At 39.2% G+C, this 70848-nt stretch overlaps 4 protein-coding genes and 4 long non-coding RNA genes across 9 annotated transcripts; 2 read left to right on the top strand and 6 right to left on the bottom strand.

Moving 5' to 3' along the window:
* Positions 1–8919: 8919 nt before the first annotated feature.
* LOC103524472 (facilitated trehalose transporter Tret1-like) lies at positions 8920–9849 on the top strand. Its single transcript, XM_026819870.1, has 4 exons — positions 8920–9033; positions 9494–9559; positions 9660–9722; positions 9832–9849. Exons 1-4 carry the CDS (start codon positions 8920–8922, stop codon positions 9847–9849), a joined length of 261 nt encoding a protein of 86 aa, XP_026675671.1.
* A 6921-nt stretch (positions 9850–16770) lies between these two features.
* Positions 16771–26625, bottom strand: LOC103524460. Of its 2 annotated transcripts, XM_008489476.3 has the most exons (6): positions 26409–26625; positions 25896–25987; positions 23593–23865; positions 21014–23036; positions 20057–20251; positions 16771–19721 (listed from the first exon to the last, which is right to left on the bottom strand). In XM_008489476.3, exons 1-6 carry the CDS (start codon positions 26464–26466, stop codon positions 17485–17487), a joined length of 4878 nt encoding a protein of 1625 aa, XP_008487698.1. In that variant the 5' UTR covers positions 26467–26625; the 3' UTR covers positions 16771–17484. The 2 variants fall into 2 exon arrangements, with proteins under 2 accessions (XP_008487698.1, XP_026675676.1); XM_026819875.1 differs by lacking the exons at positions 25896–25987; positions 26409–26625 and adding an exon at positions 24412–24556.
* Positions 26626–27061: 436 nt separating this feature from the next.
* On the top strand, positions 27062–37577 carry LOC103524459 (protein zyg-11 homolog). Its single transcript, XM_008489475.3, has 8 exons — positions 27062–27345; positions 28052–28321; positions 28628–28816; positions 32893–33084; positions 33550–33752; positions 34710–34855; positions 35683–35828; positions 36341–37577. The coding sequence occupies exons 2-8, from the start codon at positions 28068–28070 to the stop codon at positions 37491–37493; spliced, it is 2283 nt and encodes a 760-aa protein (XP_008487697.1). The 5' UTR covers positions 27062–27345; positions 28052–28067; the 3' UTR covers positions 37494–37577.
* Positions 37578–39764: 2187 nt separating this feature from the next.
* On the bottom strand, positions 39765–43246 carry LOC113465386. The gene is made up of 2 exons (XR_003390121.1): positions 43083–43246; positions 39765–42284 (listed from the first exon to the last, which is right to left on the bottom strand). It is a non-coding gene; the product is annotated as an uncharacterized LOC113465386 (long non-coding RNA).
* Positions 43247–43574: 328 nt separating this feature from the next.
* On the bottom strand, positions 43575–69729 carry LOC103524470 (longitudinals lacking protein, isoforms H/M/V-like). Its single transcript, XM_026819869.1, has 8 exons — positions 69542–69729; positions 66533–66673; positions 65618–65729; positions 64616–64827; positions 61429–61501; positions 45140–45420; positions 43831–44019; positions 43575–43580 (listed from the first exon to the last, which is right to left on the bottom strand). Exons 1-8 carry the CDS (start codon positions 69716–69718, stop codon positions 43575–43577), a joined length of 1191 nt encoding a protein of 396 aa, XP_026675670.1. The 5' UTR covers positions 69719–69729.
* On the bottom strand, positions 46299–47821 carry LOC108254564. The gene is made up of 2 exons (XR_001809910.2): positions 47379–47821; positions 46299–47285 (listed from the first exon to the last, which is right to left on the bottom strand). It is a non-coding gene; the product is annotated as an uncharacterized LOC108254564 (long non-coding RNA).
* Positions 48653–49485, bottom strand: LOC113465384. Its single transcript, XR_003390119.1, has 2 exons — positions 49301–49485; positions 48653–48722 (listed from the first exon to the last, which is right to left on the bottom strand). It is a non-coding gene; the product is annotated as an uncharacterized LOC113465384 (long non-coding RNA).
* Positions 66959–67928, bottom strand: LOC113465385. Its single transcript, XR_003390120.1, has 2 exons — positions 67736–67928; positions 66959–67022 (listed from the first exon to the last, which is right to left on the bottom strand). It is a non-coding gene; the product is annotated as an uncharacterized LOC113465385 (long non-coding RNA).
* Positions 69730–70848: the final 1119 nt, after the last annotated feature.

Here is a 70848-nt window from a genome sequence, read left to right as displayed (position 1 = left end):
ACAGAACAAGAATTTAAAATTTCATTTGACTTTCTTGTATGATTTATCATTATCACTCTGTCATGTTGTACTGGATTTGGTAGATTCGTATAAGCTTAACCCAATCTTTAGGGCTGTTTGCCCCTACACCTACACCCAAGTCGCAGAGTGGGCTTTGCGGTGTAGGTACTGGAAGGAATCGTATCTCGAATTAAACTATCAAAATGTTGTGTTTCTGCGTACCTAGGTGTTTCCTACATTTGCTATTACGCTCGAGAGTATTGGATAGCAAATGTTTTCTTTATTGGGCTAATAAGCTAAGAATAGGGAACACTGCACTCTCTTGGTTATGATGCAATCAGCAGCCTCCAAATTATTATTTTTATCTCTACCTGGGTAAATAGTGCGTGTATCGTACTTCCTCAGTCATTGTTCAGGAACAGTGCGTATTGGATAGCACAATGTTCTCCCACAGGTTCACAGCAGGAGGCTGTGGAGAAATGTCAACTTGATATGCCTTGGGAAAAAGCTGTCATTCCGAAGAAGACGGTCTGTTGGAGCTGTAGCTGACAAGAATACCTGTCTAATATTTTACAGTGATAAACTTCACTGTAAAATATTAGACAGGTATTCTTAAAAAAGAAAAATGAAATGCCTTATTAAATAATTTTACGTAATGTTCTACTCGTATTCCCAGGTTTATTTACCATAGTAAGCAGGTGAGCCTTTAAGCTTTCACTAAGCATTATGTAAGAGGGTAGGTACCTACCTACATCCTTGGTCATTTTTTGGAGGTGTGTCATCCTAACCCATGACATCCAACACTACAAACCAAGAAAACTCACGGATGTACATCCCCTTGTATGCCTAACTTGCCCACGTTTGTCTTTCAAAACGAACAATAAACTCAACAATACTGTGAGGAAAAATGAAATAATAAAAAGCGATGAGAATATTAAACTCATAATTAGCTTCACTTCTGTATGACGATCTCACTTCCCAGCCAGTGCATTTTATTTTGGCATTCATCTTGAAACGAAAACGTAACGCCCCAGTGTGCGTGACTGAATAGCACGGCTCAAGTGTTACGCCTAACGCGTGAGCCTGGCACTGGCGTGAATTGATGAATTCTGAAGAAAAAAGTGAACCCTTCAAGATCGAACTTACTAATAATAATATAATGAGTATTGTAAATGAAAATGTAATAATTAAATATCTTAGCTTGAGAAAAGAAAGAAGAAAATCTACTCTATCAAAATCAAAAGCTTGTATTCGCGGCGTATTTCAGTGTGAACAAAGTACCCATTCAGTTGCGGGCGAATAGCTTATCGGGGTAGTTTTCTACTTGAGTGTGGTGACTGTGGTGGAAGAGAAGGCCTTTTAGAAAACCCATATCGAGTTTCCAATTATTGGTTGTCTTTCGTGATAATCAATGAATCTTTCGACATCAAGTTCGAATGAATGGGAAGCTTTGACACGCGATAGAATTCCAAGTGGACCTTTCTGACTCACCAAAAAGTTGGTTTTCAAGCGGGTTTTCACGAAAAAGTGTGCGGGTTTCTCGTGGCTTTCACCAGAAAGTTCACGAATATTAAATCATTGAAAACAAATTTTACTTTTTTTTTAGTTGAAGTTTGAAGTTTTTAGCCAAAAGTACACGAGCTTGCCCGTCGAATAACGAATTTTTTACAAGGTCAAATGGCGCTTTTACTCAGAGATGTTCGTCTTTGACAGACGAATAAAGATTTTTCCTGATTTATATGAATAAAACGAACCTTCTTTGAATTTGTTGAAGTACCGAAACCACAGATCAACATGTTTTGTTACGATGTAAGTTTCTGTGTGGTATAGGTAATGAGTTTGACAGTAAGAAATATATCCCGTGATAAATCGATTTAAAAAAAATTGGACCGATTGCAATACTTTCATTACTAGTATAGCTCCGCTATACTGTAGTAATAGAAAGTAAAAATACCGGTAACTCTTATATTTTGCTGAGCTGACGACATAGGCTCCCGTACGCGATGACGTCACATCAACTGTCCTGAGCAAAGTTCTTTTGTCGGCAACAATAGTGCAATGTGGTTATGCGCATTTGTTTCTGCGCATTTATTACAATGTGACGTCACAACTGAACTTTTTTCATTAGAACGGCAAATAAAAATTGAATTTGGAGCGTTGTGGATAGTACCTAATACCTAACTTTGAATCGCGATACCGGCGCGGCCATTGACCTTTTTTTTATGTTTGGACCCTCCCCCCCTCCCCCTCGGCAAAATCCTGGATACGCCCTGGCTATCTTATGGTCGTCTATCAGCTTCTTAGTTTATTGGTCGTAAAGAGGTTCCGCTAGTATATAATAGAGTATAAAATAATATTGGTGCTTATTTATATGCTTTGAAGAGGACTAAAAAAAGTCCTTTCACCCCAGCAGGAGGAGTATCAACAGCCTATTGAACTTGGGAAGTCACTTTACATCCAACTGTAAGGCCAGCCACTCATTATCAGGTAGACCTGACGGGTACACCTGATCAGGTGTACCTAACATCTGATGAGCACATACACTATCAGGAAGACCTGATCAGGTACCGCCGAAAAGATCCGTCTGTCAGGTATACCTGATGAGCACACACTTTATCAGGTAAACCTGACACCTGATCAGGTTTATGAGTGGCTGGCCCATCGCAAATTGGAAGCGTAGACGCGCGACTTTAAGTTTGGTTCCGGTCCTCTTTGAGGCCAACTTTGGCAACCCCTGACAAGTTTTACATCGGAAGGTTTGCCATTTCTATTAGGAACTCCAAGTTTTCATAATGAGATAGTTTGCAAGTAAACAAGGTACCTTGCGAATTGGCAGGCGCCATTGTTACACTGGACTTCGAAATTTTCAGGACATTCGTGGATTTGTATATAAGCTGAACCCATCTTTTGGAGCAGTTACCCCCACACAGAAGCCTCGGAGTGAGCTTTTTGTGTATGATAGGGGACATTGGCCTTTTTTTTAAGAGGTTTGACAGAGGGAACTGTAACTGCTAAGGTCTTATGGGATCTAATTTTGGCCCCAAAGGGCGGAATTTTTTTTTTTTTTTTTTTTTTTTTTTTTTTTTTTTTTTCAAAAGGCACATTTACCGATTGAGAATCGCTGATCTATTGAGATTGAGAACTTAATAGAACCAAGAGAGTTCTAAATTTTACCTCGATTTCTTCCTCTGCTTGTTTTTGTTTCGCCATAACTCTCAAGCGGTTTGTCGGATTTGGACGAAATTTGGCAGAAATGCTCAATGCGTAAACGGGATTTTTTCATCTGACTTCGGGCTCCATCGGACCTTTGAGAGTCCTTTGGGAGCTGCTCTTCTGAGGGAGTGCCAAAGTTCACTGAACCACTAGAATAGAATATAGGTAGGTACTGTTGGGTAGGTACCTTATTTATTTATTCAATTCAATACAACCCAACAGTTAGAATGGACCTCCACAAAGTTACCCAGTCTTTAAAATAATAATAATAATAAAAGATGAGTGTTCCACCGCCGTTTTTATTTTGTAGCAATAGAACAACTGCTACATTAGACGCATGTGGTCTGTGTTGTAGCATGCCCAATATGCCCATCCCGTAGTATGCCTCTCATCAGATGGGCGAGAAGAGACACAATACCTGCTTTCCATTTAGGTGCTGGGTCAACACGAGAACACCAGAAAGTAACCCGTTGAAATATTTGCAATCGAAAAACGAGTACAAATTTTTGTCGATGGTGGGATTCGACGCTTCAATCAAGTACCTCATTTATAGTACTGTTAGGAGGGAATAGAGTCCTCCTTCCTGTGAATACTGCTATTCCAGGTTCCTCTATTTAGGTATCCCTGCCTAAGGCGAAGGCCTATCTGTAGGTACAAATATAGGAATAGTATACAAAGTAGCCAAAAATAGGTGAAGGGATACCTCAAAGAGAAATTCTTGAGTGCCTATTTAAGTATTTACAGTTCGTCCTGACACCTAAGAGCAAAATTCTTTTGACCCTGCAGGTATTCACAGTTCATCCTAACATTTCAGCCTGGGGCCTCAAGTGCGTGGTTAACCTAGTTCTGTAAACACTTCCTATCTAGAAAAAATCTATTTTTTTCTAGAAAAAGACACAGACATATTAGACTGATTAGACATCCTTAAATGTCCCATCTTCTTATCTAGAAATCTATTTAACAGACAAGTAGACATCCTTAAATGCGAAATTCTTGTGCCAATTTACTTTTACGGCACATCAAACATACTCTCTACCGAGAGCTAAAAATAGTTAACAAAATACAGGATGTCTTTGGAAAGAGAAAATGTCTTCGAGAGTGAAAGCGGACATTAATATTTATTGCCCTAGGGACAATTTTTTTTAAACGTCGCCAGTTCCGTTCTTCTCATGTAAAAGCTTTTAACCTCACTGTAAGGGTGTATAACTGCCAAGATTTTTTTCACTATTGGTAAGTATAGGGCCTTGACCCCCTCTGTAGGGGCCCTGGGTCCCCTCTAAACTTTTGCAGCCAGGCCTACAGTAAAGGAGAAAAATTGATTGCTAAATACACGGCCCTGGTAGGGACCGTTCGTTGGACTTACTGTGTCTGAAGCATTACCTTAATAGTCTGAACGAATAGTGAGAATCGGGCTAAAGGATATGTCCCTTATAGACTCGCGTGGTCTGTGTCGTAGCGTGCCCATCCTGAAGTATGTCCCTCATCAACTAAGATGTTTGGCTAGGAGACGTTAAACAGAGATAGTCTACTCTAGCGTCTAGCTGTGGGACTATAAACAGGAATGAGAACAGCTAACCCCACTTAGTTCAACACCAGAAAGTAACTCTCGTCGATCGACGACGTGAAGAGGTGAATCTATGTTGTCGAGGCAGTGTACGGTTTCGGTCGACGTCAATCGACCATCGATCGACGCGACGGTCGATTGACGGGGTCGACTATGTGTGAACACAGCTTTATAAAGCACAAATTCATGGAAGGTCTATTTTTTCGTTTCAGCTGCCCTAGGCGCGGTCACCATAGGAACTGGCTTGGCATGGACCTCCCCAGTATTGCCAATATTGACGTCTACTACTGAGACGTCCGTTTTGAACGAGCCAGTTGACCGTGGGCAGGCTTCCCTTATCGGATCCCTGATTGCCATTGGGGCCATATTTGGCGCCCTTCCTGCAGGTGAGTTTTTTAAATAGTTAGAGGAAGTGTCCCAATTATTGGCCCGCTCTAGGGGGTTTCCAGACAAAAATGGTTATGTAGATCTCTTGGGTCACTAGCGAGGCTGAGTACACCCCGAAATCCAAGCACAGATGCAAAAAAAAATCAATCCCGCCGGGAATCGAACCCTTTACCTCCGGCGTGAATGCCCACTGTTATTGTTCCAGCGGTGTAGCTGTACCGAGGGGGGTTGACTGTCTCTAGACTCTCTAGCCCAGATGACTTGGCCCGTCCCGAACCGCAGTCAGCCATCATGAGGACCTGTGCTTTTCCTTTGAAGCACCATAAACCTTTGTAACCTCCAGATAGCCAGACTGGTTAAGATTTGGCTGATCAATACTTAATTACTTATAGTCCAGCAACAAGACACTGGTCTGCCCCCTGTTTAATGTTCTCCAGCCAGACCTGAATGCCACTTGACCACGGAGATTGCTATGATGGCAACCCAAACTTTGGGCAGCTCATCAATAAATTATTGATTGTTTCTTTCGGAGCTAATAAAAATATAATCTTTCTCCCCAGGTTCAATCGCTGACAAGTTCGGGCGTAAGCCAGTCATTCTCGCTTTCTAAAAAAAAAAAAAAAAAAAAAACCCTTTACCTCCGGCGTGAATGCCCACTGTTATTGTTTCAGCGGTGTAGCTGTACCGAGGGGGGTTGACTGTCTTTAGCCAAGGTGACTTGGCCCGTCCCGAACCGCAGTCAACCATCATGAGGACCTGTGCTTTTCCTTTGAAGCAGGATAAACCTTTGTAACCTCCAGATAGCCAGACTGGTTAAGATTTGGCTGATCAGTACTTAATTACTTATAGTCCAGCAACAAGACACTGGTCTGCCCCCTGTTTAATATTCTCCAGCCAGACCTGAATGCCACTTGACCACGGAGATTGCTATGATGGCAACCCAAACATTGGCAGCTCATCAATAAATTATTGATTGTTTCTTTCAGAGCTAATAAAAATATAATCTTTCTCCCCAGGTTCAATTGCGGACAAGTTCGGGCGTAAGCCAGTCATCCTCGCTTTCTGTATTCCATTCATTATCAGTTGGGTTCTCATTCTGTTTGCTAAGAATGTGCTGATGCTGTTTGCTGCCCGATTTATAGCGGGTGTGGCCACTGGAGGCTTGTCCGCGATCATACCCATGTTCATCGGAGAGATTGCTGAGAGCTCTATCCGAGGTAAGGGTGGGGGTTGAGGTTGCTAAGAATGTGCTGATGCTGTTTGCTGCCCGATTTATAGCGGGTGTGGCCACTGGAGGCTTGTCCGCGATCATACCCATGTTCATTGGAGAGATTGCCGAGAGCTCTATCCGAGGTAAGGGTGGGGGTTGAGCCCCCAGATAAGGCCAGCCACTCCTTATCAGGTACACCTGATAGTGTGTGGCAGCAATAAAATGTCTATCAGGGGAAGTGCTGGAGAACTTTGTCCTCCTGAAAATTCTACCTGATAGTGTGTCTGCTCATCAGGTGTCAGGTAGGTATACCTGATCCGGTGAACCTGTAAGATCTAAGAGTGACAAGAGGGGTTGATGATGACTTTAAACCAGAGACCTTCAAATAGTCTACCATGGAAATTCTACCTGATAGTGTGTCTGCTCATCAGGTGTCAGGTAGGTATACCTGATCCGGTGAACCTGTAAGATCTAAGAGTGACAAGAGAGGTTGATGATGACTTTAAACCAGAGACCTTCAAATAGTCTACTATGGTACGCGCTACGCGTTTCGTTCTTATTAAAGTTCATCAGCTAGACATGGCTCTCAGAAGTCTCAGGATTCTCAGGCTAATGAGATTGTTCTATGGGAAATTAGGGAAAGTGAGAACTTATATGAGAAGTTGTCAACGCTACGGACGGCTCTTTTTATTAACTTTTCCGCACCCAATGTCTTCTGATGTGCAATCGACTAGAGCCAACATGCACTTCTGATGACCTGGCACTTGCAAACGAGAAACAATTCATTTGGCAAATCACTGGAGATTCCAAATCATTTGCGGACACGGAAAGTAAAGTAAGTATCCAGCCTAGTTAGCTTAGTTGGTAGTGCGTCTGCCTTGTATGCGCTAGGCCGCGGGTTCGATTCCCGCCCGGGGCGGATTTTATTCTGATGGGATAATATTCGTTCTCGGAACGGCTGGCTTTCTCCTATCCTGTCTTCCTTCTCTCTTCGATTTCGGGACGATAAGACCATAGCAGTTACAGTTCCCTCTGTCAAACCTCTTAAAAAAAAAAAAACCTACGTCAATAGTTTGAAGAGACGCCCGGCATAAATCAACACGGAACAGAGTTTTGATGTTTTACTGATTTTTTTTTTTTTTTTTTTTTTTTTTTTTTTTTTTTTTGTACGTCCAATTTCATTTTGTGTTTTACATATATCACCCATATTTTCCATTTCAGGTATCAGCGCGATCATCGTCGGTATCGTCCAATTCATCATGACCGCACTGTCTGTCGTCTTAGTCGACAAGGCCGGACGGCGAATCCTCCTCCTGCTGTCAGACTTCGTGATGGCGTTGTGCCTTGGTGTCCTCGGGTTTTATTTCTACATGATGGAGGACGGGAAAGATGTTTCCAGCATATCCTTCCTGCCGCTGCTGTCCGTCATATTTTTCATCGTCATGTTCAGTTTAGGCTACGGACCTATTCCTTGGATGATGGTTGGTGAGCTGTTCGCGCCTGAGGTGAAAGGAAGCGCGACAGGTATTGCTGTCGCGCTCAACTGGATTTCCGCTTTCATTGTGACCCTTTGCTTCGTATTCCTTGTCAAGAACCTCGGGTCGGCGGCGACCTTTTGGATCTTCTCGGTCATTTGTTTCGTGGGGACGTTGTTCACTTTCGTCCTCGTCCCGGAAACGAAGGGAAAGACGTTGAATCAGATCCAGAGGGAGCTGGGAGGCGGGAAATAGAGTGGGGGATCCTGAGAGGAAATAGAGTGGGGGGGGGAATCCCGAGAAGAACACATTTGAAGGAAGCGGGAGATGAAATTAAAAGACGTATTTCGGGAAGGAATTGCGGGAAAGGAATGTGATTGTCTCCGCTGACGCCATCACCACCATGACCAAAATAGACGATCAATCTTGGGCCAGCCATTCAGTATCAGGTAGACCTACCAGGTACGCCTGACCAGGTGCGCCTGAAAGGTCTACCTGATAGTGAATGGTTGGCCCACAACCATATTTAGGAACAAAAAATATCACTCTCAAGTCAGATGTCTGGAATTGATGTTGGGCCAGCCATTCAGTATCAGGTAGACCTACCAGGTACGCCTGACCAGGTGCGCCTGAAAGGTCTACCTGATAGTGAATGGTTGGCCTACAACCATATTTAGGAACAAAAAGTATCACTCTCAAGTCAGATGTCTGTAATTGATGCTTCTGAGCAACTTGAGAGCCAGTATTTTGTTCTTATGTTTGGGTGTGAGAGTTTTTCATTCCTGAGATTGATTTTTTACCTGTATATGTGTGACAAAAGTGTTTAGTGTATCAATGAAAATGGCTCTTTACTCAAATCCTTGATTACCAAATGCCGATCGATCAAATTTTTCGTCCCACTTTTGGGCTTCTCTCTCCCCACCCTTTTCCGGATGTACTTTAACCCCTTTTATGTCCCTGGACGAGTTGGACTATTTTTAACATATCTGGTGTAGACAGTATTTTTCTGTATTTATCCATCGTTGGCATAGTTAGCAGACAGTATTTTTTCCTGTATTTATTTGTCGTCAATGGGACTGTCCGTGGTCCTAGTGGATAAGGCGGGAAGGCGACTGCTCCTTCTGCTGTCAGTAATTATTATGGGGTTGTGTCTGGGCGTCCTCGGCTTCTACTTCTTCCTGAAGGTTAGATTTCATGGCGTAGGTCCTTGCACGCGGGAGACCCGGGTTCCCGGTGGGATAAAAAAAATGATCTTTTTTCGAGTACGCAAAGGAAATAGCTAATATTTTAAAATGTTCATGCAAATGATTGATTCCGTGAAAGGCTGTTGCGCCGGGGTGCACTCAGCCTTGTGAGGAAAATGAGTCTTCTTCGTCTTTTTCTTCCCGTGTACAGACGGGATCAGTGTTTTTCGTCAGCCTCCCAATCAGCTCTAACTCTAACAAATTTTACGAGCGGATGCCCTTTACACTCAACCTTTGCTGTTTCTTTAGGAAGGGAAATTCAGGCTGGCATCCTCCCTGTTTAAAGTCTCCCAGCCAAACTAAGCTGGTCTACTCCCTATTTAACGTCCCCCAGCCAGACACCTTCAAAGTTGTGATATAATAACACAAAGTAACGACAATTATCTACTTCTTCCCCCAGAACTCCGGTTCGGATGTGTCCAGCATCGCGTTCCTGCCCCTCATATCCGTGATTATGTTCATCGTCATGTTCAGTATACCTTGGGGTGACAAAAACCTTTAGGTAGAAAATGAAATGTATAAAAAATATATAATAGGTATGCAGTGATTTGGAAATCTCAAACCACATGTTCAGTCTAGGCTTTGGTCCTATCCCTTGGATGATGGTAGGCGAGCTGTTCGCGGCCGAGGTAATTGTAATTTATTTATTTAAAGTGAATATAATAGAGGTTGGTTGGTTGGTTGGTTTCAAATGCTATAAATTGACTATTAGGTCATTTTTACTTTCTATTACTACAGTATAGCGGGGCTAACTAGTACCTAATGAAAGTATTGCAATCTAGTAAAGTATTTTAGTGTTGAGTGTTGTTGTGAGCGCCACACAGGTTTCTCTAAAATCCGCCCCGGGCGGGAATCGAACCCGCGGCCTAGCGCTTACAAGGCAGACACACTACCAACTAAGCTAACTAGGCTGGCAAACTCTATCCTTGAAGAAGGCTAACAAGTCCCTGTCCCTTTACCTCAGCTGTGTATTACTAATTAATTATATCGATTAATTCATCAAATGGATGACCAATTTTCAAGTCGAAATTTTTCCTCAATGAGGATTCGAACTTACGCTTACAATGGGATCGTGCCATACCGAGTAGAGCTGATAATACCCGGATAATATCTGAATATTAAAGGGAAACCCATTTTCACATATTTTTTATTATTATAATGGGTACCTGGGTTCTCAATTACTAGGGATCAAATCAGGCCTACAACCGAGGCTAGAAAAAAGGTCGAAAGATCTTTTCGGTTGTGAGGTCTCTATTTTTCCGCTCATTACCTCCCGCCCCGGTTCATTTCACAAGCCGCTCGTGTGTGTTTAGTGTTATTATTTTGAAAAAAAAAAAAAAAATTAATGTGCATATGTTAAGGGGTTCCCTGTTCTCCTCTAGAATGAGGTCAACGCAGATCAGAGTTCTCACTCTCACTTCATTAGAAAACAGAGTTTCTCCAGGTTATGTTCGTTTCTTCTGAGCCTCGATTTTGAGATATCAGGATTTAAAAGAAAAACAATGTTCAATCACTTCAATGTGTGTAATTTATGATATAATAGTAAAGGTTATAAAGGTGTGTCCAAACAGAGTCGACCGGCCGTCGATCGACAATGTCAGTATGTGTTGTCGAGACAGTGTAGACGGTTCAGTTGTCATCGATCGACAGCCGGTCGACTATGTGTGGACACAGCTTAAATAGTAATAAAGTTATCATGAAACTGTAGACCGAGGGTTAGAGTAATAATTAGCTAATTTATTAAAAAATAGAATATGAGCATAAGTACCTACCTAACTTGTTTATGAAGTAGAACTTGAAAGTCTCTTTGCCGTGAAAGATGTGCTTTTGGAATACGACATAAAAGTTAGAGGTACCTACTAAAGTGTAAAGTGCTAAAAGAAATCTCTAGCTATTAGCAAAGAGATGGCAAAATGTATCCAATTTTCCGCTAATGAGGTACATATAGGTATAAATAGCCTTCATATCTCGCGACTGACTAATACGCGATTTTACAGGTTCCGAGTAATTTACCTCAAACTCATTTCTCATTTGCCAATGACGGTCGTAATGAATTTGTTTTAACCCGTGTCTTGATTTGTAGAATAGAATAGAATATACATTGTTTATCCTGCCAGAATGAGACTGAAAAGTCCCTTTACTCCCGCAGTCTAAACAAGGTCTTATATATTTCATGGGTAAAGTTTACAAATATAACCTTGTTTAAATTAAAAAGAAAAAAAAAATATGTACTTGTACTTGATCGAATAGGCACCAAGTACTTAAATACCTTTTCGACAAATACAATCTTTCGAAGATCGGGTGATCATATGACTAGGTACTAAAACTACTTCTTCACGCGTGTCTTTCCCATGCCAGAGTGAAGTCTAGAAGACCAAAATGAGGGGAAAAGTAGCAGTGGATTTTTAATCGATTCGGAAGCACATACCGTCCGGTCAAAACAGCTATTCCGTCTCCCTCAAGGGGTTAATTCAAAATACATCAATCTTGATATGGGTGCCAAAATTTCCATCATAACATGAGAGGACGGGAGGGGGGTAAGTCAAGAATATTGTGAATAGACAAATTCATTCTTCTACGCTGAAAAATTGGACGTGTCATATCTTGGGGGCAACCGGCACATGAAGTGTCAAGAAACACCTGGGTTAGGATATTGTCTTACACGACGAAACGGAGATAGCCGATAAACATCGGGAGGTTAATGGCTACTTGCTGGATAGTTTATTGCTCTGGTCTAGAAAATATAAATGTAAAAAAAGAAAAAATCAATGTCTAGAAATTTGTTAATATTAAAGTCCCGAACTGACTCTCTTCTGTCGATTGAGGAAATGCGGATTTCGATCTGTTTCAAAACCTAAAATCCTACCCGGTGCGCAGCGTGAACAGTACTGCCAGGAGAACTTTAATAGAAACCAAGGGCTTAAAACCTGGGGAACTTGGTAAATTACGCGGTATAGGTAACTTCTAAACATCTTCATACTCACCCATAACTTCTCTACCTCTATCATGAAAAACATTACATAAATACAAAGTCGAAACAAGTATTTGTCATTTCATAAAGTTGTGTCATCTTTCATTGAATGGCATCAAATAATGTGTTTAATTGTTTATTGACATCTTAAATTGAAATCTTTGATCCAATCAGTTGTGGAGAATCTTTCAACATTGCATGCTGGGGTCAGTAGGTTATTCACTGGGCTCCAAACAGAAAGTTCCTACACAAGACAGTCGGATTTGTGTTTCCTTCTTGCCCTTTCAGTCGGAAAATTCGTTTTTGTGTTGACAGTCTGACAGATGTGAAGAAAAATAAAGGAAAGGGCGCAATAAGCGCCTATTTAATACGTACAGAAATGCGCTATAAAATTCTTCAAACGGAAGCGAGATTATTTAAATTAGCCGATTTTACCGCATGTAATACATATTTCAGAAAGAATTTTGAGAACCATTTTATGGTTAGGCACAGGAAATATTCCTAATGGTACTCGTAGATCATATGTAGTTATTACAAGTTACCTAGGTAAATTATAATTTCATTATTTTACGTAGGTATTTCTAGTAAAAGGGACATTCACAGGAACTGTTTCTTTAAGTCTTTTGACACATCTAATATCCTAAAGTTAAGAAGAAAATTACAAAACGCTTAGGCAGTGACTAAAGAGAAAATTTTCAGCCCGACACGAAACTGACACTCGGAGAAAACAGTCGGTCGTAAAGCAAATCTTGTCTCATTGTACTTGTGAGGCTTCGATATTATATAAGGGGGCTTTCTATTTCTTGAGCTTTGAAATAGATTTCACATAATTTTTCAGCTCAATTATTGCCAAGCTTCTTTTGAAAACAACGCGTGTCAAGATTTGACCGTGATCTAGGGGCATAGACCTACAAATGTCACTCTGATACCCAAGTCCCAATAAAAGACCGGTAGTGCACACCATTAACGTAAATCTAGTTGCCATAGATGCACAAATGGCCATAAACTAAAAGAATAAAAACATGCATTGGCCTCAACAAAGCTCTGCAGTTCTACAGGAAATTCCACCGGGCCAAATGTTTATACAAAAGAAATTAATAAATTTTTAGTAGACTAAAACAGAACAGCCCATCCCTATCATATCTACTCTTCCTCCCATTACAGTTTTTTATTTGGTTTTTCATGTGAGGGTAGTAAACTCCCGTAGAATTTTATAACAAAAGTTTGAATGACTATCATTAGATATTATTATTAGCTTACTATCGGCAGGGTATGAACCTCACTGGATATGATAGTGATAGTACTGAATATCCTATAAGTAATGGTCATATTGCACTATCACGGGTACATTGTAGCCTTTATGGTAAACTCTTATGATTTGAACGAGAGTTTCATGTTAAATGTACGTATTACAGATGATTATCACGTTTTTACCTAGTCTTGTTTCATTTTATCTGACTGGTAGGTATCTAGATGGGGAGCAGGTACAAGAAAGGGATTTATTTTGTCATCATTGTATCATTAATAATACAAAAGGCTGTACCTACCTATACCAGCAGATAAATCAGAAATCCAGAAAATCCCATCACAGATTTTCTTCCTGTTCGAAATTCTCTTATCGAAAAAATTGTGGGAAAGAGTAAAATACTCTGATGATAATAACACCTACTGTGATACCTACTACAGATATATTTATTTATTATTATAATATCACAATTCCTACTTATGATTGTGTCACTCTTCAGAAATTTAGACATTTGAAGTTCAAGATGGACATTCAAAATTTTCGAGTAGAAGAATAGGAAAATAAATTCAGCAAATTAGTGCCCCCGCTTACTAGATTTAATTCAGGGAAATAAATTGTGCGAGAAGATTGTGAGCAGAGCACCATAACTCGTGAACACTATAGAGATGTTTGTGACGCACACGCAGGTAAATCAGGCCTGATGTTAGGGAGGCCATTCCTGAAAGGGATGAAGTTGTGCTTTACATAGGTACACGTGAATTAACAATGGGGATGTAGAAGTGCCGCGTTTGCCAGTGAAGTATCTTTTCCAGGAATAAGTCCTATGTGAGATTCAGGACCTTCCTTGAAATCTACAACGAAACTTTCTTTTTCTTAAGAGGTTAACACCACTGTTCCACGGGGGTTCTACCCTCCATTCGGTGACAAGCTACCCGTCTCCTCACCCTGCCTGAAGGGTTCCAGCAGCACGCGAATAAGGGTCACCGATCTGGATACCAACCTCGCGCAACGTTGCTCAACTTCAGTGAACCCCTGGGAACTGGTGCATTCATCATGCTATATTGTTACCGGCTAAGGCAAGGGTCGCCAACCTTTTATGGGTCGCGAGCTACTCAGATGACGAGGAGACCCTTAGGGTGCTACCGTTTAGTCTGAAAACGAAAAACTTACGACTTAACGACGTAAATTTTTGGTTTCCATAAGAGTTGCTCTCAACTTGTGCGACTGTCTGCGAGCTGTGAGCTACCAGAAAACCTCTCGCGAGCTGCCGGTAGCTGGCGATCCCTGTGCTAGGGTGTATTTGATTTTCTATTTAAATGGAGTATCCAATAGTCCCTGCATACAATTTATTTCCATTGTTAGCTCCGTGTGTACCGTTGTATATCACACGTTATTATGGCGTAGGTACGCATTGCTTACGAAGCATAGTAACGCGAAACAACGCTGCTCCGTGATTCAATCAACACTTTTACTCTGTAGGTCAACAGTCTCGTATTCATTCAGTGAAAACGAAATGAAAATTCTCAATACGTAGGAAGTGTTCAGGGATGTTTGTAAAACTAGAGTCCGGATACCAGGAGGTTTTTTGCAATCTACGAGTATCTGTATCTAAGCTACCAATCCTGCAGATACTTATACCTACTAGTGGTTGATTTGAACCTTTGAAACAGAACAATAGATTTATTCCCACACATATGAATATGTATTGATATACGTGGCAACTGTATTGGGGTATCGTAATGTTTTGGAAGATCGTAACGGGCGCCCCGTTCAACTCTGGGGCCCCAAATTTCAATCAGCGACGTGCCTTAATTTAATGAAGATATGTACCAAATTTCATCAAAATCAGACCAGGCAATCGGGAGTTATAGCGGAACATACAGACAGACATCTAAACCAAATACAAAACGGTCGAGTTAAAACATAGACCTCACTATCGTTCGGTCAATGAGCTCTTCTCTAGGTGGGTGTATAGATGTCTAGTTTAAGTTGCAAGCCCTCAATTGTTTCATATCCATATGCCTGCAAAGTAATAATCGAGAAGTTGTAGGTACTTACCTACTTCAGTTGCAATTTTAAAGCAAGAAGAGTCCTGTTCTTTGTCACAGTTGGTTATTAACTAAAAATTATCTTCAACTTCGATCACTGCCTTGTGTAATATTTCCATTTCAGAGTTGTGGAACTGACAGGGTTTTGTCCCTTCACTCTAGGCGTGGGTGTCACTTATTTATTGACGAAATATTTCCATTATTATGAGAGAGGACTCCTCTCCAAGTGAAATGACAGCCCTGTGGGGGTTCATAAGTCCCAATGGAACATAAACAATAGATTATTTCTTATGGTAATGGCTGTTTTGTATTTCTTTTATTGTTCTGCGGTCCGAAATGTGTCTATTTCGGACGACAAGGTTGCAGTTTTTCTCCGCTCTTCCCTGATGGGAGACCCGAATGCAGGCATTGCCTTTCGTCGAATCATCACCGTAAACATTCTGGTGCTACCTTTAAATATGTGTATTCTACATATAACATGACTTCTGGATATATTATGTCACTCATTCGGCATTAATTACGACATTTTCCGTACCCTTTCCCCTTACATGGCGATAAATATTGTGATTTTACTGAAAATTTGTTTAAAAAGAACAACGAAGAGTACTTGGTCTTTTTTGCTATTTTCAGTCCCATCCATAATCATATTTATGTGCGTACCTAATACCTTCAATATAATGTACAGTTTCGAATTCCTGAACTGTCCAAAGACTCTCAAAGATTAACGGAAAGCTCAAGGATTAACTAACAGGATTAAAGAAGGATTAGGGAAAGATTAACTTAACCGCTACACGTTCACATTTGCACGCTTCAACAGTCAACACACTTTTGAGTGTCAGTTTTTATTCTTTTATTTCAAGCGATCGTTTTAATATTTACCTTTCAAAGAAGTGTACCTACTAATGGTCTTATCGTCCCGAAATCGAAGAGAGAAGGAAGACAGGATAGGAGAAAGCCAGCCGTTTCGAGAACGAATATTATCCCATCAGGATGAAATCCGCCCCGGGCGGGAATCGAACCCGCGGCCTAGCGCTTACAAGGTAGATGCACTACCAACTAAGCTAGCTAGGCTGGCTCGTGCTGGCTTTCCTCGGGTCCACTCAGGCTGGGTGATAATAAATACCCAAGTTCCGATACTTAAAAAGTCCCCCCCCCCCAAAAAAAGACATCGTTCTAAAATGTAGTAAACTTTTCTAAAATAATATATTTCTTTCTGATTGAATTCAAAAATACGGAGTACGAGTACCAGGTTAAATTCTAAATATGGGTAAGATTAGGGAGGTAATTTTATATTTATAGTTTTATTTTTAGAGCAAGGTACCTAATTATTTATATATTTTTTTAGAAGAAAAAGTTTTACAATACTTAGGTAATAACAATTTTATTTACACAATAAAAATTCGTAATATAAGGAGGGGAATACAGACAAATTAAAAACATGTAAAACTATAAAATAAAAATAATATGTACCATATGGCGGACTATTAACAAAAACCTCAGTTTTCTCTATAGAAACTAGCTGGAACCTAGTTTTCTTTCAAAATTGCAAACTTTCACCAAACAAAATGTGGGTAAATATCACACGGCTTTATCAACACATACCAAAAATATTGAAACTCTACTAAATAATATCCAGTTTTGTATCGTCAAACAATACCTTTTTTTCTAGACTAGAGGTACCTACATACCTAAGCAACCTTATCCCCTTTCTCATACCCACATGCCTATCCCATGCGAGAGTATCATTTTCCAATCAAATATACGAGGTCCTGTTTAGACTGCCGGGGTAAGGGGACTTTTCAGTCCTATTCGGGCAGGATAAACAGGGTAAATTCTATTATTTTCCTTGAAAGTCTGGGGTCTACTCCATAAAGCCTTTTCAAATCTGAAATCTTGTTGATGCTGTAAGCTTGCAGTCCTCAATTCTGCTTCATATTTTAGATTGAATATTGTCTCCTGTCTATTTCGGTTACTCTGGTCTAGTCTAGATTCTAGACTTGAAGCACAAACTTTGTATTTAGCTAAATGAACTGCTAAAACATTTGATACGCTGAACTCATGGGAGACCCAAACCCTTAGGCGCAATCCTAACCCCTTCGCCTCTCTCATTCGGACAGAACACCTACTCACCCCTGTTCCATAATACGAAACACAAGTTCCAGGGTTAGCGGTGAGGTAGAGTGTACAGCCGCTTGATGTATAATAGGAACCAGTCCTTCATCTAAATGCCGCATGTACTTGGCGTCAAACTTCTCTCCTCGGGTCCCTGCCTCATAGCCTACATCATCCGGATGAATAGTGACTCGTACGGCGAACTTACTAGCGTCAGCACTCGCTAGGGAATCTATCAGCGGCACCAGAGAGATGCACGTCGCGCGGGATATGCTTTCCGACAGTTTCTTCATATGATCGATAGGATCCTCCGTTGTCTTTGCGTTGAGATCGCTATTCTCTATGATAAACACTTCCGTCCAGCGGATAAGCTTGACCCCGCCTGTATAATCAGTACCGCCATGGACTCGGATGGATTGTACACCATCCAGTGGCTTCCCGTCTATCACGCTACGCACACCGACGTTAAAGTTGAGATCCTGAGGTCCCCATACAATATCAACACTCTCCTCTCCCTGTGGCCCGCACAGGATCGTATAGTCACGCATGTCATGCAATGCGGCACGCAGGGTAACCATGCCGTCAGGTAACAGATGCACCATGAGACCATCCTCATGGATACATGCCTTCCCTGTCATGCCATCGGATGTCTTGAGTGACGCGTTAAATAGAATGAACGCTAGACCTGTGCATGACTGTCCTGTGTTTGTCCTATGCGTGGTGGATTCTATCCTCTGGGTAGAATACTCTGATGTCTCTGCTTCTACGTTCTGTACACACACCAGATGAGAGTCTGCCTGCGCACTAAAGTTCCCGGCAAACGCCAGATGACTTTCATTCGAATGGTTGATCGCTTTGACTACTTGGTCGTAGAAATTCTTAGGTATAATCACCGAGGTTTTATTCTCTTCCATGTGTATCAATAGACCGCGTACTGTAGGTAACGTGTACGCATAGGAACGGAAGTCTGCTAGCAGTTTGATGATAGTATGTCCTACATCTATATACACAGGCTCTCTGTAGCGGATGGATAGTAAGGGACAGGGGTAACACTTGAGAGCAGCACCTAGTCTGAGTACTAGTCTCAGGGGGAATAACTTGGCCCATGGAATTTCCCACCGATGTACTAGGACTCCAAACAGATAAGGCGGGTCAGGTAAGGTCAGATGAGTCAGACACTGATTCGTCCGACGTATGAATATAAAGCCGCCATGATCTTTACTACCTAGCAACTCTTGTACTGTAGGGGGAGACGGTACGAAACACATTTCAGTGACTGTAGATCCTTGTGCTGCCTCTGTGTAGATATACAGAATGACATGGAATATATGCTGAGGGGGATACTCCTCGCCTTGTGTACACGCTAGTAGGAACACCACCTCATCCTGTCCTACACAGTTCAATCCCTCACTAGTTACATTCCATACTGTTCTCTTCTTTCCCAAACAACAATCCAGCTTGATCTTCTTCACATGAGCGAATAGATTCCTATGGATGGCAAACTTCACAGACTCCTCCAGACTGAGAGGGGAAGTGAGTTCTGAATAGCTCACTTCCCCTCCGTTGCTGGCTAGGATAGGTGGTAGTCCTGTGGTCGGAATGAAGCTGTTACTATCCGGATGAAGAGGTCTCTTATGGAAGAGATTCCCAGGAGGTGTACCGACACGCTTGATCATTCTATTCTTCCGTACAATAGGTAACTTGGATACTTCCCTCTCAGCATCTAACTCTGTTAGATCACCACCAGGTTTAATTCCATCGCTGAACATGACTTGTTTGGCTCCCTCGCGAGATTTCAAACTCCCCTCCCTCTTGAGTACACTAACAGGGACTAGTACACTAGGTGGGGGTTGACTGCCGCTCTGTGCTACTTGTTGTAGGGGAGGGATGGTAGAGCAGTACTCCATGGGGTTATTGGGGTTTGGTTTCCTGGCCGGCGGCGGCGGGGTGTCTTGGCTTGGTTTCATAAGAATATCATAACACACGAGACACACACGCTCTGCCGCGTACTGGAGATATTCTAGCGTGGCGCGTCTGTTACAACACCGGGAACATAGGACCTGGCCACACGCACGGCAATGGTGTCGTCGCTTCACCAGTGTGAACCGGGCCTGGCAATGCATACACACAGGGGCCTCTGTATCGGGGACCCAGAAGGGGGCGCGCTTCCCCAGCATGGAGTGTTGAGGTGAAGGGGTACTCTGTGCTTCGCCACTGGTACCTTGAGCCACACTCGCCGCGGGCTCCGAGTCTGAGAACAAGGAGACACAATCAGGTGGTGGTTAGACAAAGGCTAGGCTTGAAAAGTAGGAGAAGAAAAATTACGGAAAAAATCTACCTATTTCTTTAGTTTATTTTTTTCTTTTTTCCAAGCCTAGCTTTCCATTGTATACGTACTATTACTAGGGTTTACTAGGCTCAATTTTTGACAATGACAAATTTTTTGAAGCTGAAAAAGTTTCAGCTTCAGTCTATCCGTTCCGATTTTTAGCAATATTCTCTTTAGGAATGAGTTATTATTATTATTATCATTATCATTTCACATGAGTGCATAAATAGTACCTATTGAGGAATTGTATCACTTACCTGATAAGTTAGGCGGTGTCTCAGAGGGACTCAGGGACACTGACGGAGAAGAAGGTAGGTCCAGAGAATTAGGGCGAACTGGTTTCTGTGTACTGGGGGTTACTTGGGTGATTTCGGACTGTGTCTGACTGGCGGACTCGGGAGCCACAGGTTGCGGGTTCGAGGGGTACTCCGAAGTTGTACTGTTAGATGCGCCTGGACAGAAAAAATAAATTTTATGTTTTAAGAAAAATGAAAGTTGGCACCCATTTCCCTGAAAATTATACCTACCTTACTAGTTACAGGGTACAGGACCTGCCTCGGTGGTGTAGTGGTCAAGGCGCTCGCCTGGTGAACAGGAGGGCGTGGGTTCAATCCCAGCCGAGGTATGGAATCTTATCCTCAATATAATTTGAGAATTTGACCACAATAATAGTAGTAGCCTACTGCTGGAGTAAACGGACTTTTCAGTCCTATGCGAGCAGTATAAATAAGCACTATTATTATTATGTCCCATGCTTTTTTCTTTAAGTTAAGCAAGGGTCTTTTTATAAACTTGTAATTCAATTTTAAAATTATTGTACCAAATACATAAGACCTTGTTTAGACTGCGGGAGTAAAGGGACCTTTCAGTCTCATTCTGGCAGTATAAGCAGGGTATACATATTCTATTCTATTCTATTATTTATACTACTAGAATAGGACTGAAGAGAGTCCTTTTATAATGGTAGTGCTTTGCCAAAAATTTTCTCTGTAAAATTTCATCACAATTTTTGCGAAATCCAAGTGAAAATTTCTTTTTCTGGTTTAAACAAACAAAGGATTAGAGTCCTATATAATTAGGTTTAAGTAAAGGACATGGAAGGGGCCCAAGTATTGTTTCTGGGCGTCCAGAAGATTTTAAATCCCAATCATTCCAATACTGTGAGACACTGAGACAGGTAAAGTTTACTGAGTCACATTTTAAATCCAACTCACCCATATTAGGCCGCTGTTCACTGTGTACCATGCTATCACAATTTTGCTGCACACAGTCCGCAATACTCTTCTCCTCCACATAACAATCAGGACTAGCTATCGCATTGGACCTTTCTGTTTCACCCTGTACCTCCGCAATGCCCGTGTCTTTCATATTGGAGATCGTAATACAGGGTGTATCAGGTTTGCTCCACTTCTCAACATTGGTGTTCTTCTCTCGCGTTATTTCCAAATCGTTGTGGACGAAATTGTGTCTGTATTTGTTCACAAGATCGGCTTCCGTGGAGATTTCCTTATCACGTGAGACTTCCCTGTACGTATTGGCTGTGCTTTCACTTGTCTTCGTGTCACGTGACACGTCGCTGTATGCATTTACATTGGCTGGACATTCACTTGGTTTTACTTCAATATCTTGGACTGCTTGGTTTTTGTACTCGGGTAAGTTACTTTTAGTTTCAGGTAAGTTGATGTTTTTCTCCGGTAAAGCGGTGCTGCTCTCAGTGAGATTGTTTTTCACTAGAATGTTTTCAATGCCTATCCTTGTATCACGGGTTTCAACGTCTTCCTTTGATGCATTTTCACTTGGACACACCAGTCTTTCACTTTGACTAATATTTGAACTGAATTGAATGTTATTTGGTTTGTGTTCCACACTACTACTGTCTCCGTGTATATCCGTGTTGGAAATTTCCCCAGTATTCACAGGAGGTGAGCTTTTCTGGGGAGAATTGTTCCTGCTTCCTTTCCCGTCTATGATTAGTCCAGGCTGCGATATTTCCACGACATAGTTCGTGTTTAGAATCTCCGTAGGTTCATTGGTAAATTCAATAACGTTGGTAGCTGCGTTTATACCTTCTACACTCTTCTCAACCTCTGGCTTACTTTGTATTTCCATTTCATTCTTGCTTTCAAAACTACTACTTTCATTCTTGCTTTCCATTAAAGAGCTTTTTATACTTTCAACACCTGCGTTATTGCTATCGCGTTGAATATCTTTGCTTTCGTCCAGTGTTTGTTCATTAGCTTTAGTATTTACAGTAGCACTGGTTTCATTTTGTTCACTAGGCTCGCTAATCGTTTGTACCATCTCAGTTGTGTTTAGAATATTAGAACTAGGATTAGTTATAAAGCTATCAGGTTTGGTAACATCTTTAGAATTTTCGCTCGCAGTGACATCTGTACTTTTCACACATGATCCGTGCTTCATTTCATCTAATACATTGTCTTCTACTACATTAGGTTTTGTATGACTAAAGTCACTTTCACCAGCATTGCTTCCACTTTGTTCCTTAGCATCCTCAGTGGCAGATACAGTAGTGTTAGCAAGTTCGGATATATTTTTGTTCTCAACACAGAATGTTGGGCTTTCAAGTGTGCTCGTTTTGGGCTCTGATGAACTTTCCATATGACTTGATGTTATAGTTTGACTATTGTCTACTTGGTGTTGTTTCATTTGATCTTCAAGTTCGCTCTCATTATGATTCTCAAACTGTTGATGACTCACAGTGTGGAGTCCTTGGTTCGAGCTCGCAGTGGATGATTCGGGTGAAAGAAGATTTTCAAACTCAGAGTTGGTGGCCACCTCTGTTGGTTTCCCGTCGCCACTACTGCTCGTCCCAGTGGTGCATTCCTCTAGTTGTGACTGAGAGGAGGATATCTCATCGTCCGTGGACACGACAGGTAGGGAAGAGACCTCCTCCACTGAGTTATCCTCGGTATCGTCTTCCAGTTGGTCCAGATACTTGTTCAGATCGCTCTCCGAGAGTACCGGCTTGGAGACGGCATGGAACCCGATGGGTTTGGCATCGCTTGACGAACTGTCTACGATCGCGTTCAGGACACGGTCGTTGATCAGATCAAACTTCTCCGTCTTCTGCATGGTGGCTGCTACATCAGGTAAACTGGAGCGAGGTTTGTCTTGAGGATCTCCCGAGTCACTGGAAGCACTGCTGAGGACATTGTCGATGGAGATGTCCGAGACAGCAGGACTGTGCTGGGTTACTTCCGAATAGATCTGATCCAGCTGAAACAAAATGAAATTTGCATGACTTGCAGTCCTGTTCACTAAAGCCAACTGAGTATTTCCTTTGGTCAATGGTTTGATAATTTCCATTTTATTTAACGTTCAAACCAGCCTGACTCAACTAACCAAAGATGAATAAAAAGTCTTTTAAATCACACTTTTTTGTCTTATACATATCACAATTTTTTTATCAAGCTATTAAAATTTGCTTAACCATCAAACGGGAGAACTGTAACACTTTTAGCTCTGCCCTCACCCTCAGAGGGAAACTTTGAATCGATTTTTCATTAGTATGAAATGAAAACCAACCTCAGTGGTGCAATTGTTAACGCGTTGGACTTTGGATCTGGAGTTTGGTGGTTCGAGTCCAAGTCAAGTCATAAAATTTACCTAGGTGTAATACTGGGGGAACGATATTTGTGACAAGCATTTAAATATGCTGAACACAATTAAAAATTACTCAGTATGGAATGGAACAACTTGTTCTAAGCTGACAGTATAAATAAAGCACTACTTATACTTATAGTAAGTAAAGGCATTTTTCTGGAGGGCTTACATTTTTCTGGATAACATGAGATCCAGACATACTCGGTCCCGTGCTGTTCTGCACAATATTGGAACCAGCAGACACATTGATAGCACTATTGAGAATCACATTAGACCCGGATGCAATGTGAGGAAACACATAGCTTGTGCTGACTTCACTACCGGTGCTGACGGGTGCATGATCACGCGGCTCCTGAGTTCTGATCACGGCAGCAGAGAAGTCAGCATCGGCTAGATTGATGGGCTCGAATGAGGTTCTCTTGTAGCTCCCTGGTGTGGCAAACTGAAAACAAAAAGAGTTTTTTTATGCCTTTCTTTTAAGTCACAGGGTTCTTCTGGAGGAGATCTTCCATCCAAACCACTGATTTTTCTTTCACTGTGAGCCTCTAAGAGATGTTATTGTTCAAAAGAAGAAGCGTTAGGTAGGCGATATTGTTAATGTGGGAAGTTGAAATGATCACACTCTATTGTTGACGACAAAAATGTTACTAAGTTGACAAATAAAGGTACTTAGGTCTGAACATTTTTTTTCCTTCTTTAGAACGTAATTACACGTGGGAATAAAAATAAGATAAAATGGGTCAAGGACGTAGGTTCCAACATTAAAATGTCGCACAGCTAAACAATTTTAAGGATTTGAATACTTCATAACATGTCATTGTCACAATATTTGTCAAAAAGGATTTTACATTAAATATGATGCCCTAAGTAATAAAACTGCTAGGGTTGAACAAAACACGGAATTTTAACATGTAGGTTTGTACTTAGTCCTACTAAAACAAGGTTAAATTGGTTAATTCTAAAGCACACTTTAACTGAAAGTACCTACCTCTTGCATTGTTTAAATAAAAATAAGTAAAGTACCTAACAAGAAACACCAGTAAGAAGTTGATATATAAAAATTAGTCTACAAGGACATTTGAATTACCAATGGAAAAAGAACACTGGATTCTTTTTCCTACAGAACACTCACAGAATCAGTAAAACTAATAATAGAACAGGTAGAATTAAATCAATTAATTCTCTAGCTCTTGAGAGAATGAATAATTCTGAACAGAGTCTAGGTGTTATCTGTAATTTCATTAATGTGTTATCTACCTTTAGATAAGGTACTCACTACTCATGTCTACTTGATGTGAATAATTCAAAAGCAAAGGTCTGAACGAACAAACCATTTGTGGAGTAGGTAAATGAAACAAGAACCATATACCTGTTTAATTTTTCAAGGAAAGAAAGACACTGTGATAGTACATGAACATGCACTGAGCAAGTGAGAGGGCTGATAAAGTATAGGAGAGAGGGGTGAGAGAGAAAAGAAAGAAGGGGAAGAGATAGAGGACAAGAGAAAAAAGGAAGGGAATGGGCGAGGACGGAGAATTGGAGGGAGAGAGGGTAGGAATAAGAGAACACATTAAGTTTTCATTAAGTAAAACTTCCCTCTTTAACCCTGTGCCTCATACATAGTCAAAAATGTCAAAATAGATGCCTACTTACTTAAGTACTGCCATAATAAATTAAATGTCTTTCCTAAAACAACACTAAATTTTTTTTTGCTGTACAAATTGAAAACCTAAGTTTTCTCAACAAAAAGGGTTAAGTGTTAACTTGATAAGAAATCAAAAATGACCTTTGAGCTTCAAAGAGACTACTGAGAAAATAAGTAGGTACCTATTAAATAGGCAATTTAACTACATTCAAGTCCTTAAATAGATAAGAATAATTTGGTTTAAAATCAATACAATTCACTTCCTGTCTACCAGTGAGATTTCTACAGGGTTCAATCAGGACACCTTTTATTTTAGGAATTTAATGTGTGATTTGTGTGATAGTCGTATCCTGGAGTGGAATAATGATAAAATGGAATTGCCTAGTTTTATCATAAAGAAAACAAGCTTTCCAAACATTTAAGATTTTTGCAGACCTCTCATTTGTTTAATAATGGTGTTGTGGTCACTACACTTTCCTTGCATGTGGGAGACCCAGGGTTGATTTCTGACAGGATCAAAAAATTTGTATCATGCAAATGATTGATTCTGTGTCTGGCTGTTGCAGGGCCCACTCATCCTAGTGAGGAAAATGAGTAGCTATGTAATATAAATGCTCATAGCAACTGGTGCCAGCATGGTAGGTAAAAATATTAAGTGCTGGATTATTAAGATATTTGAAAAATCCTACTATGCCGCAGTGAGCACCAAAGCACCCCCCCCCCTTAAGCTTTGTTTTTCTCTTCTACTGTTTGTCCTCTTCAAGTTTGAGATTTTAAACTGAAACTTTACCCACCTCTCTTGTACAAAGTAGATAAAATATACTTACGTTATAATTTGTGACCACATTCTTAGGAGAAGAGAATTGGGCCTTGACATTGTTATTATTATTGGATGAGGAAGTTTTCCGTTCATCTCTCTCTGGAATTTAAAGACAAAAATACTTTGAATTAAAAATACCAACAGAGTAATTCATCAACAGATTCAGAAGTTTTAGAAATATGACTGTCCTTCCCCTTTTCACTGCATGTGCATTGTGCCTAGTTAGCGGACTTAGTAGCTGAGACTTGTCAAATTTAGGAGTAAGATTGATAAGAGGATGGTGTTAGATAAATCCAGGAATTAAGTCAGACCTAATGTAATAGAGACAAGCCCAGCCCAAGCCAGTGTTGAACTTTATAGGGAGTTTGGGGTTTGATTCTCAAACAAAATATTACCTCTGTAATGAATGAAGCACGGGACAAACAGCTAGTTTTATATGAACTGAACGGCTTAAGAAAGAATGCAGATGAAACCACCCCCAGAGCTAAGCTTAGTCATCATTTCCAAACATAGGACTTACCTTCACTGAATTCAAAATCGTCCAAGACTTTTTCCAAGTCAACCGTAAACTTTTCCATTGCTCCAATGAGAAGATAAAGCTACTGTTAACTTTTCACAGAAAAGATTGCCATCCGGAAACTCTTTATCAATTTTTATCATTTCTTGAACAAAAATGTAAATTCAAAAAAGTGATTTTCTTGATTTTTTTTTTTTCTTCTCCGCAGTCTCCGCTCCGTTTCCATTTCCATTTCGTTCCATACGAAAATAAACAATAAACAGCTGAGATGAAAAGTTCCTGGCAAGGAAAAGATGAAAAAAATTTTCAAGGTCGGCAAGGTCCGTTCACAAGAATTTTGAGCTGCAACAGAAATTCATCTTGCAGGATATTTTTTAAAAGAAAACTGAATTCCATCTCTTTTTATCATAAACCTTCATTTACCATTTGTTCTGTCTCCCTTTTTAATTAGGTAAGTTTGATAAAAAGAAAAAAATCTGATTTTTCGTCAAAAGTTAAAAAAATTGTAAAATAATCAAAAGTGCATATGGTTGAGCTGGCAACAACGCATTAATGCATTTTTTGATTTTTGTACTACTCATTTTAAAAACATTCCTCATGAAATTTTAAATCAACAATTTGCTATCTTTACACTAATGTGTAGTGTGATGTAAATAAAATAAATAAATAAAATTAAAAATATTTCCGAAGTTTTAAAATGGCCAACTAAAATGTTTAGGAACTAATTTAATTCTTAATTCTTAATTTCTTATTGGGCTATTGGGCTTTGTGTCCTTGCTCCTGTTTTTTAGAATATTTTATTCTAATCTTACCGAATATTTTATCCTAATCTTTCTTTGGTGGATTGTGCCAAGATAAAACTCACTAAACTTGATGGACACCTGAAGGACTGGGAGCCATCTGAATAGCTTGATCATCTTGTATTCATTTGTAAAGTCAAGTGAGTTTCAGTAATATTACTAATAATTAGCTTATGTTCTATTCCCTTGGAGTAATTTGTAATTTCCATACATTAGTAAGTACCCATAAGGGAGCTTATGGTACAGAGATACACTGAAATAGGTACAGGTACTAATACAAGTGATCAAGGATTTAGAGGTCTTGGCACTCCTATTTATTGTTTAGGGCCAGGTCTACAGAGATTCATTTTTTATTTCTTATCTTGTCTGACTAGGGGAAATCAAACAGTGACTAAACTGTCATCTTGTTGTAGTACTATAAACAGAAAAAAACAGCTATCCCTAACCAGCCTAGTGAGCTGACAGTTTTTAAAGGGGTTTCTGTGTTCGAAAGAATAAGCACAAGTCCCTAACAGTGGTTGACTGTGGTATGTGGTTCAGGACTACATCACCATGGGCTAAAATAAAATGCCTTTTGTTTGCCATCAACAATCAGCTAATATTAAAGTTGTGTTAATATTAAAGGTGTTACAACAACAAGTTAAACTCTTTGCAGACCTCTAGGAATTTTGCCCAAAAGGTTTCTGAGTATTCTCATAATAAACAAATTCTTTAACCTGTAATCTTGGGGGCCTCAGGTCCTGATGGTCAAGAATTTCTTCACTGTTTTTTTTTTTAACAATCCTTGTACCTACATTTATTTGTCATTCAGTAATTTTATAAGCAATTGTTTTTGTTCATTTTTAGGTTTGAGGTATTCAAAATGTACGAAACCCCACCATCACTGAAAGATGTGTGCCTTGATTTTATTTGTGGTAACTTGGATTCTCTCATAGAGCACAGGGGTACCACTTTGGGCATTTTAACCAAAGTAACCGAAGCTGAAATGACCTACGCCAATAAAGAGATGGTTCTGCCAGGGAAAATATCAGAGCTATTGTTAACAACATTGAGCATGAGAAATAAACTAGATGATGTCACGATGGGGATGTTTGATCACAGACATTGTAAATTAAGGTAAGAACAAAGAGCAAATGAGTTTAAACAGTAAGTTGTCATTAATCTATCTCGGGACCAGGGATGTTAAGGATGTTTGTTGACCTCTGATCAGTTATTGTGTCTTTTAATTGTAATTGTAGTATGTAGTGTAGGATTGAATAAATACAGGGATAGGATTTGGGAATAGGAAGATGTAGGTATGTTTAAAAAAAAAAAAACTAGTTGTTAATTCTGGAGATTTTTTTCTACATAAAAATACACAATACAAACATCAATCAATCACAAGTAGGTACCCAAACCCACCTACTTATGACACTCTTTCAGAGAAATCTTTGTGCCAGATGCTAAGAACCTTACCATCAGAGGACTGAGAAAGCTGAAGCCTCATAAGATCAGTGCAATCAGAATGTATGAAATGCAGGTTGCTGTGAACGATCTCATCAGCTGCTTTGGAGAGTGGACACTGAACAATCTGGAGTATCTCAATGTAACAGATAGCACATTCTTACAGAAGTAAGTATACGTATAAGTAGTGCTTTATTTAGACTGTCAGCTTAGAACAAGTTGTTCCATTATACAGTCCGTGAGATGTAGGATGGCATATGACCTTGAATGCACAATGTTACCAAAAATAAAAAGATGGCCCATGGAGTCCCTAAATATTGGTGTACTATTAATAACTTCTGATTTCAATAGCATGTACCTGTTATTTTTTCATTGCTCGAATTCAGTATGGTACGAGAAGAATGGTTCTAGTTCACAAGCCGCGATTCCCCTCATTTCCCATCTATTTCACTTCTCACTGTGTTTCCATATGCCATCCTACATCTCACAGACTGTACAAACAGTTTAGTGTGTTGGTGTCTGCACCCCAAAAGTAAGTGCAGATTTTTTTTATATATATTTTTCTTTTAAGCAGTGTTTCATTGACATTTTTATTTCATAGTAAATTAGTAATGAAACAAGTGCTACATTAGACTCTTATGTTCTGTGTCATACTCATAACTCATCCTGTAGTATACCCCTCATCATTTTGGCAAGAAGAGACACAACACTACCCATGTAGGAGCTGGGTTCGTGATACAAAAGTGGATCACACCGTACCACCACCAAAGTGACGGTGATACAAAAATGGATCACATCGTACACAATGTGTTAATTTTATCCATCGGCAAATGTCTACATGCAGTAGGGATTCAGGACAGAATTGTCCACACCTTAGTGATCAATAAAATATCGGTATCGCCTCGAATGTTGGACTCGTGGCGGCTTATGTATACCTAACTGTATTAGAGCGTCTTTATTAGTTTTTAGCTTTTTAGAAAGTATTCCGATGTTGTTGTGTTGTATAATGAGATTTTTATATGTAATTGTGGAATGGGCCTATTGGGAATTGACAACCTATCACTTATGATTCATAAATACCCAATACCTATGGTTGTGCCATAATCAGTATTTATGAAATGCCGTAAAAAAAGCTCTTCTAGCTTTCAAGAACTAGGTAGAGTTTTCATGTCCGCTGCCGAGTTCCCCCGCTAAATAGCGAGAGATATCCTTGGAGTGAATAAGGCAGCGGCCCTTCTGCACTTATCACGTTGATAGGTTGTCAATATCATAGGTAAGAGCTACGGTCTTTCCCTTCTGTTGTGAAGAATCAAATATTTGATGAAGTAAGGTAGTATTATTTTTATTTTAGGTATTTATTTTTAACAAAGGCTGGGTACTTTAAGACGAGTTAAATGGCATACGTACTTGTAGGTTAGAGATTTTTACTGTAGAACTTTGAATGGCCAGGCCCACACACCGAGTTCAAATTAACTCTTTTTTTTTAAATAAATAACTTTTTTAAAAAGAGGTTTTATAGAGGGAACTATAACTGCTTGGGTCTTATCGTCCCGAAAGCGAAGGAAGACAGGATAGGAGAAAGTCAGCCATTTCGAGAACGAACATTATCCGTGCAGGATAAAATCCGCCTCGGGCGGGAATTGAACCCGCGGCTTAGCGCTTACAAGGCAGATGCTCTACCAACCATACAAAATAACTTTTGTTCGGTTTGATTGTGGGAACTAACGTTAACTGCTCTTTGAATAAACCATTTGGTTGGTTGATTTCAGACTTTTGAAGCCAATCATATTGGTTGTCCCAATAATTTAACTTGAAAGAAATTTGACCTCAGGTTGTGGCCCTGGCTATCAGTGAATTAAAAGGAATTTTTAACATGAGCCTATGGATCCGGGGACTATTATTATGTTAAGGCGGTCTCTTCCTGATCCCTTGTGTACCGCGTCCATTTTAGTTTAGGACTATTGCATCCGGGTACTAACTTGTGAAATACATTCATTTCCTATCTTGAACTCCAGGTCAAAATTGACCAATGAAAAAAAAGCAATAAACTATTAGAAAGAACCCCTGCCACAAGAAAGTAGATATCTTGGTCCTGAAAACCATTTCGGTCTTTGCACTTCGCAAATATTTTGCCGTCACAGAGATTTTCATAATGGTTATACAGGGTGGCCCAGCGTTACCTGACGAATTTGATTTGTACAGCACTTTGTTATAACTTGTTGAAGTGAACATCACTGAGTTCAGAACTAGGTTTTGTTAAAATGTAGTCGTGGACCCCGCAACATCGAGCTTTCGCTCTGGAGGCTTGATTTTTCTCAAAAGTAGTGAATTTGTGACTTGCTCTGAAGAAGTTTCGCACCCATTTTGATTTTTCACTCTCCTCACCCGATCTTAGCTTTTTTTTTTATGAAAACACCTTAAAAACAAAGTGTCTATTTATGAGACAAGGACTCTGGATGAGCTAACGGGTGCTTTTTATCGAGAAATTCGGGCTGTAGCCCAGGAAATGCTAGAGACAGTATGTCGAGTTTTTAACACCCTGATCACCATCTAAAAATAAAATGCCCAAAAAAAGTAAACCTCATTTTGTTGCCACCCTGTTCAATGTTATTTTTTTTTTCTCTCTGATAGAAATTTCACCATAGCTTTTTGCGAAATGTGCTAAGTTCTTTATGGAACAGTCCCAGATCTGTGTTATGCTGGTTCTTTGAAAACTTGTACTAAAAATACTCTGTCTATAGTTTATGACTACATTTTTACCTTTAGCCATAAGGTACAAATAATGTAGTCGAGTACCCACTGTGATTAGAAGGCTCTTTAGTTCTCACATCATCTCTCAAGTCTGGTAGTTCCGAGTTCGATTCCTGAACCGTTGTAGAATTTTTCCGAGTGCCAAATTATTATTCTTACTCTTCATTACTATTTACCTTTCTCTTGCTGCTTATATTATTTATCTCAATGTATTTATTCCCATTTGATAGAGTACAAAAACGTATGTTTGAGGCATTGGAGGAAAATTTTACAGATTTTTGCATCTATACCTAGGACGCCAAACGCTATTGAGTAATTTAAAGTCTCGACCACTTTGTGATCGCCAATATCAGCAGACCAAAGTGTCTAAGAGCAACTAACTCTTAAGCCAGAGATGCTGAGTTTCCGTTCTCGGATAGGTATGTATGTAAGAGAATGAGCCTTGAATTAATGCAAAAGTTGTTCCAAGGTACTTTTTTTTCTTTTAGTTACAAAATATTTACATAAATATAGCGAATGATGTACTTATGTAATGAGAAAGTATTGCAATCGGTCCGATTTTATTATTATTTATTTATTTTTTTAATCAGTATGATGTTAAATTTGTCAAAGATTTTAAAAATATCTTCGGCCCGTCACACACATTACGGTTACTGGAAAAGCCTACGCAATCCAGGCCTCCGGGCAATCTGAAACAAGTGTCTATTTTAGGCTCAAAACAGAGTGAAGTGGAGAGCATAGAGCAGGTGTGCACAAACTGCGCCAGCAATCACCCTAGTTAGGGCTGATTGAGAGGTTGACGAAAAACGCCGACCCCGTCTATACACGGGAAAAGGCGAAGAAAAAGAATAAGAATTATCCATAAATAACGCATTAGAATGATGTAAAAAGAAACCAACAGTTATTAAGCATATCTATGCAAAGGGACCTCTTCACTCATGACCATTTTTTCAACGTTTTCCCCACAGGCAAGGAATCAGTAGAAGCACATCTGGTGGAGGCATTTGTCAAGTCTCATCCGAAGCTAACGTTCCTAGGAGTTGTACGATGTGACTGCTGTGATCACCCTATGTTTACCAATCCTAAACACCCCGACTTCAAACCTGACCTACAGGTATGTCAATGGGTTAAGTGATCCATTCTGTTGAGAATATGACCGTGGGCGTATATTTTTATTGTGATTATTATTTTTAAGACGATTATTTATTATCATTTTAAATTATTTTTTAAGTTGAAATGAGCTCCAGCAGTAGGCATAGGTACTTAGCCTACTATTACCATTGTGTTTAAATTATCAAATTATTAAGAAAGTAACCCGTTGAAATATTTGTAATCGAAAAACGAGTACAAATTTTTGTCGATGGTGGGATTCGAACCCGGGACCTTCTGCATGACAAGAAAGCGCGTTACCACTGGACCAACCGTGCCCCCCGAATATTGTTTTACCTATTTAATTTTTTCACCTTACAAATGAGTTTATTTGACTATTTCAGACGCTACTGTTTCATTATAATCCCAATCTCCAAGTTGAAATCCCTACACACACTCAACGTACGGGGTACTGAGTTCAACAACCATGGTTTGGAGATAGTGGTGGAGGATCTACCCTGTATTCAATCCTTGGACATTTCTCAGACTCGGATCTCCGATATTACCCTTCTCAAGAAAATCAAACAACGACTCAGGTAAGAGGCACTGTCTTTTTATTTACATTGTTTCTCATTGATAAAATAATATTAAATCACGCCAGTGTGACCTTATTATGAACGAAGATATTGGCTTCAGGGCCAATGGGATGAAAGTTCAACTTCATGAAAGGTATCAAGTAATAAGACTAATAGGTAAACTTTTTATTGATAAACTACCTATCAAGTATTAAGTGTGAATATGTGAAAAAAGATGTATGTACTTAAAAACTGAAAGTTCCTTAATTATTCGATTTCTTGAACTGTGAAAGTTAGAATTTCTTCCTCTACCAATTTTGTTATTTACTTACTCCATCTTAAATAGACTGCCACTGCTTTGATTTTATTTCTACATTTTTACCAAAGATTTGCGAAAAATAATATTTTACTGAAAATACGAGTAAGTACCTTATGTAATTGATTTTTATTTGAGTCTAATAAATACCTATCTTACGCTTGTCTCAGGTATTTGGCTATGCATAACATCAAGCTTACAGAACAAATAGTCGAAACTCTCACCCATCTGAGAGAACTTAGACACCTGGACGTTTCTGAAGCAAAGACTTCCAGTACTTTTGAACTGGAATCCAATCCTCCTGGGCCCCACATTAATGATTTGCTTCGCACTGATGATCTGTTTCCTCACATGACATCACTGGACTTGTCAGGTTAGTAGAGAAACCTTTGAAAAAAGAAAAAAAAATAGTCTGAATTGCTTCTTTTGGAACAGACCCCTGAACTTCGCATTAGGACTTTGTTTGTTGGTGTTGTTGTTGGAAGTGTTGCATGGCATGGCTCTTTCTCTCTCTATCTCTCTCCCTCTCCCAATCCCCCCTCCTCCTCTTTCTCCTTCCCTCTTCTCTCTCCTCCCTCTATCCCTTTCTCTCCTTCTCCTTTCTTTCTCCTTCTCCTTCTTCCTCTCCCCTCTCACTCCTAGAAAATCTCGCAGTTTTAATATTTTACCAGTACTATGAAAAATAAAGGCTAAAGCATATTAAGTATGTTCTCCGTGAGTGTGAGCTTTTTTACCATGTTTCAACCCTTTCCAACGGGCAAGGAATCTTCTGGCGGTTTTCTAACGCATTAGAATTATCCATAAATATTTGCTCGTAAACTCGTAAAATTTGCAGCCAAAACCAAATGTCAGCCCAAAGCAATCATCCTAATTATAATAGGGCTGACGAAAAACGCCGACCCCGTCTCTACACGGGAAAAGGCGAAGAAAAAGAAGAATTATCTATAAATAACGCATTAGAATGATATAAAAAGAGTCTGGCCGAGGGACTATAAACAGAGAGTAGATCAGCGTCTAGCTAGGGGACTATAAACAGGGAGTAGACTAGTCCAAATTTCCTTACGCTTTATCAATAGAGAAGGTTGATTGCGAAGGGAAAAGTTTGTTTAGTCAAAACCAGTTGACCTCAAAGCGATCACTCTAAAGCTGATTGAGAGGCCGACGATAAACGCCGACCCCATCTAAACATGGGGAAAAGGCAAAGAAGAAGAAGAAGAAGAAGAACGCATTAGAATTATGGAAAAAGAAACTAAGTAATAGTCTGTTATTAAGCATATCTATGCAAAGGGACCTCTTCACTCATGACCATTTTTTCAACGTTTTCCCACAGGCAAGGAATCAGTAGAAGCACATCTGGTGGAGGCATTTGTCAAGTCTCATCCGAAGCTGACGTTCCTAGGAGTTGTACGATGTGACTGCTGTGATCACCCTATGTTTACCAATCCTAAACATCCCGACTTCAAACCTGACCTACAGGTATGTCAATGGGTTAAGTGATCCATTCTGTTGAGAATATGACCGTGGGCGTATATTTTTATTGTGATTATTATTTTTCAGACGATTACTTATTTATTATTATTTTAATTTATTTTTTAAGTTGAAATGAGCTCCAGCAGTAGGCATAGGTAGATAGGTACTTAGCTTACTATTAGGTACCATTGTGTTTAAATTATCAAATTAACGGCAAAATTCCATTCCGAGGCTGAGATTGACCCCACGCCCTCCTGTTTACCAGGAGAGTATCCCGACCACTGAGGCAAGTATTTTCCTTTGAATGTGTTTTCCTCTCCTTCCATCTGCCTCGGTGGTGTAGTGGTCAAGACGCTCGCCTGGTAAACAGGAGGGCGTGGGTTCAATCCCAGGCGAGGTTTGGAATTTTATCCTCAATATAATTTTAGAATTTGACCACCTAATAGTAGTGGCCTACTGCTGGAGTAAAGGGACTTTTCAGTCCTATGCGAGCAGTATAAATAAGCATTATTATTGTTAGCAAAATTCCATTCCGAGGCTGAGATTGACCCCACGCCCTCCTGTTTACCAGGAGAGTATCCCGACCACTGAGGCAAGTATTTTCATTTGAATGTGTTTTCCTCACCTTCCATCTGCCTCGGTGGTGTAGTGGTCAAGAGGCTCGCCTGGTAAACAGGAGGGCGTGGGTTCAATCCCAGGCGAGGTTTGGAATTTTATCCTCAATATAATTTGAGAATTTGACCACCTAATAGTAGTAGCCTACTGCTGGAGTAAAGGGACTTTTCAGTACTTTGTGAGCAGTATAAATAAGCATTATTATTATTTTCTTCCAGGTTGCAGGAACTGTGAATGAGACCCAGATCATTCTCTCTCTTGAACTCTACTGCAGCAAGCAGTCCTATGTACAGAAGTGTCTGTACAAGCTATTTCGTCTCACACAGGATTATCATACGAGCGACCCTAGGCCTGATATAATACGGTGAGTACCAACACAACATTATACGTATGTACATTTGATTTTTTTTTTTTCAAAGTTTCGACCCACAAATTGTACAGCTAGAGAGACAAGGTAATATTCTATTATTCAATGACCTTGGGGGGGGGATGTCAAAGTTCATCAAAATCGGACGTACACGGAACAATCGACATACAGAATTCGAGCGAAGCACTCAACTAATTGTTCCTTTCTATTCTCCTTGATTGTACAAGCTATTTCGTCTCACACAGGATTATCATACGAGCGACCCTAGGCCTGATATAATACGGTGAGTACCAACACAACATTATACTTACGTACATGTGATTTTTTTTTTTTTTTAAGTTTCGACTCACAAATTGTACAGCTAGAGAGACAAGGTAGTATTCTATTATTCAATGAACTTGAGGGGGGGGGGGTCAAAGTTCATCAAAATCGGACGTACACGGAACAATCGACACACAGAATTCGAGCGAAGCACTCAACTAATTGTTCCCTTCCATTCTCCTTGACAGACTTGTACTTCAAGCTATGAACCGTCACGAGAACGTGTACGGGATTCAGATGGCAGCCACTGCCTGTGTCTACAACCTCACCAAGGGTCCTCAGGCGAAGAAAATCCACCCCACCCTCCTCCGTCATGTAGTACAGAGTACTCTGAACGCCATGGCTAACTTCCCCATCCATCTACAACTCCAGAAGAATGCCCTGCTCACCTTGTGTAGTGATAGGATTCTACAGGATGTCACCTATGATAAGTACCGCTGTGCGACACTCGTCATGGACTGTCTCTGCTCCTTTGAAGATCCCTCCATGAACCGCATGTGTGTTGCCATCTGTTCCATCCTGGCAGCCAAGATCCCCACTAGTCTCACCTCCAAGCTAGGTGTCAAACCTCCCTACATGGTGAAACTCCTCAGTATTGTACATAGAAAGACAATTACCAAGCAGCCCGACATGACCCTACGGTTCACACTGTCCGCCCTGTGGAACCTAACAGATGAGTCACCCGAGACGTGTGAGATCTTCATAACAGATGGGGGACTCAAGTTATATCATATGGTGTTAGAGAACTTTGCCGGGGCCAGTGCTATAGAAACCAAAGTCCTGGGTTTGATTAATAACATCGCGGAGGTGCCACATCTCCGACATCACCTGTGTGACGCCATGTTCCTGGAGACACTTGGCAACCTCCTCGCATCCAGTCACATCGATGTGAGTTACTTCGCGGCCGGTATCATCTCTCACCTTGCGTGCCACATGGAGACCATGTCACGCTATGGCACAGGGCTGCGTGACTTACTGGGCAAGCTATCTGCCAAGGTTCAGACATGGGAGGCACCGGAGGGGGAGATGGTGGCGTATCGCTCGTTCAAACCGTTCGAGCCTCTCCTATGTAGTGAATACGCTGAGGTAAGACTATGGGCAGTGTGGGCAATACAACATGTGTGTGCACGAAATCCAGCCAGGTATTGTGCTATGCTCGAACAGGAAGCAGGGAGTTGTCTCATCCGACAGATGGCGCTAGATAACCAATGTCAGGACATGGCAGTTCTCAAGATAGTCAACAATATAGTGTCCTTGCTGGATGGAGAGCGAGTGAGACGGAAATATTCCCGCGAGTCTCTCCCTCTCTCTCTATCCTATGAGGAGGAGGAGCTGAGGTAACAAGAGTATGATAAACTTGTTATTAGTCCGATTCACATTCAATACTGTACCGATATTTTATTAACACAGCGCCGCGTACCGTCCTTGTCATAAAGAATCTGTTTCTTTGTCTGAATAAACTTCGAGTTTTCAATAATGAAATTTTAGAAGCAAATACTGTGGATGACCTTGTCATAAAGAATCTGTTTCTTTGTCTGAATAAACTTCGAGTTTTCAATAATGAAATTTTAGAAGCAAATACTGTGGATGACCTTTCGTGTGGCTCGCGAGTTCATTTCGATTTTTTTTAAATATTATTATTTAAAAAAAAAAAAAATTGATTTAAATTATTATTTTAAAAGATTGTAGATCAAAATTTACAAAAATTTCGCTTTGAGTTTGTGAGCCCCTGGCATAGAGTTTTCCGCTCTCAGCTTGATGTGGTTTAATCCCGTCGCTTCCCTCTACGTGCTCTATGCTATCCGCTCCTGGTTTTAGTTTTAAACAAAGGTTGTAAAAGCTTTACCAGTTTCTATGTTAGTCGTTTTTATTAACTAAATTAATATGTATTACTTTTACCTACCTTACTAACTACCTATTTATTTATATGTTGATACTGTCTTTCTTTTTATGGACTAAATGGATTCGTTTATTCAATATTCAATTAATAAATTATTTCAAAATATTAGACGAAATTTCGAGCAGTTTACATTATTTTCTACTCCTTCTCAGCTTGCCTTGATGGCAATGTTGCTCGATTGGTAAGCAGGAGGATATGGGTTCAATCACAGCCGAGGCTTTTTTAAGAAATTTGATAGAGGGAACTCTAACTGCTCCGGTCTTATGGTCACGAAATCAAAGATAGAATAAAGTCAGCCGGTCCGAGAACGAACTGAATCAATTTTAGGATGAAGCTTGTCCCCGGCGGGAATCGAACTCGAGAACTAGCGCTTATAAGGCAGGTGCGCTACCCTCCAAGCTAACTAGTTTGATACTTTCACTTTAATAGAAGATAAATGAAAAAGAGAGAAAAAAAACAGTTTTGTACACACAACGGACATAAATAATATAAAATATCTTTATTTTTTGTTTCTTTTTAAAGTCGTTTTTTTTTAAATTCATAAATTTATTAATAACGAAAAAAAAAAAAAAATAACTTGATAAGGGTTATGTTAGGTTGGTAGAGAGGAGTTTCTAAGGGACTTTGTTCGGATTTTTTTCTTCCTTTTTAATAAAATTAACGTGACTATAACTGCTAAGGTTTTTTTTTTTTCAAGCTTAGCCAACCTATCCTAGACACAGTAATTCCCATTTGGGTTTTAACTAAATGGGAAGTATTGTGTCTCATAAGGCCTAATCGTCCCGAAATCGAAGAGAGAAGGAAGACAGGATAGGAGAAAGCCAGCCGTTCCGAGAACGAACAGTATCCCATCAGGATAAAATCCGCCCCGGGCGGGAATCGAACCCGCGGCCTAGCGCTTACAAGGCAGACGCGCTACCAACTAAGCTAACTAGGCTGGCTGCTAAGGTTTTTAGTGGTGGGAATTTGATCCTTTATTCGAGGACACGCTACCCTCCTCTTCACATTTACCTCATCCAGTCTGAGTGGGGTCGCGAAAAGCCAGCAGCACGTGATTGGCCAGATACCAACTGATAGTCACCAATGGAGGAGTTGCAATTGTGAAATTATTTTTAATAAAAGATTCCTACGTAAAAAGTTGTGAAAAATCCAAATCTGAGGTCAAAACTCCGAAAAAGTAACTTTAAAAGGTCGAAAATTCAATTTTTAATTGCCGTTCTAATGAAAGAGTTCAAAGAGTTGTGACGTCAGATTTCACGTCATTGAATTTTCGACCTTTTAAAGTTACTTTTCGGAGTTTTGACCTCAGATTCGGATTTTTCACTACTTTTTTACGTAGGAATCAACCGTTTGATAATAATTTTTACCCATTTGCAACTGCTCCATTGTTAACCTATTTACGAAAAACCCCTGAACAAAGTTCCTCAGAAACCATTATAAATATTATAGACGTTAGGATTGTGATAGGGGCTTGAACCTTGTGTGTTCGAGGTGACATCAAACTTTGATCAAAGATAAAATTGACTGGAAATTACAAAATAATTATAAACTAGAAAAAATACATCGACTGAATATATGTATGTAGTTTGATCTAAAGGTGAATAATACAGAGTGGTTCAAAGGACACGGTAGAAAATGAAATATGAATTTGCAATACAGGGTGTAAACAATGATAAAAAAAAAAACTTGCTTGCATTTCGGAAGGATAGTTAGGGGTTCTTGGGGTAATTTTGAGACTGCAAGCTTTAGATGCCAACTTGAATGGTCTCAAATGGCATCCTTCTGTAGTCCATAAGTAAGTCAGTTGATGTCTCAAAATTGTTCAACGTTGATGAATGATATCTCAAAATTGTTTAAAGTTGATGTCTCAGATTTCTTTAAAGTTGATGTTTCAAAATTACTAAAGAATGTTCTTTAGGACCCATGTCAAGTTTGTGTTTGTCAGGATTCTAACATCCTTATTTTCACTTTCCTTATCCTATTACTTACCAAGTATACACAGAGTATACTGTAGTATAGGAAACTGATATTTTTGGTCCTTCTTTTTCAAGAAGGGGCTTGGTCCAATTTTTAACCAACAAAAAGAACTGACCAAATTTCATTTCCTACCATCCATATATGGGTTTTTATAAATACTCTATGTTTACTATACATATCACAGAATTCAATACAGACCATTTTCAGAGAAAAAAACTTAAATGTCTAAATTTAACTTGATTCTTAGGAATAACGTCTAGATTCTTACAACTAATTCGTGAGCCTAGGGCGTGCATTTCGGACAGCTAAACGGTGACCTAATCAACATTTAATTCTGAGATCGTTGAGTTATTCAACTTTTGCTTGGACAGTTATTATTTTTTAAAGTTTTAAAGGTAGGTATAGGTATAGTTTTTTTTAGATTAAAAAAAAAACTCATATTTAATACTTAGCCTCATGAGGACAATCAAGTAGCTGCTTCTGAGTAGCGACCAGTGGCGGCATAACAAACGAAATTAACAGTGGACAATGAGACGTCTTGTACATATGTAATGCGGTGGTGGTCGCCACAAAAATTGGGACCTAATACAAAGCAAAATAAATTCGCGAAATTTAACGAGTACCTACGACCCTTAGGTGAAAATTCAACCTTTTTCAAAAATTTCGATTTGAAATTATATTCGTTCGTATTCTACATCGATCGCAGCCTAGTTTCTCATTGAGAAAGTTAAATCTAATCCGATCATTGGGATTAAATTTAACCACTATTACATAGATAGGTACATAAACAATAAAATGATCTAAACCAGAGGTAACTTTATTTCCTATTATTTAAGTAATACCTAGTTCTACTCTAAAAGAGACGGACGACATTGCCTGGAGTCTCTATTAATTTTACAACTAAAAGTGTTGATAATGGTCTGTAGGTAAAGTGCAAAAGTAAAAAGATTATGAAGATAAAATGGCCCCTCTGTCACTTCGAAACAAAAACTTAACACTAGAGTGCGCCACTGCGGACAAAAAACAAAATGGGCGCTCTTAAGCTCAGCACGATCATTTGGGTTAACCGACGGGCGGCCTGGTTAATCACAACAAGGTAACCTTGAAGTACTAAGGTATTCTAGTCAAGCCTTGGGATGATCATTGCTATAGTTTCAGAATATCTACCTATTTTAGGACAGCGTTTTTCAAGAGAACCTATTACTTATCAAGTGGTGCCGGAAGGCGCGTGAACGTAAAGAGTTCGAAGCGACCAACGGCATATTTAACACGAAACAGAGTTCTGAGCTTTACATACTGTCTCCAATTTAATCAATACAGTGTACAATAGAGCAATTGCGCTTACTTGGGTGAGGTTTCTAAGACAAAGAGCAGGAAAAATAAGGAACTAGGGAATTTTTCTTTTTCTTCTACGACTTCTAGATCCGGAAATAAATCGATGTAAAAATTACCGGTAAATCTTGAACTTTGACGTCACGGCACACGTGATGACGTCATAGTTCATGACTCCTCCCGCTTCGTTTGTTTGTGTGCATGCGTTTCTACGCATTTCGTAAACTCTAACGTCACGATTCTTTGAACTTTTTCATTAGAACGGCAATTAAAAATTGAATTCTCGACCTTTTAAAGTTACTTTTTCGGAGATTTGGCCACAGTTTTGGATTTTTCACAACTTTTTGCATAGGAATCGAACTTTTATTAATAATTTTTATTCAATTGCAACTGCTCCATTGTATAACGTTAGGCTTTCAGAGAAAATATTTAATTTTGAGATTCATTCATAAGCTGATATCCACAGGCGTCATAGTTGTACGTATGCCCCAGCCTGATACCTACGTTCAAACATTTCCTCATATTTTTAATTTGTTCAAACTAAATTGGAAACCAGACTAGAAAGTTCAAAATATTTTAACTACCTAGACGCAATAACTGAATCGGTGCGGTGCATCCTTAAGAGTTAAGAGGACCTCAATTTCCTTCAGAAGCTATGCAAAGGACCTCAATTTCATTTCCACTAAAACTTGAGACCAATTTCATTTTCTATTTGTACTTAAAAAGTCTTGTTCCAACGTTTGTACTTCTATTTAAATTGCTTTACGGCCAGAATCGGCTCCTGGTTGGTTTCGGATTTGACCAATCAGATTGAGTGTTTAGAGCGAGCTGGTTTTGACTATGGTAGGTTGAAGTTGAGAGGTAACGCTTGACTTTCTTGTACTAGAAGCTGAAGATTCGGCCTCTTGGCGCTCATGATATTGCTGGAAAACAACAAGATTCAAATTTCATTCAGGAGACCAACCTCAGTGGCCGAGTGGGTATCACCCTAGGCTTGCACACAAGGTCAAAGATTTTCCGGGCCTGTATAATAATAATGTTTATTGTTTTCTGTAAAATAATCTCAGATGTAATCATTTAGTAATCATCTCGGATTTTTCTCAATAATCTCTCGAGTATTTCAAATATAGGGTGCACTCGGTCTCATGAGGACACTTGAATGCCTTCTTTGGTACGATGTCAAGTTTCTCCGAAAGTGTATGTAATTTCCTCCGTTTTCGAGGGTACACACAAAGTTCTTTGAATTTTTTACTGTTTGAAAAAGTCTTGAAAGACAACATTTAAAAATGTAAATACAGTTTCTTTGTGTCATTACGCCATACAGAGGATTTGTAAATGCAATTTCTTTGTGTTATGTCACAACTTTGGTGCTCACTGCAGCATTGTAGGATTTTTCCCAATAAGTATCTCAATAATCCTAACAACCAATGTTTACCTACCATGCTGGCACCGGTCGCTATGCGCATTTACATGTCATAGCTACTCATTTTCCTCACGAGGCTGAGTGGGCCCCGCAACAGCCAGTCACGGGATCAATCATTTGCATGATACAAATTTCTTGACCCCGCCGGGAATCGAACCCGGGTCTCCCGCGTGCAAGGTGACCACTACGCCTGAGCTCCGGCAAGGTGACCACTACGGAGCTGACTACATGAGACTACGGAGCTGACTACATGAGAAATCTAATTTGCGATTGACCACAGAGGAAAAATGATAGCTACCTGAAAGCAGGGCACTATACACAGGTTGGTCTGACACTCCGGACAATGGTACTTGGTCTTGCGGCGCAGAATCCGACCGTGTGCGTCTATCGTGTTCCAGCAGAAGTTACAGCCCAGGGCCGGCCCCTGCCGGAGCTCAGGACAATGACTAGATCGACACTCGGGCCCCCTTTTTTTTTTTTTTTTTTTTTTAAGAGGTTTGACAGAGGGAACTGTAACTCTAGGGTCTTATCGTCCCGAAATCGGAGAGAGAAGGAAGACAGGATAGGAGAAAGCCAGCCGTTCCGAGAACGAACATTATCCCATCAGGATAAAATCCGCCCCGGGCGGGAATCGAACCCGCGGCCTAGCGCTTACAAGGTAGACGCACTACCAACTAAGCTAACTAGGCTGGCGAAAGGAATTTTAATTGAGCAGTTAGGGTAAAAATTATGAATAAAAGGTCTCTTCCATGTAGGGACGATAAGACGTCAGAAGTTACATTCCCTTCTATCAAACCTCTTAAAACAACATTGTTAGTTTAAATTAATTGGGAAAACAATGTACTAGTTAATAGTCTTGTGTACACTGAGGGACCTAAAGGGGCTTTTCAGCCCTATGTCGAAAGTACCTAAAAACTGAGCTGTCGAAGAAATTCCTTCCAACATGGACCAGGATTCTTCACTAACATTAAATTTATCTTTTAAATCTCGGACTATGCTTTTTAATTTTACATTTTTTTTTTTTTTTTTTTTTTTTTTTTTTTGACCGGGCCGAGATTCGAACCCCTCACCTGTGGTGTGGACGACGCCCGTCGGAACTCTTCCACCTTGAGAGGTCTACTTGAAGATTCGGATGGGGAGGTGATGTGAAATGAGGGCGAGCGGGGGGCGGAGGAGGAGGAGGAAACGGTGAGTGGATGTGAGTGTTGCTTGGTCAGGTAGGACACTTGAGATACCTGGAATAGAATAGAATATTATTTATTTTAGGACTGGTTGCTCCTCTCCCGATAGAGTATGCAATTAACACTGCGACCTCTGTAGATCTATTGTGACCAGTATTTTTTCCCCTGCCCGAGCTGCTATCCTCCGGCCTTAATGGAACCTAGAAGTACCCTCACTGGTATATATCAACCTCTTCAGTTTCTCCAAAATTTACATGTAGCACCTCTAAAGAGTCCGCACACTCAGGTTTATTCCAGAGAAAAGCTGTGAGTCCATATACTATCCCATTAAGAGGATACCACGAGGTGCCATCAAGGTCAGAGAGCTAGCTCAAGGCCCCCGAATCGTAGGGGTCTGATGAGGGATATTCAGGTACATAATTATGTCGTTGTACCCTACTTCCTGAGACGGACTTGACCGTAGTCCCATTCAGGTACCCTCAAGAGCCACTGTTACTGTCTGTGGCTTGACAGGGCTGGTTTTGTCTCAGTTTTACGTCCTCCAGCGAGACAATAGAATAGAGTATATGAAATTGAATTTTCGACCTTTTAAAGTTACTTTTTTGGAGTTTTGACCTCAGATTCGAATTTTTCACAACTTTTTACGTAGGAATCGACTTTTTATTAATAATATTTTCCCAATTGCAACTGCTCCATTGTCTCTTGAGAAGTGGTAATGGAATAGAATAGAATACAATATGAGAATATAATTGTTAGGGGTCATACTATGATCGCTATCCCCGCACAATAACCAGCTCCTATTGTCCCCAAACTCAAGTGTATGTTTGCTTCCCCAGTCCAGCACCCTCCGTGGCCGAGTGGGTTTCACACTAGGCTTGCACTCAGGAGGCCCGGGTTCGATTCCCAGCGGGGCCGAGGTTTTTTCGGCTCTGTGCTTGGATTTCAGTTAGCACTCAGCCTCGTGAGGACAATTGAGTATCTACTTTAATCGATCAGCGACCAGTGGCGACATTACCAGTGTAAAAAGATTATTGAAATATGGAAATTGATTGGAAAGGAGGTACTTAGTGATGTTGTGATATCCACAAAGAGTGAAAAAGCTCTGCTTTACCACAAAGAATTTGAGATTGGATATACTTCCCCAGTCCGCCCATCTCATTTCGACGTTACTCACCGATAGCAGCCGCTCCGTGGAGGGTGCGGGTTCGGACCCGGTTCTCTCGATGATTCTCGTCATCCTCTCCCGTTCTCCCTCCCCTCCCTCCCTCTCCTCCTCCAGCTCCTTCTTCACCCTATGCTGTCGCATGAGGAATCGCCTCTGTTTGGAGCCGAGGCTGGTCGAGGGGATTTCCAGACTTGTGGCGGCCGAAGAGGGACAGGACTCGCCGAGCCCCGAGTCCAGCGATTTGGATTGGTTCGTCGTGAGAATGATTGTCTTGACTGGTAACAGAAGGTCTGGAACGGAAAAACTAACGTTAAAGAAATAAAGAGAACGGGGGACTGGGGTAAGGTTTCCCGCAGAACGTTAAAGAAAAAAAGAGAATGCGGGACTTAAGGTCCCCGCAGAACGTTAACGAAAAAAAAGAGAATGCGGGACTTAAGGTCCCCGCAGAACGTTAAAGAAAAAAAAGAGAATGCGGGGCTTAAGGTCCCTGCAGAACGTTAAAGAAAAAAAGAGAATGGGGGACTTAAGGTCCCCGCAGAACGTTAAAAAAAAGAGAATGGGGGACTTAAGGTCCCCGCAGAACGAGGCATTAAAGATGAAGCATTAGGACGAAAAAATTCAGGTGAAACATCCAGAGGGAGACGCGAGGTTGAATAATCCAGAACGATTTCCAGTCTGAACATTGACCCTTCGACTTCAGTTCGGTCAGTTGTTCCCTCATTCAAAGAAATTTCAAGAGAAAAATCCTTTTTCACATTGAATTTGAAAGTCATACATTTTTTTAGGTCACTCGTTTTTCTTTTTTTTTTTTTTTTTCAAAATTAATATTTTGGACATAAGTGGCACCTATGTTCAAAATATGATTCAACTCAAAATCAATCCTCAATGTGAACCAAGAAATCTGACACAGCCTCAGAAAAAAAGTAATAATAAATAAATAAACATTACTTACCTTATATTTATGACACCAACTATTTAAGTCTCCAGTAAAAAATAAAAATAAAAAAGCCCGTATGGGGCAGTGTCCCTCGATCAAGCCCAAAACCTAATGTGACAATTTTCTTTATATCTACTTGTATGCGGAACATGGCCCCTCATGGTTATCTGCCATTTTTGAACCTTTCTCAAAAAGGCCCCTAAAATTAAAAAGTTTTAATGAATAATCAGATTTAATTTCTCGTTAATAGTAAGATACTGTGGGATAGATTTATTTTCGAATATAATATTTTAGTGATTTTTACAGTAATAGATACACACTTTACAAATATTGTATAGCAACAAGGGATAATAATTTAGTTTATTAGTACTTCACAATGGACTGATAGGGAGGAATGGGTAACTATTTTTTTGCGTGTCTGGGGGGACTCTTTCATATAATCAGATCATCTCAGGCTGTCACCTTGTCTTTTTGCTAAGATCTTAATACACAAGTACCCCACTTCGAGGCGTAGGTGTAGGGGCAACAAGCCCCAAAAGATAGGTTAAGCTTATACGAATCTACGACTCCTTAACTGTGCTCACGAGGCTGAGTGCACCCAGCACCTTGAATAACCAGTAACACCTGGTGTACCCAGATGAACACACGTTTACGTCTAGATACCACGTACGACATTACTTAACATGAGTGATCTTTCAGGAACTGGTATATTTTATATTGCCACTGGAATTTAGAACCATAAATTTTTGAAAAATAACAATAAAATCTTTCAGACCAAGAAGAGAAAGGGGCCAAAAGAAAGAGCTAGGTACCTACCGAAATAGGCACACACTTTTTCTAGTAAAAAATTTCGGATATGTTTATGAACACAAAAACAATTTGGAGAGACTTTGCACTTCCAAATAATATCCCCAGAACCATTTTATTATAGTTGTAAGTTATCGTGGAGTGCGAATTCTCTTTTATTAGGAGAGTTAGGACTTGAAACTGTCCTGGGGAAAATAATTTAAACTTTAAATAACAAACATAAGATATGTAAGTTGTACTTTCCTTTCGAAATGTCTTCTCTTCTGAAGCTCATTTCCCCTCTTTTGGTACCACTTCCGAAAGGAAGACACAACTATTATACATATGTTACAGTAAAATTGCGTGATCTCTCCACTGCTATACTACGTGCAAAGGCCGGGAATAAGCCCTATTCTACATTTAAAAAAACACCTACACTCTAGCTCCTAACTTATAGATTTTTAGTTTATGTACAGCGCTCTCTGTTGCTTTTAATATAAAATAGATGTACATATTAAAAAACACCTACACTCTAGCTCCTAACTTATAGATTTTTAGTTTATGTACAGCGCTCTCTGTTGCTTTTAATATAAAATAGATGTACCTATTTTCCATGTGTGTCGTTACCTACTATGTATAGGTATTGGCCTACTTTACAAACACTTTTCATGGCTGTTCTTTAGAAGGAATACTCAAGGTAAACAACAGAAGCAAGTTTGATTTTTTATATGGCGCTAAAGAAGGAAGAAAATGATTCCACCTATATCCTGCTGATTAGAGTATGTACTGGAAATAACACTAGTGCATATTCAGAAATTTGCTGAATGAGATGAAATTGTCAGGGATATTTCAGACAAAGTTTTCCTATGCTGATTCAAAATGTTGACTTTGTGGACGAAATTATCACATGCTGACTCAGTGTCCTAAGTTGACATCTAGGACACTATGCTGAATGAGATAAATTCAAATCATTCGCTGTTCTTTAGAAGGAATACTCAAGGTAAACAACAGAAGCAAGTTTGATTTTTTATATGGCGCTAAAGAAGGAAGAAAATGATTCCAAATATATCCTGCTGATTAGAGTATGTACTGGAAATAACACTAGTGCATATTCAGAATTTGCTGAATGAGATGAAATTGTCAGGGATATGTCAGACAAAGTTATCCTATGCTGATTCAAAATGTTGACTTTGTGGACGAAATTATCACATGCTGACTCAGTGTCCTAAGTTAACATCTAGGACACTATGCTGAATGAGATAAAATCAAATCATTTTCAGCAAGATGACACTGGCAGATTACAACGAAGGTATTTCCACATGCTGACTCCAAATTGTCTGACTGGTGGGATCAAGTTATTCTAGGAATCATCTGATTGGTGGGATGAAATCTCATACTGATTGAGATGTTCTAATTTCTAATTCGTCTTGAACACTTGAATGACAATGCTTATAGATTATGGACCACAGAAGAAGTATTATGAAAGATTGTTCACCAATGTTAAGTACCTATGCACCTACCCAAGCAGTCAAGCACAAACTTGTGTATTGCAGTTGTCTTTTAAGAATTACCAGGACAAAGATAAAAAGCTCACATATATTTATATGATAAGCTACCTACTTAAATTGAATATAATTATATTTTTTTCTTCTTTTTATTCCATAGATACGTACCTGAAAATATGAACTACACGCTGAGAGCACAATTTTGTGAGCCAAGATATGTTTTCCTTCTGTTGCTAAAGTTACATCACACATTGTCTCACTCCTCAGCAGAGAAGAAAACACTGCAATGAAGTTTGGCTGATGATTGTTCCATCGTAGACAGAATTGTTGCGTTGGAGTGGCCATTGCATATGACATTTACAACCTGGGGAGAGAGAAAAATTCTATTGTGAATATCATGGTTCTATTCTCTGTAAGTGTTCTGTTCAGATGAAAACTGGAGATGTCCCTACATTGCCATCTATGTAATGGTTTGTCTGCACAAGTAAACCTCCCCAGAAAACCATAACATGAAGAGCTAGCCCATAAGTACCTATAACTCGTATCTTTTGAACATCATTGTTCAAACAAACAGAGGTCCAAGTTTAAATAATATATGCACTTGGTTTGTCATTTATTCCATGTTAACTCTTGATAAGTCCAATCAATCTAGATGAAATGGCAAAAAAATTCAACATATTGAGAAAATTTAATTGCTTTCTGGGCCCCACATTGCCTCAGCTCATTCTATTGTTTATAGTGAATCGTACAAGTTTGATAAGACCAAGTTTTGAAAGGTGTAATGTAATTCTAGAAATTCAGCACATAGGACTTGAAATGGTACCAAACACAGGCTTGTAGTCATGAGAATAGATTGGATATTAATCAAACAATGGTCTTTTCTCAACGACAAGCCAAGAAAGAGAAAACCCCCCATAAAATTTTGACGGTCTAAGAACGCACCACTCAAAATGTATTGATGTCCAAACTCTTGTAAATTTGTTCACTTGCAATCCATGGTGTTGATAGGTTCTTCAGGGTTCTACTTAAGTTAATAAATATTGATTTGCAAACGATACAGCACACTGGTAAAGTAATAAAGAAGTGAACTTTCAAATGAATTAAATAAATAATAAAATCTATCTATTCTAAAAAGATCATAGAAAGTGATCATTTCAACCTCGATCATTTCAACTACCCCCGGTCCCAATTAGTTGAAATAATCGAGGTTCTACTGTAGATTAGAAATAACAGAATATACCCTGTTCATATTGCCTGAATAGGACTGAAAAGTCCCTGTACCCCAGCAGTCTATACAAGGGCTCATATTTTTGATGGGATAGTAATGCATACAAGGAGTTTTACGAACAAAAATACAAGGTATAGATTTAGCTAAGTTAGGAACTACATTGGGATCTAGCTAAATTGGGTTCAGGACCCCTTTGAGGAGCCCAGGGCAGGTGATACCGGATGTACCCTCTGTGTATGGCCCTGGTCATAGGTCTTGCTGTCTTGCTGTAAATTATGCTTCCTGAAGATAAGGTCCCTTATGGTGTAATACCAGAAACCCAAGTATATTCTATGCCCTATCATGTGGTGAACCGACTGCCAAATTTCTATGGCCTTGGTGTGCTCTATCAGGTTTTGGTTTGTTTCTACATATCAGTCATTGCCTCATTACTTGGTCTTCAGGAATATAGCGTGTACCCTACACAGATTATACAAGTGAAATGGTATCCGATCCTTGTATAGCCATGTAGCATAGGTATGTAACTACAAACAAACCTACTATGTTTTATCCTGATGGGATAATGTTCGTTCTCGGAACGGCTGGCTTTCTCCTATCCTGTCTTTCTGCTCTCTTCGATTTCGGGATGATAAGACTATAGCAGTTAAAGTTCCCTCTGTCAAACCTAAAAAAAAAAACGTACTGTGTAGCTACCATTGAAATAGGAGTCATGCCGGAAAGTTTGTGTTAGTAATCGGTTCTTTTGTAATTGGTTTGAATTTGGATCTGGCTGCTTAATGCCGGCCACTCACGTTCAGACGGTCTGACAGACCTAGGTCTCAAGCTTTTTCCGCCACACACGTTAAGACGCTCAGACGGTCTGACAGACCGCATCCTAGAAGTTCGCAGGCAGACATAAGACATAAAAAAGGAAAAAATGACATTATAATGTGTATAATTTTGATTAATAATAGTATCTACTTATTTATACTGCTCGCATAGGATTGAAAAGTCCCTTTACTCCAGCAGTAGGCTACTACTACATATTATGTGGTCAAATTTTCAAATTTTCTTGAGGATAAAATTCCAAACCTCGGCTGGGATTGAACCCACGCCCTCCTGTTTACCAGGCGAGCATCTTGTTACTACACCACCGAGGCAGGTTATGAGATTTTCGATTTCTTGCCGCAAGATTTAAGTTTAGAGTTCGTTGTGGTATCCATTGTATTTCCAGACTCGGAACAATTTTCCGGATGATATAATACATGTAATATTTTCCATCAATTTTCCTTGATTTCTGTAATTCTGTTTCTAATCGTGTAATGACCAGTGGCGAATTCGTTTCATTGGAATTCAATTCCTGAACTTTTCTGCCCAACCGGTCGGTCGATCGCGCATTTATTTCAAGTCGATCGCGACCAACACACCCAGCAGTGTTTGAACCTGGCAATAACATCTTACACACCCAATAAGTCCAAACTTGTGGACCGAATTCAGAGGCAAGTCTCCCAGAGTTTAGGTATTAAGTCGATCGCAAGACTGTACTGAAAATTCAAGTCGATTTCCCTCTGAAAAGGTTGGGCAGTTAGCACCCCTGGTCTATTCTATTCTAGTCGTAGGTACTCTGTTCTATCTTGTGACTCCTCCTCTGACTGTTATATCGGAGAAGACTCCATTACTTGTGATTCAGTTGGAAGCTAGGGTGTTCTCTGTGATACCACAACAAAACCAAGTAGCAACCATTTAGCCGTCGCGTCGTTACGCCTATCAGAATGATTCGGTTGACAATACAGAGTGGTATTGTAGAGACTTATCTTATGCCTTGGTTTTTAGAAGCTACTAAGATTACCAAGGCAGTTTAAAACCGTACATGGCACATAAAATTTTCCTTATGATCAGATCGAATGATAAAGTCGACAGTTTTGTCCCATAAATCCAACAGTATATTGTCCCGTAAGTAAACAAGGTACAGTGCCAGGCTTTTTAAAAGGAAACAAAAGTCTACATGACTTCTTTGGTTGATAGATTACTTGAGTACTTATCGCCATTCAGGATGATTAGTACAGCGGCATTCAAGTAAATTAACATAAATAGTTTCATTTATTTGTCAAGAGAAAACATAGTATCTATCATTTCACTAAGTATCGTATTATAAGAAATACGTTTAACAAAACGGGATGTTCCCTCAACAGATAAGGATCGTTCTCGGAACGGCTGGATTTTTCCTATCCTCCTTCTCTCTTTGATTCCGGGACAACTCCTTCCCTCTTTGATTCCGGGACAACTCCTTCCCTCTTTGATTCCGGGATAACTCCTTCCCTCTTTGATTCCGGGACAACTCCTTCTCTCTTTGATTCCGGGACAACTCCTTCCCCCTTTGATTCCGGGACAACTCCTTCCCCCTTTGATTCCGGGACAACTCCTTCCCTCTTTGATTCCGGGACAACTCCTTCCCTCTTTGATTCCGGGACAACTCCTTCCCCCCTTGATTCCAGGACAACTCCTTCCCTCTTTGATTCCGGGACAACTCCTTCCCTCTTTGATTCCGGGACAACTCCTTCCCCCTTTGATTCCGGGACAACTCCTTCTCTCTTTGATTCCGGGACAACATGATCTCCGTTGCTACAGTTCCTTCTGTCAAACCTCTAAAGAGAAAGAAGAAGAAGAATCAGGATGTACCGTCTGTTGAGTTACACCCTGTAACGCGTGATTAGTATTGAACTGTTCAACTGATGTAGGTAATAGGTGCATTGTAGGTAGTAGGAACATATTGTCTTGTTAATTAGCCACGTGAGTGAGTGAGAGAGAGAGAGAGAGAGAGAGAGAGAGAGAGAGAGAAAAAGAGAGAGGTAGTTAAGTAGGTACAGTTCAGAACATTCAGGAAATAATAGAATAATTTTGTATGAATGCCAAATAACTAATTTAGATATGCAATGTGCCATACATGTTAGTGGGATGTCTGATTCACGTAGATTATTTCTCTTGGTGGAGACGCCTGCCACGAATTTTAGTCTTATAAGTTATAGGTATCTAGCTAACTAGTTGAACTTTATGAATAATTTTTTGGACATTTTTCATGCATCTGCATTAACACAAAAACCCACAAAAGTGCAATGAAATAAACGATAAAATTAATAATGAACGGAAATGTTCGATATCAAGCGTGCCGGGAGGCGCGCGAACGTCAAGAGTTCGAAGCGCCGTAAAGTATAAACCCTAATAATTTGTACCTAGTACCTACTTTGATTTTGTTCAAGATTGTCAAATTTGGAGAAAAACAATTTTATTTAAAAGAAAAAGGTTTGTCAAAAATTTTGCACCTGAGAAACATAAAAACATTGGAGATAATTTAACTTCAATAAGAAATTTGATGTTCTTTCTTTTCTTCCTACAACGCAACCTTGAAATGATTTTTTTTTTTTTCAGAAAATTTGATTTCTTTTTGTTTTTCGAAAGCTTAGGGCTTTTATTATTTTTTTCTCCTTAAGTGCCTTTAAATCCCTCTAAGCGGAAAATGGGAAAATTTCCGTTTGTAATGTTATTTTGAAACAAATTTCAAGGTTAATAAATATATTTACATTTCCCAATATTTCAAAATACCCCCCACACTGTCTTTTTTATTATCATTTTTTATACTTTTTTTTAATTCTATTTTTGTAGATAGGTACTTTACTTCTATTTGATTAGGTATTTGTGAAATTTTGATTATTCGAACCAGGCACGTATTCAGGATTCCAGCGAGGGGGGCCCAATAATCCGAACAGTGACTTATTGGAGGGATGCTCCAAAAATTAGGGCAATGCTTTTTGCACACGGCTATAACTATTTAGGAGCAAAAAATAGCTCGAGGGTTGCCCCCCTCCGAAATACGGCGCTAACTCAACCAAACACTTCTGACATTCTACAAATTTCTTTGCAGCAGTGACGCCAAAAATAAGATCTTGATTTTGAAACATAGCTATTGCTTAGTGCAATGAAATAAACGATAAAATTAATAATGAACGGAAATGTTCGACATCAAGCGTGCCGGGAGGCGCGCGAACGTCAAGAGTTCGGAGCGCCGTAAAGTATAAACCCTAATAATTTGTACCTAGTACCTACTTTGATTTTGTTCAAGATTGTCCAATTTGGAGAAAAACAATTTTTGAAGAAAAAGGTTTGCCAAAAATTTTACACCTGAGAAACATTGGAGGTAATTTAACTTCAATAAGAAATTTGATGTTCTTTCTTTTCTTCCTACAACCCAAAGTTCTTCAAATGAAATTTTTTACCATTTCAGAAAATTTGATTTCTTTTTGTTTTTCGAAAACTTAGGGCTTTTATTATTTTTTTCTCCTTAAGTGCCTTTAAATCCCACTAAGCGGAAAATATTATTGAACGAATCAAGAAACATCATTAAAAAAATGTCATAAGTGGGTCTCGATCTTGCAACCTCCACCTTGCTAGCCATATATAAATATTAGGTGGTACGTCAAAATCTCTGAAAATTTCAAGTGGTACGTGTTTACTAAAAGGTTGAGAACCCCTGGTCTAGGCAGTAACAGTTGGCAAACAGGCCCAGAGGATAGGTTAAGCTTCTACAAATCTACGAAAGAGTTGGTCTAGCGGTAACGCTTGCTCACCACTCAGAAGGACCCGGGATCTATTTTATATATAAATATTAGGTGGTACGTCAAAATCTCTGAAAATTTCAAGTGGTACGTGTTTACTAAAAGGTTGAGAACCCCTGTTCTAGGACATTATTTTCGAATCGGTGACATCTGTCATGTAGATACTAGGAGGTAGGTATAGAAAATGAAATGTAGGTAGGTACTGTGTGAATGAAAACCCAAGGTTTCTTCGGAGCTAGGTACGATATACAGAGAGCTTATATATAAATATTAGGTGGTACGTCAAAATCTCTGAAAATTTCAAGTGGTACGTGTTTACTAAAAGGTTGAGAACCCCTGGTCTAGAGAATTATCTTATTGTAGAGACTGCAGTCACTTATCTATTGGATAACAAGATTAGTAAGCGTTAGCTCAGTAAATATTGAAGTAATCAATTGGATAACAAGATTAGTAAGCGTTAGCTCAGTAAATATTGAAGTAATCAATTGTTGAAATTCCTCTTATGAGAATTCCCGTGGCTATATTGGAGTCTTCGGCCTGCCTAGTTAGCCTGGAGGGTAGCGCGCCTGCCTTGTATTAAGCGCTAGGTCGCGGGTTCGATTATCGCTAGGGGCGGATTTCAGCCTAAACAGATAAGGTTCGTTTTCGGAAAGGCTGACTTTCTCCTATTCTGTCTTCCTTCCCCCTTCGATTTCGGAACAACTGGAAAATTGGACTTTTTCCGATAATGCAAATAAACAATTACGATTTTTTATGTAAACCCTCACAAAAATTGTAAACATTGTAAATAATAATGCTAATAGTTTGTCCTTTTAGTTACTGTTACATAATATGTTACTAAAAGGACAAAAAAAATCAATAAATGAGCATTTACTGTCGAATTTTTGCCATGTTTTCTAATGTAATCCCGATCTAATGAAATTTTATATGGAAATCCGATTTTATGAACTACCCTTCATCCGAATTAGTTCATAAAATCGGGTTTCTACTGTATTAATATTTACATTCGTTTCTGTTGCGTGGTGATTTCAGTCGTTGCGGAAGGTTTCAAAAAAAAAAAAAAAATAAATAAATAAAAAATAAAATAAAATAATAATAATAGAAAGTGCCTCTGTGGCAGTACATATGGACAGCCTGGAAACTACCTACGTGTTGGGTATACTAATACACAGGCAATGCAACAGGCTAAATGACTCCAAACTGTTGCCGCCTTCCCGTTGTTAATGGCAATGAATCATCCTGCTTACAGGGCCGTATTAAAGGGGAGGGGGCATGGGGTCCGGGCCTCCCCCCTCGGGATTCTTTTTGCTCCTCAAATGTAGCAAGACACTGAAGAGTGACCTCCGTGATTGAGTTAGTTTGTTTTTTTTTTTTTTTTATTTTTATTTTAATGACAATAAGTATTTTAGGCCGGGTTCGCAAAGTGAGTTTAAACTCGGTTTAAGTTTGACTCTCGGATTTAGCAATCTGATTTTCTCAGGGTTTTTACGCGACCTGGAAAAGTCATGGAATCTGAAAATTGGCCAACAAGAATCTGAAATTTTGCCTAAAAGTCATGGAATAGTCATGGAAAATCGTGAAACTTTAAAGAAAACTTGGAAAAGTCATGGAATTTCATTCCAGAAAAGGCGTATAAACCCTGTTTCTGAACTTTTTTTTTATCAACCAATCAGATTGTTTAACCCGAAAGTTAAACTTGAACCGAGTTTAAAGTGTGGCCCGGCCGTAAAAGTGTTGTCTTGAAATTTGGAGTATCCCCCCCCCCACCCTTCCAATAAGCAATTGTTTGGATTCTTGAAGCCCCCTCTCCCCTCAAATCCTTTATACAGGCCTGCCTCCCTACCTACCACATTAAATTTCTAATGATGGTATACCACACAGATACATATGTACTGATAACTGATAGTATACCCCACATGTAGGATACTGCCATATCACACACTTCAGCACTTGTAGAGGACGAGAATATCCTCTTCCTAATCACTTAATTAAAAGTAAACATAGTAATGATACCACACAATGATTACTACCACACAACACATTGTGTGAAATGTGACATATGTTTGGAAAGTGTTGTATATTCACCTGCGTAAGCAAATACTCGTATCTATGTAGCGACCTACTGTTGGCAAATAAACCATGACAGGACATGGACTTAGATCCTGCCTATTGGTATTGACATAAGTAAGGCCATCGTTGTTCATGAAAGTCTCTTATCACTAAAAAATGACCTACAGGATGAAAATGTAATTTATAGTTTATTTTTATACTACTTACATTGTTCATGAAAGTCTCTTATCACTAAAAAATGACCTACAGGATGAAAATGTAATTTATAGTTTATTTTTATACTACTTACATACCTACCTATATGATTTGTTTTCAAACTGATAAATAAATACATAAACTGAATCAGATAAGTCATTACTGTACTGACATTTAAATTTGTCTTTCAATCATCCTGAATTAGTGAGTGATCAAAATTTTACCTTTCACAATGATGCAAAATTTTGTCTATTGAAGAGTCTGTGTTTTAAACACCCTGTACAAGAGTGATGAGGTAAACAGTAGCTCTTTATTCTTTTGATTCCTGCAAATGTATACTGAGAAACCATCAGTGTACCTAGTATTGTTGTTTGGTAGGTACACCTTTCGTTCTTTTGTGGATCTTTCAAATTATCCTGTAAACAGTAGCTCTTTATTCTTTTGATTCCTGCAAATGTATACTGAGAAACCATCAGTGTACCTAGTATTGTTGTTTGGTAGGTACAATCAAAACCTTTCGTTCTTTTGTGGATCTTTCAAATTATCCAATCAATCCCTTTTTGAAAGTTCTGGTTCAAATGAAAATTTTAAAATAATAAAAACTTTTTTTCTACTTAAAGAGGCAATGTCATTCTTTTTACACAAGTTGGGCAAGAGATTAAGCACCTACATAGAGGTTGGTACTTAGCTTGTATCATTCATTAATTACCTATTTTTAAATACTTACTTGTACTTGAGTATTAAGTATTATCCAAAGTAATTTTACACACAGAGACAACTCATTATTTAGTCATTATTGATTTAATTTTCCCTTGAAATTTTCCCTAATTGAGTGATTAAACAACATAATTGGTTCTATCTAAAGTTTGGTGTAGCAGTAGGTTAGATAGGTACTTACTTACCTACTTTCTTAAAGAATACAACTCATTTTCTTGTAAAGAAAAGAAAAAAAAAAACCACTAAGTAGGTAGGTACCTATTCTAATGAAATTAAATAAATCATTTTAAGTAATGTGAAGATCAAGTAGTTGCCTTTAACTTGAAATTTGTAAAAAGAAGGTGTTGATTCCGTGCCATTACAAGATTGGATGATCCAAGTATGCTTATGGTAAGATAATGTGAAATTTACTATCCTATTTTCACAGGTGTTGATTCCGTGCCATTACAAGATTGGATGATCCAAGTATGCTTATGGTAAGATAATGTGAAATTTACTATCCTATTTTCACATATGTACTTAAGTAATTATTGTTTCTTCAGTACATAGGACAGACTTTGGTGCTATGTGTAGGGAATGATAAGTACTTAATAATTCCTTATTTATGAATAAAAATTGTGCTTAGTTGTATTTCTCGAATGAGTCAGAGTTCCTTTACCTCAGCTCAGCACTAAACTCCTACTATAAATCATTGTGGTCAAATTCTAGAACAAATACCAGAAAAGTGCTTTACGACTGACAATGCCGATCATTTCCGTACTCAACCGAACCTTCCCCGATCACACGTTCCTAATGAATGGTCTCATCATGGGCATAAAGGTAAGTGCCTTCGAGCTTGGTGCGTGTCTGGATGGGTGACATCATTCCCCGATCACACGTTCCTAATCCTAATGAATGGTCATAAAGTGATAATGGGCATAAAGGTAAGTAAGTGCCTTCGGTTAGCTTAACTCTATACAAAAAAAAGCTCACTCCGGGGCTTAGGTGTGGGGTCAAACAGCTTTGCATATCGAGAGTTAAGTAAATAAAAATATTGTATACTGTATACCTACTTATGACTAAAACTAAGTAATTATTGTTTCTTCAGTACATAGGACAGACTTTGGTGCTATGTGTAGGGAATGATAAGTACTTAATAATTCCTTATTTATGAGAAAAAACAGTGCTTAGTTCTATTCCTTGAATGAGTCACGAGTTCATTTACCTCAGCACTAAACTCCTACTATAAATCATTGTGGTCAAATTCTAGAACAAATACCAGAAAGTGCTTTACCACTTAAGTACCACATCTTACCAGCTTTTTTAGAAGCTACTAAGATTACCAAGGCAGTTTAAAACCGTACATGGCACATAAAATTTTCCTTATGATCAGATCGAATGATAAAGTGGACAGTTTTGTCCCATAAATCCAACAGTATATTGTCCCATAAGTAAACAAGGTACAGTGCCAGGCTTTTTAAAAGGAAACAAAAGTCTACATGACTTCTTTGGGTGATATATTACTTAAGTACTTATCGCCATTCAGGATGATAAGTACAGCAGGATTCAAGTAAATTAACATAAACAGTTTCATTTATTTGTCAAAAGAAAACATAGTATCTATCATTTCACTAAGATCGTATTATAAGAAATACTTATAACAAAACAGGATGTTCCTCAACAGATAAGGATCGTTCTCGGAACGGCTGGATTTTTCCTATCCTCCTTCTCTCTTTGATTCCGGGACAACTCCTTCCCTCTTTGATTCTGGGACAACTCCTTCCCTCTTTGATTCCGGGACAACTCCTTCCCTTTTTGATTCCGGGACAACATGATCTCCGTTGTTACAGTTCCTTCTGTCAAACCTCAGAAGAAGAAGAAGAAGAAGAAGAAGAAGAAGAAGAAGAAGAAGAAGAAGAAGAAGAAGAAGAAGAAGAAACAGAATGCACCGTCTGTTGAGTTACACCCTGTAACGCGAGTTCGGTATTGAACTGTTCAACTGATGTAGGTAGTAGGTACATTGTAGGTAGTAGGTACATATTGTCTTGTTAATTAGCCACGGAAAATAACGACGAGGAATACTTAGGTAATAAATTACATAGCGCCAACGCAGGGCCCGTGGTCTAATGGGACCCTGGGGGCAATTCCAACAATCGAATACAGTAGAACCTCGATTATTTCAACTCCAAAAATCCATGTTTTTTTTTTTCTTTTTATATCTTTCAAAGGATATTCTATCTTATTGTGATTTTTACAGTAATAGATACACACTTTACAAATATTGTATAGCAACAAGGGATAATAATTTAGTTTATTAGTACTTCACAATGGAGTGATGGGGAGAAAAGGGTAACTATTTTAGCTAGATTCCTTTTAGGAATGAGCTTTTTTGCGTGTCTGGGGGGGACTCTTTCATATAATCAGATCATCTCAGGCTGTCACCTTGTTTTTTTGCTAAGATCTTAATACACAAGTATCCCACTTCGAGGCGTAGGTGTAGGGGCAACAAGCCCCAAAAGATATAAGCTTATACGAATCTACGACTCCTTAACTGTGCTCACGAGGCTGAGTGCACCCAGCACCTCGAATAACCAGTAACACCTAGTGTACCCAGATGAACACACGTTTACGTCTAGATACCACGTATGACGTTACCTAACATGAGCGATCTTTCAGGAACTGGTATATTTTATATTGCCACTGGAATTTTGAACCATATATTTTTGAAAAATAACAATAAAATCTTTCAGACCAAGAACAGAAAGGGACCAAAAGGAAGAGCTAGGTACCTACCGAAATAGGCACACACTTTTTCTAGTAAAAAATTTCGGATATGTTTATGAACACAAAAACAATTTCGAGAGACTTTGCACTTCCAAATAATATCCCCAGAACCATTTTATTATAGTTGTAAGTTATCGTGGAGTGCAAATTCTCTTTTATTAGGAGAGTTAGGACGTGAAACTGTCCTGGGGAAAATAATTTAAACTATAACAAACACAACAAGATATGTAAGTTGTATTTTTCTTTCGAAATTTCTCCTTTTCTGAAGCTCGTTTCCCCTCTTTTGGCATGGTAGCGCCTGTACTAATACAAAACCATAGGAAATCCAAGATGGCACGCCATCGAAATCGGTACCACTTCCGAAAGGAAGACACAACTATAATACATATGTTACAGTAAAATTGCGTGATCTCTCCACTGCTATGCTACGTGCAAAGGCCGGGAATAAGCCCTATTCTACATCTGTGATGCTGATATAGAATAAACCACTACTGAAAACCCTGCATAAACAGCACAAGACAGATATTAAGTACTAAATAGAAAACATTAGCAGAAGAAACAGAAGGGAAAAGAAAAATACAAAGATGATTTGGAATAGTTGTTAGAAAACTGATTGCATTTCATTTCAGTAAAAACTTTCTACACTTGAACATTTTTGCTTTTGGGAGGAACGAAGACCTGAACTTGTTAAAGAAATTCTAAAAAAGTTGATCAGAATAAAGATGAAATGAAGCACCTATAAAGAAAAACTAAAGGATGAACCGACAATGCAAGGAAAACAATAAAAGAAAAATGTAGGACTGACTAAGGAGCTGTAGGAGCGAAGGGACAAGGAGTAGTTTGATAGGCAGGTTGGGTGGAAGCCCCATCTGTACCGTGTTTCATTTTAAGATCACATCAGACTTCAGTAGACTTTGTTTTCTAAATTGGAACAATTCAATAAAAAGTCTACCTCGAATCTTATGACTTTACTCCGAACAAACAACATTTCCACTACTAGAAATCATAAAATACTACTTTTGAGCACAATGTGACTCTTTTCCAAACGGACGGTAAGTAATACAACAGGTAATCCAGGTAAGTCCTTTTAATGGATTCAAATTTCTTTCGTAGACCAAATCTTACACCCGAAAAAGTTGAGATACCTATTTAAAAATGTCCTTATTAAATTATACAAAATTAAAAAGAAATTTACATAACTCTACTAAACTTCTACAAACTTCATGCATTGGTGGATTGAAAATTATTGGTACAAACATCCATGCACAAAACAATAGGTAGGTACATATTTTTCTTATTCCTGTTCGAATAAATCAATTTTACTTAAGATCGAACATTCAACTTATTCTTGTCTCTGTCATCTGGGATTCGAACCCGCATCTGCCTACTTAGCAGGCCACTATAATGAAAAACAAAAATAGCCTCGTTTTTTATACAACTGAACACAAGGCAGGAACACACACGAGGTGAAAAAAAATCGAGCTTACCAAGAGGAGAGAGGGACTTACCAGATTTGTTGCCTGAACTAGGCCCTGCCTCGGCTGAAGACATGGATGCACTCCGAGGTGACTTGTCTTCCATCTGAAATCCAAAAATAAAATTGCCAATATTTTTTTTTTCTTTAACATCAATTTAAGTTTTTTTTTCTTTTTTACTTTTTTTTTCACACCTTTGTTGATTTATTTATTTTTTGACTTTCAGAAACCAAACCCATAATATCGGGAATACCCTCCCATGGCTGGAGTCTCTTTTTCTCTACTATGACTACTCCATGGTTTAGCAATAGAAAACCTATTACATTACATTGGGGGGTCTTTTCTGACGAAATTCCTGTGTGCGGAGTCCAGTATGTAGGACTATTGCACCCTAGAAAACCTGTAGTACAAACGGATGTTCTAAGACTGAGACGGATGCTGACTGGCAGGAGTCGCGTCTCACAAGGGAGGATTATGATAGTAATGGGCGAATGGCGTCAGATGTGAGGACTGAAAGAACGTGGTGGTGGGTTGTGCTGTGGCGAGTTGCTGATTGTTATAGTCTGCCACAGATGTGACCTGCTGCACCGAGGTGACGGCACCTTGTGTGGACACGGCCATCAGTCTTTGTTGTACATCTCTGTGGACATGGAGTTCCCGAGGTGCTGGGGTGGTCTGCACGGTCTGGGAGCGTTGATTCGAGCCACAGAGATCTATTGTTGACACCATACAGTCTGGCTGCTTTACAAAACCCGATGCCTCCATATCTCACAGCCTCCAGCGCCTCATTGAATCTCTCCCTATCTTGTGACGAACAACTGTTGTACCTCTTCTTCCTCTGCGTGATCGGGGGTGTCTCGGTAGGAAACTCTGTGTTATACTGGTCTCCCCCCTCCTGGTAATTGGGGGCGGGGGGGTCAATGTTGGAGTAGATGTTGATGACGTGGGGGGGCTCCACCCAACCTGAGACCAAACAAGAAGAGGAGAGACAGAGAGGGGAGAGGTTAGTGTCCGAGAGTGTGAGGGTGAGTCGAATGTGGAACACAGTACAGATGAGGGAGGGAGAGGAGGATGGGAATAGAAATCAATGTGACCTGTAATCTGACTATGAGTCTCTCTGTGATGCTGATATAGAATAAACCACTACTGAAAACCCTGCATAAACAGCACAAGACAGATATTAAGTACTAAATAGAAAACATTAGCAGAAGAAACAGAAGGGAAAAGAAAAATACAAAGATGATTTGGAATAGTTGTTAGAAAACTGATTGCATTTCATTTCAGTAAAAACTTTCTACACTTGAACATTTTTGCTTTTGGGAGGAACGAAGACCTGAACTTGTTAAAGAAACTCTAAAAAAGTTGATCAGAATAAAGATGAAATGAAGCACCTATAAAGAAAAACTAAAGGATGAACCGACAATGCAAGGAAAACAATAAAAGAAAAATGTAGGACTGACTAAGGAGCTGTAGGAGCGAAGGGACAAGGAGTAGTTTGATAGGCAGGTTGGGTGGAAGCCCCATCTGTACCGTGTTTCATTTTAAGATCACATCAGACTTCAGTAGACTTTGCTTTCTAAATTGGAACAATTCAATAAAAAGTCTACCTCGAATCTTATGACTTTACTCCGAACAAACAACATTTCCACTACAAGAAATCATAAAATACTACTTTTGAGCACAATGTGACTGTTTTCCAAACGGACGGTAAGTAATACAACAGGTAATCCAGGTATAGAAAAATGACAGCAGTTTTCAACAGCCCATATTTTCCTCACCATTGTCTTCTCGTCACATTGGGCTCATCTTCATCATGATCAAGGAGAATTCTAAACTGGTTTCGAAGATGCCAGTGAAGGCATCAAGGAAAATGGTTGGTCTCATCATCAGAAGCAGAAAATCAATCCTCAATGATGGTATTGTCACAGTAAGTACTTGAGGTCACACAAAATTATTAGTACAAACATCCATGCACAAAACAATAGGTAGGTACATATTTTTCTTATTCCTGTTCGAATAAATCAATTTTACTTAAGATCGAACATTCAACTTGTTCTTGTCTCTGTCTGGGATTCGTCGTCTGGGATTCGTCTCTGTCGTCTGGGATTCGAACCCGCATCTGCCTACTTAGCAGGCTACTATAATGAAAAACAACAAATAACCTCGTTTTTTATACAACTGAACACAAGGCAGGAACACACACGAGGTGAAAAAAAATCGAGCTTACCAAGAGGAGAGAGGGACTTACCAGATTTGTTGCCTGAACTAGGCCCTGCCTCGGCTGAAGACATGGATGCACTACGAGGTGATTTGTCTTCCATCTAAAATCCAAAAATAAAATTGCCAATAAATATTTTTTTTTCTTAAACATCAAAATTTTTTTTTTCTTTTTTACTTTTTATCACACCTTTGTTGATTTATTTATTTTTCGACTTTCAGAAACCAAACCCATAATATCGGGAATACGCTCCCATGGCTGGAGTCTCTTTTTCTTTATTATGACTGCTCCATGGTTTAGCAATAGAAAACCTATTACATTATATTGGGGGTCTTTTCTGACGAAATTCCTCTGTGCAGAGTCCAGTATGTAGGACTATTGCACCCTAGAAAACCTGTAGTACAAACGAGATTTCTCCGAGTTTTCAGCCCTAATCTAGAATTGTTCCACAAGAGTTTGAACATCAATACATTTTGAGTGGTACGATTTTAGACCGTCAAATTATTAAACTGTAAAATTCTCTTGCATTATTTAAATGGCTAAGAGGCAGAGCAGACCCAGTCCTAAAAAAACATGTTAAGATACTAAAAAAACATAAAGATAAAACTAGTCAAAGTTTAAATTAGAAGTAATACCTAGCCATTTTGTTTTGCTCCACTGCTCTCCTTTCAATGCAACACTAAAGTAAATTTAGCTACCAAATTTTAAAAATATGTACATCTTTTCACCCTCTTTCCAATGATATACAATACTCGAAAAGTTTTGAAATTGCTCCACTCTGCCTTTTAAAGTAATACACCTAGCCATTTTGTTTTGCTCCACTGCTCTCCTTTCAATGCAACACTAAAGTAAATTTAGCTACCAAATTTTAAAAATACGTAGATCTTTTCACCCTCTTTCCAATAATTTACAATACTCAAAAAGTTTTGAAATCGCTCCACTCTGCCTTTTACCCATTCATTTCAAATTTCAACCCACTGTGGGTTGTGTCTCTGTATTTACCTGAGGGGTAGGTTGCCTCTGCAGTTCATGTGTGTGTGGCTCAGGTTTCACATTGACCATACTGTGCACATGTTGCTGTATATCCCTCTGATTTATCGTCGACTCCTGTTCCTCTATTGTAGCGATAGATTCTGCCGACGTTTTTCGCATTCGTTTTCGCTTGTACGAGCTCGGAGATCCGAGGGGACTTTCGACCTTGTCAACTCCTCCTCCTGTGTGTGTGGCTCAGGTTTCACATTGACCATACTGTGCACATGTTGCTGTATATCCCTCTGATTTATCGTCGACTCCTGTTCCTCTATCGTAGCGATAGATTCTGCCGACGTTTTTCGCATTCGTTTTCGCTTGTACGAGCTCGGGGATCCGAGGGGACTTTCGATCTTGTCAACTCCTCCTCCCCCACCTGCTACCCCAGGCCCCGGGGTAGAGGCGTTACTGGGGATCGAATTGAGAGTGATCTGTTTCTCGGGCATCTCAGTGAGACCTTTGATTTGAAGTGTTTCTGCCGTCTGAAACCAAAAGATTTTTTTTTTTTTGGTTCTGAAAGAGGGAACTGTAACTGCTAAGGTCTTATCGTCCCAAAATCAAAGAGAGAAGGAAGACAGCATAGGAGAAAGCCAGCCGTTCCAAGAACAAACATTATCCCATCAGGATAAAATCTACCCCGGGCGGGAATCGAACCCGCGGCTGGCTCAAAATTTAATTAATGATAGTGCTTATTTATATTGCTTGAACACAACTAAAGAGTCTCTTTACTTAACCCAGTACAAGGCTACTGCCATTATTGTGGTCAAATTCTCAAACAATATTGGGAATAAAATCCCATGCCTCAGCTGGGATTGAACCCACGCCCTCCTGATTACCAGACGAGTGCCTTGACCACACCAAGTCAGGTAGGTATATGATTAAGAAGTTTTAAAGACTAATTTGTGCAGAATACATGGACAGTGTAAAGCCTTCTGTTATCAAAAACATGGAATAGAAAAAGGAATTATCCTCCTCCCCCACCTGCTACCCCAGGCCCCGGGGTAGAGGCGTTACTGGGGATCGAATTGAGAGTGATCTGTTTCTCGGGCATCTCAGTGAGACCTTTGATTTGAAGTGTTTCTGCCGTCTGAAACCAAAAGATTTTTTTTTTTTTGGTTCTGAAAGAGGGAACTGTAACTGCTAAGGTCTTATCGTCCCAAAATCAAAGAGAGAAGGAAGACAGCATAGGAAAAAGCCAGCCGTTCCGAGAACGAACATTATCCCATCAGGATAAAATTTACCCCGGGCGGGAATCGAACCCGCAGCTGGCTCAAAATTTGATTAATGATAGTGCTTATTTATACTGCTTGAACATGACTAAAGAGTCTCTTTACTTAACCCAGCACAAGGCTACTGCCATTATTGTGGTCAAATTCTCAAACAATATTGGGGATAAAATCCCATGCCTCAGCTGGGATTGAACCCACGCCCTCCTGATTACCAAAGGAGTGCCGTGACCACACCAAGACAGGTAGGTATATGATTAAGAAGTTTTAAAACCTATTTCGTGCAAAATACATGGACAGTGTAAAGCCTTCTGTTATCAAAAACATGGAATAGAAAAAGGAATTAAATAGGTATTTTCCTTAGATAATGGGGTGTCTTTTTTTTCTACTTTAAAAAAAAAAATGTATATTTTCATCTGGAATGGTGGGGTGAAAACTAAGTATAAAGATTTATGGAGGAACAGTTACACACAAATAAACTAGGTATTATTTATTGAATATTGAGAACATTTTGATGGGAAATAATAGGAAAGAGGAGTGGGAGATAGTTAGGTAGGATAGGAATGTGAGTTGTTGCTTTCTTGGACAATGCCACCCAATTAAAGTGTAGACATTATGTGGGGGGGGAGAAGATAGATAAGGAGATAAACCAAGAGATATTTACCTTAAGTAGAGAAGGCAGATGTTCTTGAGATACATTGACCTCACCAAAATAAATGAAGTCTATGAGAGTTTTCAGATCTTTGAACTGAACGTCCTTCAATATCACAATGGGGTGTTTGCAAGGGTTGATTGAGAATAACATCTGTAAAGGAAGTAGATAGTAATAATGTACAACAAATTGTTAAATAAAGATCTGACTTTCTAATTTCGAACATTCAACTTGTTCTTGTCTCTGTCTGGGATTCGTCGTCTGGGATTCGTCTCTGTCGTCTGGGATTCGAACCCGCATCTGCCTACTTAGCAGGCTACTATAATGAAAAACAACAAATAACCTCGTTTTTTATACAACTGAACACAAGGCAGGAACACACACGAGGTGAAAAAAAATCGAGCTTACCAAGAGGAGAGAGGGACTTACCAGATTTGTTGCCTGAACTAGGCCCTGCCTCGGCTGAAGACATGGATGCACTACGAGGTGATTTGTCTTCCATCTAAAATCCAAAAATAAAATTGCCAATAAATATTTTTTTTTCTTAAACATCAAAATTTTTTTTTTCTTTTTTACTTTTTATCACACCTTTGTTGATTTATTTATTTTTCGACTTTCAGAAACCAAACCCATAATATCGGGAATACGCTCCCATGGCTGGAGTCTCTTTTTCTTTATTATGACTGCTCCATGGTTTAGCAATAGAAAACCTATTACATTATATTGGGGGTCTTTTCTGACGAAATTCCTCTGTGCAGAGTCCAGTATGTAGGACTATTGCACCCTAGAAAACCTGTAGTACAAACAAGATTTCTCCGAGTTTTCAGCCCTAATCTAGAATTGTTCCACAAGAGTTTGAACATCAATACATTTTGAGTGGTACGATTTTAGACCGTCAAATTATTAAACTGTAAAATTCTCTAGCATTAGGTACTTAAATGGCTAAGAGGCAGAGCGGACCCAGTCCTAAAAAAACATGTTAAAGATAAAACTAGTCAAAGAAGTAATACACCTAGCCATTTTGTTTTGCTCCACTGCTCTCCTTTCAATGCAACACTAAAGTAAATTTAGCTACCAAATTTTAAAAATACGTAGATCTTTTCACCCTCTTTCCAATAATTTACAATACTCAAAAAGTTTTGAAATCGCTCCACTCTGCCTTTTACCCATTCATTTCAAATTTCAACCCACTGTGGGTTGTGTCTCTGTATTTACCTGAGGGGTAGGTTGCCTCTGCAGTTCATGTGTGTGTGGCTCAGGTTTCACATTGACCATACTGTGCACATGTTGCTGTATATCCCTCTGATTTATCGTCGACTCCTGTTCCTCTATTGTAGCGATAGATTCTGCCGACGTTTTTCGCATTCGTTTTCGCTTGTACGAGCTCGGAGATCCGAGGGGACTTTCGACCTTGGGGGTGTCTCGGTAGGAAACTCTGTGTTATACTGGTCTCCCCCCTCCTGGTAATTGGGGGCGGGGGGGTCAATGTTGGAGTAGATGTTGATGACGTGGGGGGGCTCCACCCAACCTGAGACCAAACAAGAAGAGGAGAGACAGAGAGGGGAGAGGTTAGTGTCCGATAGTGTGAGGGTGAGTCGAATGTGGAACACAGTACAGATGAGGGAGGGAGAGGAGGATGGGAATAGAAATCAATGTGACCTGTAACCTGACTATGAGTCTCTCTGTGATGCTGATATAGTATAAACCACTACTGAAAACCCTACATAAACAGCACAAGACAGATATTAAGTACTAAGTAGAAAACATGAGCAGAAGAGACAGAAGGGGAAAGGAAAATACAAATATGATTTGGAATAGTTGTTAGAAAACTGATTGCAAAAGCTATTTTCATTCCAGTAGTAACCTTTAATTTTCTACACTTGAACATTTTTGCTTTTGGGAGGAACGAAGACCTGAACTTGTTAAAGAAATTCTAAAAAAGTTGATCAGAATAAAGATGAAATGAAGCACCTATAAAGAAAAACTAAAGGGATCCACCCCCCCCCCCTCCCCACGTCCATCAGTGTTTGGACCTCAGGCCCCCCTCGACGAAGTCCTGAATACGGCCTTGGCTCTTGGGAGAAAATATAACCCTCTAGCTACCATAAGGTTTCTAAAAATAACTTGACTTTTTTTAAACTTTAGATAGTTATGGATACAAGCGAAAAGGAAGGAAGCTGAGCTAATTAAGTTCAGAAAGACCACTACAGAAAATGACCCTTCTTTCATAAATCTCTTCATTCATAGATCATTAGATTTATTTGTTTAAACGCGGCTTTTCTACTATCAAAGCTAAAAACATTTTTCTCGTTCATTCTATTGCTATCTTCACAGACTAACTTTTTATCAGCTGTGCTGCAGTTTGTTTTCTTTTCAAAATGTAGTTTTTCCACTTTTTCTCTTTTCTAGTTTTTCTGCTTTTTCTCGTTTTCATTAGAATTTTGCTGAAAACCAGGCAGAAAATAGATAAGCCATTGACAAGTGTACCCAATACCCATAGGTAACTCGTGTTTTGCTGTCTATTCAGATATGACTCCCATGACAACTCTTATCTCTTTATCAGTGCTGTTAACAGATAGGGCAACTGCTACTCTTCAGAAAAGTGATTAGGATTAATAACTTCATTAGACGTGTTAGAAAAGAACTGTTGTTTTTGCCAAGTACCTACCTACTTACATACTGGCAAGGGTTGATTGAGAATAACATCTGTAAAGGAAGTAGAGAGTAATAATGTACAACAAATTGTTAAATAAAGATCTGACTTTCTAATTCGTCTTGAACACTTGAATGACAATGCTTATAGATTATGGACCACAGAAGAAGTATTATGAAAGATTGTTCACCAATGTTAAGTACCTATGCACCTACCCAAGCAGTCAAGCACAAACTTGTGTATTGCAGTTGTCTTTTAAGAATTACCAGGACAAAGATAAAAAGCTCACATATATTTATATGATAAGCTACCTACTTAAATTGAATATAATTATATTTTTTTCTTCTTTTTATTCCATAGATACGTACCTGAAAATATGAACTACACGCTGAGAGCACAATTTTGTGAGCCAGGATATGTTTTCCTTCTGTTGCTAAAGTTACATCACACATCGTCTCACTCCTCAGCAGAGAAGAAAACACCGCAATGAAGTTTGGCTGATGATTGTTCCATCGTAGACAGAATTGTTGCGTTGGAGTGGCCATTGCATATGACATTTACGTTTTTTTTTTTTTTTTTTTTTTTTTAAGCATTACAAGTTACAAGATGGCATGACCCACTGGTCATTTTGTTTTTCTCAGGAAAGTGTGACCCACCAGTGGTCATTTCATACATATGTTTCCCATGTAATCACATGAAATTTCTTGTGACACATACAATCAACAACTGCTGTACAACCCAACCTGAGACCAAACAAGAAGAGGAGAGACAGAGAGGGGAGAGGTTAGTGTCCGAGAGTGTGAGGGTGAGTCGAATGTGGAACACAGTACAGATGAGGGAGGGAGAGGAGGATGGGAATAGAAATCAATGTGACCTGTAATCTGACTATGAGTCTCTCTGTGATGCTGATATAGAATAAACCACTACTGAAAACCCTGCATAAACAGCACAAGACAGATATTAAGTACTAAATAGAAAACATTAGCAGAAGAAACAGAAGGGAAAAGAAAAATACAAAGATGATTTGGAATAGTTGTTAGAAAACTGATTGCATTTCATTTCAGTAAAAACTTTCTACACTTGAACATTTTTGCTTTTGGGAGGAACGAAGACCTGAACTTGTTAAAGAAATTCTAAAAAAGTTGATCAGAATAAAGATGAAATGAAGCACCTATAAAGAAAAACTAAAGGATGAACCGACAATGCAAGGAAAACAATAAAAGAAAAATGTAGGACTGACTAAGGAGCTGTAGGAGCGAAGGGACAAGGAGTAGTTTGATAGGCAGGTTGGGTGGAAGCCCCATCTGTACCGTGTTTCATTTTAAGATCACATCAGACTTCAGTAGACTTTGTTTTCTAAATTGGAACAATTCAATAAAAAGTCTACCTCGAATCTTATGACTTTACTCCGAACAAACAACATTTCCACTACTAGAAATCATAAAATACTACTTTTGAGCACAATGTGACTCTTTTCCAAACGGACGGTAAGTAATACAACAGGTAATCCAGGTAAGTCCTTTTAATGGATTCAAATTTCTTTCGTAGACCAAATCTTACACCCGAAAAAGTTGAGATACCTATTTAAAAATGTCCTTATTAAATTATACGAAATTAAAAAGTTACGAAACTCTACTAAACTTCTACAAACTTCATGCATTGGTGGATTGAAAAT

Source organism: Diaphorina citri, unplaced genomic scaffold (assembly GCF_000475195.1).
Source record: "Diaphorina citri unplaced genomic scaffold, Diaci psyllid genome assembly version 1.1 scaffold100, whole genome shotgun sequence".
Taxonomy (NCBI): domain Eukaryota; kingdom Metazoa; phylum Arthropoda; class Insecta; order Hemiptera; family Psyllidae; genus Diaphorina; species Diaphorina citri.
The sequence above is the reverse complement of the archived record's forward strand: the minus strand, read 5'-3'. Positions and strand labels throughout refer to the sequence as shown.

Excerpts from the sequence above, each read along its gene's own strand:
- LOC103524472 (XM_026819870.1), top strand. The coding sequence starts at position 8,920 with ATGGGACTGTCCGTGGTCCTAGTGGATAAGGCGGGAAGGCGACTGCTC. Across the intron at positions 9,034-9,493 it reads GCTTCTACTTCTTCCTGAAG|AACTCCGGTTCGGATGTGTC; the intron begins GTTAGATTTCAT and ends TTCTTCCCCCAG. Across the intron at positions 9,560-9,659 it reads CCGTGATTATGTTCATCGTC|ATGTTCAGTCTAGGCTTTGG; the intron begins ATGTTCAGTATA and ends ATCTCAAACCAC.
- LOC103524459 (XM_008489475.3), top strand. The coding sequence starts at position 28,068 with ATGTACGAAACCCCACCATCACTGAAAGATGTGTGCCTTGATTTTATT. Across the intron at positions 33,085-33,549 it reads AAAATCAAACAACGACTCAG|GTATTTGGCTATGCATAACA; the intron begins GTAAGAGGCACT and ends CGCTTGTCTCAG. Across the intron at positions 34,856-35,682 it reads ACTTCAAACCTGACCTACAG|GTTGCAGGAACTGTGAATGA; the intron begins GTATGTCAATGG and ends ATTTTCTTCCAG.
- LOC103524470 (XM_026819869.1), bottom strand. The coding sequence starts at position 69,718 with ATGGCCACTCCAACGCAACAATTCTGTCTACGATGGAACAATCATCAG. Across the intron at positions 65,730-66,532 it reads ATCTGCCTTCTCTACTTAAG|ACGGCAGAAACACTTCAAAT; the intron begins GTAAATATCTCT and ends TTTTGGTTTCAG. Across the intron at positions 61,502-64,615 it reads AGAGGCAACCTACCCCTCAG|ATGGAAGACAAGTCACCTCG; the intron begins GTAAATACAGAG and ends TTTGGATTTCAG.
- LOC103524460 (XM_008489476.3), bottom strand. The coding sequence starts at position 26,466 with ATGGAAAAGTTTACGGTTGACTTGGAAAAAGTCTTGGACGATTTTGAA. Across the intron at positions 25,988-26,408 it reads CGATTTTGAATTCAGTGAAG|AGAGAGATGAACGGAAAACT; the intron begins GTAAGTCCTATG and ends TTTAAATTCCAG. Across the intron at positions 19,722-20,056 it reads GACACCGCCTAACTTATCAG|ACTCGGAGCCCGCGGCGAGT; the intron begins GTAAGTGATACA and ends CCTTGTTCTCAG.